At 44.6% G+C, this 72089-nt stretch overlaps 1 protein-coding gene across 1 annotated transcript; it reads right to left on the minus strand.

The window, feature by feature from the left end:
• Positions 1 to 28994: 28994 nt before the first annotated feature.
• On the minus strand, positions 28995 to 54709 carry LOC115145118 (ubiquitin carboxyl-terminal hydrolase 46). The gene is made up of 9 exons (XM_029686406.2): positions 54340 to 54709; positions 39593 to 39673; positions 36474 to 36687; positions 35583 to 35824; positions 34770 to 34846; positions 34588 to 34671; positions 32910 to 33107; positions 32120 to 32198; positions 28995 to 31998 (listed from the first exon to the last, which is right to left on the minus strand). Exons 1-9 carry the CDS (start codon positions 54373 to 54375, stop codon positions 31897 to 31899), a joined length of 1113 nt encoding a protein of 370 aa, XP_029542266.2. The 5' UTR covers positions 54376 to 54709; the 3' UTR covers positions 28995 to 31896.
• Positions 54710 to 72089: the final 17380 nt, after the last annotated feature.

The raw sequence follows: 72089 nt of genomic DNA on the forward strand, positions 1-72089 counted from the left end.
GGTCACCTGGGATTTATCTCCCTGGTCACAAGTCACATGTGATTTATTGCCCTAGTTGCAGGTGAATCAATTTCCCTGATCTATTGCCCTGGACCCAGGCTGAATCTTTGGGGTCAGACGGTTCCCCCGCTCTCAGCCCTCTGGTGGCTCCACATGTGACAAAACCATTCAGGCCTGCAATCTTCTGTATTAAAAACCATTAAACCATTAAACCCACCCCCTATAGTTTTTATAGGTCCTCAAATCACAGACTAATGGACACTTCGAAAACACTTCCTGACTTTAAAGGCTTAATATTTCACTCACGGGAACTTTTGTTAGAGAGCAAACACATGTGGACATACACATAATGACACACACATGAATATTGACATGCAATTTCATACGCGGAATCGGTGCAGAAACTGAGAAAGAGTTGCTTCACTGAGGAGTCTGAATAGAGATTCACTGTGCACAAACGGGTTGAACATCAACATTGTTTCACCGCATTGTGACATGGAATCTCTGTGGAAAATTGGATTTAAAAAAAAAGTTAGAGCAACGTAAACTGTTGTTTTGTTGAGGGTGAAATGTCAACTACAGGATAATGTCATAATTGTAAGGAATTTTCAACATAGATAAGCCTTGTATATATAAGTTGAATTTATGTATTTCAAACTAACGTCAGATCCACTACCAGAAAGAAAAATAACTATAAACTGGGCTGCACCTCCTACTGGAGAGTGGATCTATGTACACTCTACAGCTATTCATTGGGTCTCCCATCCATGGTTTTAACCAATCCCTGTCTAGCTTAGATATTTGTCACAGACTACTAACAATGTGCTATCATGAGAATTATGAGAATTATCATGAGAATTATTATTATCTCATTTGGTTGTGCACATTAATTTAAAAACACATTAAGTTGTTTGTTATCTGACATTGTATTGCCTCTTGAACTTTGTTGTGCTTCAAAATGGTTGAAAGTGCAGTGATAACACAATTAGATGACAACTAAACCAAAAATCTGACATTTTTTTTCCATTGGAATTTGGTTGTGGTATTAGATGGTTGAAAGCATAGTGATAACACATTGGGAATTAAACTAACTTCTGGCTCATTTTTTGAGTGACTGTGTCTTGTTGCACCAAGGTGAGCACATGGATGAGCAACTGTGAGATAGAAGTGAGACATTTATTTACAGCCCTAGTTAGAGGAGCTGTGTTATAGTTGGACCTCCTCCTGGCTAGATCCAGAGATGTGAGTCCAAATGGTGCCTTGAGTTCAGCCTCAAAGCTCTGTTTCGACATCAATGGAGCATATGATGCTTCCTCTCATTCGCCCAGGGCCATTTTCATTGTGTTGTATTCAGTTCTGGCCAGCCCTGAGGTTCGCTCTCTCTACTCCAAGTGGAAGTCTGAGTGAATACCCTCCCTGGCCCGGCCTCTGGCCCCCATCTCCAGGCCTTGCAGCCTGCCAGATGAACAGGGGTACATTAATAGGGCCGTATATCACTGCACACGATGACACGGTTATGGGTGATCGGACTCAAGTGCATAAATCAAAGAGAATATGAAAATGGAGGGAAAAAGAGAGGGAGGGAGAGATGGAGGGATAGAAGGAGGAAGAGAGGAGGGAGAGAGGGAACGAGGGGGGGCAGGAAAGTGCAAGATAAATACGTATATCATTCAACTTAGGGAAAAAAATATCTAGAGGAAAGGTTTCAGAGTAGACTCGCAGGACAGAACAAAAGCAAGGCTGTGTGTGTGTCTACTGTCAAGAACAGTTCCCAATTCCCAATCAACAACACTCTCTGAACATGGGAACTTGTAATATGCTTACTCAAGAGATTGCAACAGATTACATTGTGTCCAGTCCAAAGTTGATTACATTATACTTTCTCACAGACAAAGTTTATGAAACTGTTGATAGTGGTTGTGGATATTGGTCCATGTGAAACAGACTGGGCCAGGGGTCCAGAGTTGTGGTGAATCAATGTTGTTTCAACGTACTTTGTCAACGTATTGTGACGTGGAAGCGCAGTGATAGACATTTGGGTGACAACTAAACCCAAAAAACAGAGGTTGTTTTCTGTTGGAATATGTTTGTGCTTTTAGATGGTTGAAAGCATAGTGATAACACATTGGCTGTCTTTTTGAGTGGGTGAATATAGGTTATAATCTCAATGTCTCAAACAAATATTACCCAATTATCCACGTTGTAATGACGTGGTGGGGTTTGGCCAGTTTACTCTGCTCCCTGATGGAGAAATCCCTCACTGGAGGAGTAAGTCAGGAAACCGCTGGATGCTTGGAGACTCTGGGTCTGTGTGGCCCTGGAGGGCCATAAAAACACATCTGGTTCAGAGCAGGACACAGTGGCCGCTGCACAGGAGGGACCTGTTTATGACAGCAGGGACCAGGGTAGGCAGAGTGGGAGAGTTATGAGAGGTGTGATTGGAGAGTTTACAGTATGTTAGAAATATACAGATCGTGCACAGTATCTGTGTGACTTCATACATACAGAAGAAGAGTGTCCAAGGCCATATCACCACTGGCCGACTGGGACAAAGAGAGATGCATCCACTACATCCACTCCCACACACTGTACACTGGCCTTGGACAATGACTAGGCTCTGCTGAGTCTGTGAGGTCAGTATGGGGGCTGGCCAGAGGCGACAGCCCCGTTAGCCTGATTAACAGCCAGCCTGACGTCCGGACCCTGAGGAGGAAAGTCCAAACAGTCGTGACACAACATTACCTCCGCAGCTCGACTCCAGCGAGGTCAGAAACCGGACGGACCACTTTGCCAGCGATTCCGTTGCCAAACACTTCCTTCCTCTGATCTCTCTGAAGATCAATCTACCTCACATCAACTAGGCCTACTTAATCTTTTTGGCCATCGCATCTCCCTCTGCAGAGATTTGTCAACGTTTCTTTCCTCCCCTTGTTCTGTTGTAGCACATCTGGAATTTCACAAGCAACGATGACCAATGAAAGCCACTGAGTTGTGTAGCCTCAATGCGTTAGTTCAAAAGAAAGGTCTGTCTTTTAAAACGTGGAGGCATAAGATCAATGTTTGGCCCGCTGGACCTCAGGTTTCATAGGATGTTGTCATCAGCTTGGAGACAGGTAACTGGTTAGGGTTAAATTATCAGATAAAATATTGATTACAGATAATTTTGTAAAACTAGATGATTACTTCTTGGATTACTTTTAAATTCAGAAAATATATTTGCGGGAAACCTTTCTGTTTTCTCAATGATATTCAATTCAGCAATGAAAAAAGGGCCAAGTTTGAGTTTGTTCCACCCTGAGTGAGCCCGACCACAAGTCAGAGACCAATATGATGACACACCATATGCTTTTAATGGATCGTTTTTGTCTTCTTCTGTAATAGATTACATTTAGAAAGTAACCTAACCAACCCTGGTGGTTTCTGCCACCTGTGTGCCAATCAAAGCTCTCAGTAACCAAATGTTTTCAATGATTGGCTGACATTCAGGGCTCAGAACACAGAGAGAATTGTGGCTCCACTAGCCTGTTGAAACAGTCATATTTTATTTTTGAAATCAGTCCAGTTTCCAGAGACATGTCTGGACCCGGTACTGCTAATCATTTGAAGAAACATTTTCACTTAAATTATTTTAAAAGCACAACGACACACGAAGGGCCCGGTTGTAAGGTGATTTGGTTAATGTTTTTGACAGACTAGCGTTTCAGACATCGTTAAAGCTGTGAAGGCTGTCATGATAATTTCTCTCTGAATGAATACAGAATCAATAAAAAAAGTATATATTTTTTTGCAGTTGGATCTTTTAATAACGGTCTCATGCCAGTTTCCAACAGAAATGGAGAGTGTTCTGATTAACAACAACTAAAGCTCTTGAGGTCATGCTAATGTAACCTTCAACCTGCACTGCATGTGTGTATTTTTCTTTTTTTTCTTACCAAGCAAAATTATCTAACATCATTCACAGATCATTTTCACAAAACAAAAAACAAACAAAAAAGGCTTCATACAACTAGTTTTTCATTTCAAGATGTTTTTCAAGACATTTTACTTCTATCTTCTTACTGAGGTAAAATATCCTGAAATAAATACATTACTTGTATTAAGCCTTTTAGGTTAAAATAAGCAAAATGATCTACCAATGTATATTATTTCGCTTGGTAAGAAAAAAAATGAGAAAAAAACATACATTTGAAGTGAAATATCACTCAATATAAGATTTAGGCTTGCTTAGATTTCACTTTTTGCAGTGTATATGAACGAGGACACATGAAAAGGGAGCAAAAACATTTCACTTCAATGAACAATCCAGTCCTCTTCACAGGTGGTCAGAGCTACAGAGTCTACAGCTACAGAGTAAGGAACCAGCTAGGGGTACCAGCCTGGTCTCATAAACTAGACGTACAGTGGCAAGAAAAAGTATGTGAACCCTTTGGAAATACCTGGATTTCTGCATAAATTGGTCATAAAATTTGATCTGATCTTCATCTAGGTCACAACAATAGACAAACAGTCTGCTTAAACTAACAACACACAAACAATTATACATTTCATGTCTTTACTGAACACACTATGTAAACATTCACAGTGCAGGGTGGGAAAAGTATGTGAAACCTTGGATTTAATAACTGGTTCACCCTCCTTTGGCAGCTATAACCTCAACCAAACGTTTTCTGTCGTTGCGGATCAGACCTGCACAACTGTCAGGAGGAATTTTGGACCATTCCTCTTTACAAAACTGTTTCAGTTCAGCAATATTCTTGGAATGTCTGGTGTGAACCACTTTCTTGATATCATGCCACAGCATCTCAAATCGGGTCAGAACTTTGACTGGGCCACTCCAGAAGGCGTATTTTCTTCTGTTGAAGCCATTCTGTGTCGATTTAATTCTGTGTTTTGTCTCGTTGTCCTGTTGCATCACCCAACTTCTGTTGAGCTTCAATTGCCGGACACATAGCCTAAAATTCTCCTGCAAAATGTCTTGATAAACTTTGGAATTCAGTTTTTCGTCAATGATAGAAAGCTGTCCAGGCCCTGAGGCAGCAAAGCAGCCCCAAACCATGATGCTCCCTCCACCATACTTTACAGTTGGGATGAGGTTTTGATGTTGGTGTGCTGTGCCTTTTTTTCTCCACACATAGTGTTGTGTGTTCCTTCCAACCAACTCAACTGTAGTTTCATTTGTCCACAGAATATTTTGGATGGAACATCCAGGTGCACTTTCGCAAACTTCAGATGTGCAGCAATGTTTTTTTGGACAGCAGTGGCTTCTTCCGTGGTGTCCTCCCATGAACACCATTCTTGTTTAGTGTTTTTTACGTATCATAGATTTGTCAACAGAGATGTTAGCATGTTCCAAAGATTTCTGTAAGTCTTTAGCTGACACTCTAGGATTCTTCTAAAGATTATTGAGCATTCTGCGCTGTGCTCTTGCGGTCATCTTGGCAGGACGGCCACTCCTAGGGAGAGTAAAAATAGAGGAAAATAACCTCACACTCAATGTCAACAAAACTAAGGAGATGATTGTGGACTTCAGGAAACAGCAGAGGGAACACCCCCCTATCCACATCGATGGAACAGTAGTGGAGAGGGTAGTAAGTTTTAAGTTCCTCGGCATACACATCACAGACAAACTGAATTGGTCCACTCACACAGACAGCATCGTGAAGAAGGCGCAGCAGCGCCTCTTCAACCTCAGGAAGCTGAAGAAATTCGGCTTGTCACCAAAAGCACTCACAAACTTCTACAGATGCACAATCGAGAGCATCCTGGCGGGCTGTATCACCGCCTGGTACGGCAACTGCTCCGCCCACAACCGTAAGGCTCTCCAGAGGGTAGTGAGGTCTGCACAACGCATCACCGGGGGCAAACTACCTGCCCTCCAGGACACCTACACCACCCGATGTTACAGGAAGGCCATAAAGATCATCAAGGACAACAACCACCCGAGCCACTGCCTGTTCACCCCGCTATCATCCAGAAGGCGAGGTCAGTACAGGTGCATCAAAGCTGGGACCGAGAGACTGAAAAACAGCTTCTATCTCAAGGCCATCAGACTGTTAAACAGCCACCACTAACATTGAGTGGCTGCTGCCAACACACTGACACAGACTCAACTCCAGCCACTTTAATAATGGGAATTGATGGGAAATTATGTCAAATATATCACTAGCCACTTTAAACAATGCTACCTAATATAATGTTACATACCCTACATTATTCATCTCATATGCATACGTATATACTGTACTCTATATCATCGACTGCATCCTTATGTAATACATGTATCACTAGCCACTTTAACTATGCCACTTTGTTTACATACTCATCTCATATGTATATACTGTACTCAATACCATCTACTGTATCTTGCCTATGCTGCTCTGTACCATCACTCATTCATATATCTTTATGTACATATTCTTTATCCCCTTACACTGTGTATAAGACAGTAGTTTTGGAATTGTTAGTTAGATTACTTGTTGGTTATTACTGCATTGTCGGAACTAGAAGCACAAGCATTTCGCTACACTCGCATTAACATCTGCTAACCATGTGTATGTGACAAATAAAAATGGATTTGATTTGAGTAGCAACAGTGCTGAACTCTCCATTCATAGACAATTTGTCTTACCTTGGACTGATGAACATCAAGGCTTTTATAGAAACATTTGTAACCCTTTCCAGCTTTATGAAAGTCAACCATTCTTAATCTAAGGTCTTCTGAGATCTCTTTGTTTGCGGCAGGTAATTCCAAAGGGTTCACATACTTTTTCTTGCCACTGTAACATAGTAAACATTAATCCGGGACACTCAAGTATGACGGTACTGTATGTTACGTTTGGTATGGTTACATAAGACAAAAGCTACAATATGTAACTTTTTGGGCGACCCGACCAAATTCACACAGAAATGTATGTTATGGATCTGTCATTCTCATTGAACGCAAGTTTAAGAAGCGGTAGAGCTGTTCTATGTGTGCTATTTCTATGCTTCACATTCTTAAGTTTTGTTTTTGCATCTTTTACTTTCGGTTTTGTACACCAGCTTCAAACAGCTGAAAATACAATATTTCTGGTTATGGAAAAGATATTTCACAGCGGTTTAGATGGTACAATGATTCTCTACACTATACTTATTTGTTTTGTCACATAAAATATAATTAGGTGTACTATTAGAATTTTTGCAACCAGGAAATGCGGTTTAAGGCCAAAATTAAAGTAGGGTGGTTGGTCGGGGTGGATGGGTTGGTGTATAACGCAAATGTCTAGCAACCCAAAGTTTCTATGCTCGAAACTTATCATGGACAACTTTTGCATTTTAGCTCATTCGCAGCTTTACAACTGCTTACTACTTTTTTAGATACTTTGAAACTACTTAGCACGTTAGCTAACCCTTCCCCTAATCCTAGCCTTAACCCTTTAACCTTATTCCTAACCTTAACCCTAACCTTAACCTTAACCCCTAACCTCTCGCCTAGGTAATGTTAGGTAACATTTAGCGTTAGCCACCAAGCCACATAGCTAGCGTTAGCCACAACAAATTGGAATTCGTAACTTATCATCCGTTTTGCAATTTCGTTACATATTGTAAGAATTTTAATTCGTAAAATATGGTACAAATTGAAATTCGTAATATATCTGGCCTATGTGCTTCAGACCAGTAAGCCCTGCCTGGATTCTGGAATGTAACTTATAAAAAACCATCTGGTTGATTTGTTGAATGGCTATAGCAGCAATCCATTACAGAGTAGCTCTGGGTAGAGTCTTTGTGCAGGTGTGAGTTTCCCAGTGTTACTGCTCCCCGGAGACTAGTTACAGCGAAGCCTGATTTGAGACTCTCATGGAAACTGGCGATCAAAAAACGGCGTCAATCCTGCATCCGACTGGCCCTGACTTAACGCTTAACAGCCCCACCCCACAGGGGGAGAGAGAGAGGTGAATAGAGGGAGGGGGTACATCTGGGACTCTGATGTTTGTCATAGGGAGACTGTGTGGATCTGAGAGATGGAATAACTGTGGTTTCACAGGGGTCATATGTAACAGGCTATGTCACATCAAATGAATATAAACTCTTTCATAGCTGTGGATTGCCCTCACTGAGCCAGAGGTCTAAGGCTAAAAGAAAATACGTTATGGAGCAGCTGCTAAATCTCTTATATTGAATCCTCTGAACACTCAAGCTCTCTCTCAAATACGTATGCACGCCCCAATTAAATACGTTACTGTGATTGTTTCCAATTCAAATGGTCAAAAAACGAACAAAAATAGCTTCTTAGCAAAGGGAAATTTCTCAAGCAAGAATTTTGCTCAGACTGTCTGAGAGAGGACTGGGTGGGGATGGGAAAAGTTGCTGTTTATGGTAGAGAGGTTTGGAACTCTCTTTCTTTTCGGTCTATTACTTAATTTACCCCATGGTGATGTCACCATGGAAGTCCAAAACCCCATCCAACCAAAACAGGCTATTTAGAAGTAGTAGTAGTAGTAGGCTTTATTGGTTTCTCGAAGTCATAGACTGAATTATACACCAATTTACAATCATAATATCAATTATATATAATTATCAAATAGTAAAATCGAACAAAAACTTAACAGATTACAATGTTAAAATATGCAATAAATACAAAGCAAATTATACTACAACGACAAGGTTTGGGGTGGCAGCTTTAGAAGATACGTCTTTAAAGTTCTTAGGAAGTTATTTCTAAGGCCCCTGGGCTCTATGGTGTGTGCATTAAGTGCATTAATCAGTTTAGTGAAGTATGGAATGCGTGTAATGGGAGTGTTCAGGTTGTGGCTGTTGCAGGTTGCCCGTCCAGTAATCTGCTGTCTGGTTGAGGTGAGCCAGTCTGCAATCTGGGAGTTCTGCTCTTGTCTGCTCTCCAAGGACATTATTCTGAGTTTTTTTAGCTGGTATATGACCCATCCAGAATTATTCTGCAGAATCTCTTCTGGACACACAGTCTCCATTTGCCACAACTCTATCCTCCTGATCCCTGCTTACAAGCAAAAATTAAAGCAGGAAGCACCAGTGACTCTGTCTATAAAAAAGTGATCACATGATGCAGAAGCTAAACTACAGGACTGTTTTGCTGTCACAGACTGGAACATGTTCCAGGATTCTTTCGATGGCATTGAGGAGTACACCACATCAGTCACTGGCTTTATCAATTAGTTCTTCGAGGATGTCGTCCCCACAGTGACTGTACGTACATACCCCAACCAGAAGCTATGGATTACAGGCAACATTCGCACTGAGCTAAAGGGCAGAGCTGCCGCTTTCAAGGTGTGGGACTCTAACCCGGAAGCTTGCAAGAAATTATTCTCTGCCCTGCGACGAACCATCAAACAGGCAAAGTGTCAATACAGGGCTAAGATTGAATCATACTACACCGGCTCTGACACTCGTCTTATGTGGCAGGGCTTGCAAACTATTACAGACTACAAAGGGAAGCACAGCCGCGAGCTGCCCAGTGACACAAGCCTACCAGATGAGCTAAATCACTTCTATGCTCGCTTTGAGGCAAGCAACACTGAGGCATGCATGAGAGCACCAGCTGTTCCGGACGACTGTGTGATCACGTTCTCCATAGCCGACGTGAGTAAGACCTATAAACAGGTCAACATACACAAGGCTGTGTAGCCAGACGGATTACCAGGACGTGTGCTCCGGGCATGTGCCGACCAACTGGCAGGTGTCTTCACTGACATTTTCAACATTCCCTGATTGAGTCTGTAATACCAACATGTTTCAAGCAGACCACCATAGTCCCTGTGCCCAAGAACACAAATGCAACCTGCCTAAATGACTACAGACCCACAGCACTCACGTCTGTAGCCATGAATTGCTTTGAAAGGCTGGTAATGGCTCACATCAACACCATTATCGCAGAAACCCTAGAAACACTTCAATTTGCATACCGCCCAAACAGATCCACAGATGATGCAATCTCTATTGCACTCCACACTGCCCTTGCCCACCTGCACAAAGGGAACACTCATGTGAAAATGCTATTCATTGACTACAGCTCAGAGTTCAACACCATAGTACCCTCAAAGCTCATCACTAACAAAAGATCCTGGGACTAAACACCTCCCTCTGCAACTGGACCTGGACTTCCTGACGGGCCGCCCCCAGGTGGTGAGCGTAGGTAGCAACACATCTGCCACGCTGATCCTCAACACTGGAGCCCCCCAGGGGTGCGTGCTCAGTCCCCTCCTTAACTCCCTGTTCACCCATGACTGCATGGCCAGGCATGACTCCAACACCATCATTATGTTTGCAGACAACACAACAGTGGTAGGCCTGATTAACGACAATGACGAGACAGCCTATAGGGAGGAGGTCAGAGACCTGGCCGGGTGGTGCCAGAATAACAACCTATCCCTCAACGTAACCAAGACTAAGGAGATGATTGTGGATTACAGGAAAAGGAGGGCCGAGTACGCCTCCATTCTCATCGACAGGGTTGTAGTGGAGCAGGTTGAGAGCTTCAAATTCCTTGTTGTCCACATCACCAACAAACAATGGTCCAAACACACCAAGACAATCGTGAAGAGGGCACGACAAAGCCTAAAAAGATTTGGCATGGGTCCTGACATCCTCAAAAGGTTCTACAGCTGCAACATCGAGAGCATCCTGACTGGTTGCATCACTGCCTGGTACGGCAATTGCTCAGCCTCCGACTGAAAGGCACTACAGAGGGTAGTGCGTATGGCCCAGTACATCACTGGCTGGATGGCTGCCTGCCATCCAGGACCTCCACCATGTCAGAGGAAGGCCCTAAAATGGATAAAAGACCCCAGCCACCCCAGTCATAGACTGTTCTCTCTACTACCACATGGCAAGCCAGTACCGGAGTGCAAAGTCTAGGACAAAAAGGCTTCTCAACAGTTTTTACCCCCAAGCCATAAGTCTCCTGAACAGGTAATCAAATGGCTACCCAGACTATTTGCTTTGTATGTGTGTGTGTCCCAACCCCTCTTTTACGCTGCTGCTACTCTCTGTTTATCATATATGCACAGTCACTTTAACTATACATTCATGTACATATGTACGTACAACCTCAATTGGCCAGACCAACCAGTGCTCCCGCACATTGGCTAACCGGGCTATCTGCATTGTGTCCTGCCACCCATCACCCGCCAACCCCTCTTGACGCAACTGCGACTCTCTGTTCATCATATATGCATAGTCACTTTAACCATATCTACATGTAACATGCTACCTCAATCAGCCTGACTAACCGGTGTCTGTATGTAGCCTAGCTACTTTTATAGCCTCGCTACTGTTTATAGACTTGCTACTGTTTTTCACTGTCTTTATACTGTTGCTTTTATTTCTTTACTTACCTATTGTTCACCTAATACCCTTTTTGCACTATTGGTTAGAGCCTGTAAGTAATCATTTCACTGTAAGGTCTACACCTATTGTGTTCAGCGCACGTGACAAATAGCCATGTACAACATACTCCAGAACTGGTCTTACGTAGCCAATGTAGATGGACAGTAGGTCTTTACAGAGAAGCGCTTAATGCGCTTGAGGAGAAACAGTTTCCTTCTGGTGCTTGTGGTCATGGTGCTAACCTGGCTCCTCCAACACAGGTCCTGCTGGACAGTGAGACACAGCACCCTGACCTTTGATGTTTCTGACAGGGGAACACCGTTGATGAAGAAGGGGGTGTGACATACATCACTACACATTTATTTTAATTGAGGAGCATGTCATTGGTAGCGGTCCAGGTGCTCAGCTCGTCCAGTTGCTTCTGCATTGATGATGGTTGCTGCAGTTTCCTGATTTCATGCAGATTCATGTCATCGACATACACTACATGACCAAAAGTATGTGGACACCTGCTCGTTGAACATCTCATTCCAAAATCATGGGTATGAATATGGAGTTGGTCCTCCCTTTGGTGCTATAACAGCCTCCACTCTTCTGGGAAGGCTTTCCACTAGATGTTGGAACATTGCTGCCGGGACTTGCTTCCATTCAGCCACATGAGCATTAGTGAGGTCGGGCACTGATTTTAGGCGATTAGGCCTGGCTCGCAGTCTGTGTTCCAATTAATTCCAAATGTGTTTGATGGAATTGAGGTCAGTGTTCTGTGCAGACCAGTCAAGTTCTTCCACACCAATCTCGACAAACAATTTCTGTATGGGCCTCGCTTTGTGCACAGGGTCATTGTCATGCTGAAAAAGGAAAGGGCCTTCCCCAAACTGTTGCCAGGGGAAGCACAGACTCATTGTCATGGAACTGGGGCCAAAACCATTAAAAATAGGAAAGGGCCTTCCCCAAACTGTTGCCACAAAATGTCCCTCACCTTCCTTGGGAATCAATGATGCACAGACCGACATTGGACTCTGTAGCAGTGAGAATGATGAATCACGCTTCACCATCTCCTGTCAGCGATAAAGTCACAAATCCATGGGACCATTTCAAGCCTCACCCCCACTGACAGAATCTTTTTTATGACGATTGTGAGGATAACCCTGTCAAATGCTTTGCTGAAATCTGTGGCTACCAAAGAGCAGACCAAGTTTTTTCTGAGTCTTTGGAGAGACAAGGCTAACAAGGTCATGGGGATGATGGGAGGTGGACCTGCCTTTTAGACTTTCAAACTGTCTGGGGTCAGAAGAGATTTCATTGTGTATCCACAGGAGAGCAAAGCCTTCAGCAATCTTTGCAAACTGGGATGTCAGAGATATTGGTCTTAGTTGTTCTACATGGACAGGTTTTGAGGATGGGGATGTCCACTGTTTCATTCCAATGCTTAGGAACTAGGCCCTCCTTCAAAGAGGAGCTGTGAACATGACATAGGAGAGTACTGGAATTAGGTCCGGGCCGGGTACTTTACAGACCGTGATCGCATTGAAGCTTGGAGTTGTGTCACATCAAGTGGAGGCATGGCAGATTAAATCACAACAAAGCACTTTCAAACAGCTCTTTCACTTAAAGGGCATTATCATCATGTTCACTATTTCACCGTTTTATACCAACTTTGTAGTTTAGAAATATATACACTGCTCAAAAAAATAAAGGGAACACTTAAACAACACAATGTAACTCCAAGTCAATCACACTTCTGTGAAATCAAACTGTTCACTTAGGAAGCAACACTGATTGACAATACATTTCACAAATAAATTGTGCAAATGGAATAGACAACAGGTGGAAATGATAGGCAATTAGCAAGACACCCCCAATAAAGGAGTGGTTCTGCAGGTGGTGACCAGACCACTTCTCAGTTCCTATGCTTCCTGGCTGATGTTTTGGTCACTTTTGAATGCTGGTGGTGCTTTCACTCTAGTGGTAGCATGAGACAGAGTCTACAATCCACACACGTGGCTCAGGTAGTGCAGCTCATCCAGGATGGGACATCAATGCGAGCTGTGGCAAGAAGGTTTGCTGTGTCTGTCAACGTAGTGTCCAGAGCATGGAGGCGCTACCAGGAGACAGGCCAGTACATCAGGAGCCGTGGAGGAGGCTGTAGGAGGGCAACAACCCAGCAGCAAGACCGCTACCTCCGCCTTTGTGCAAGGAGGAGCAGGAGGAGCACTGCCAGAGCCCTGCAAAATGACCTCCAGCAGGCCACCAATGTGCATGTGTCTGCTCAAACGGTCAGAAACAGACTCCATGAGGGTGGTATGAGGGCCCGACGTCCACAGGTGGGGGTTGTGCTTACAGCCCAACACCGTGCAGGACGTTTGGCATTTGCCAGAGAACACCAAGATTGGCAAATTCACCACCGGCGCCCTGTGCTCTTCACAGATGAAAGCAGGTTCACACTGAGCACATGTGACAGACGTGACAGAGTCTGGAGACGCCGTGGAGAACGTTCTGCTGCCTGCAACATCCTCCAGCATGACCGGTTTGGCGGTGGGTCAGTCATGGTGTGGGGTGGCATTTCTTTGGGGGGCCGCACAGCCCTCCATGTGCTCGCCAGAGGTAGCCCGACTGCCATTAGGTACCGAGATGAGATCCTCCGACCCCTTGTGAGACCGTATGCTGGTGCGGTTGGCCCTGGTTTCCTCCTAATGCAAGACAGTGCTAGACCTCATGTGGCTGGAGTGTGTCAGCAGTTCCTGCAAGAGGAAGGCATTGATGCTATGGACTGGCCCGCCCGTTCCCCAAACCTGATTCCAATTGAGCACATCTGGGACATCATGTCTCGCTCCATCCACCAACGCCACGTTGCACCACAGACTGTCCAAGAGTTGGCGGATGCTTTAGTCCAGGTCTGGGAGGAGATCCCTCAGGAGACCATCCGCCATCTCATCAGGAGCATGCCCAGGCGTTGTAGGGAGGTCATACAGGCACGTGGAGGCCACACACACTACTTAGCCTCATTTGGACTTGTTTTAAGGACATTACATCAAAGTTGGATCAGCCTGTAGTGTGGTTTTCCACTTTAATTTGTAGTGTGACTCCAAATCCAGACCTCCATGGGTTGATACATTTGATTTCCATTGCAAATTTTTGTATGATTTTGTTGTCAGCACATTCAATTATGTAAAGAAAAAACTACTATTTAATAAGAATCATTCATTGATTCAGATCTAGGATGTGTTATTTTAGTGTTCCCTTTATTTTTTTGAGCAGTGTAATAAAATGCACTGGGCCTTTAAGAGGTTTCCACCTTACACTCTTTCCAAAGCAGAGAGAAATCTTTTCCCAATGCTGTAATGGACTGGCACAAAGCATAGAGAACAATGCAGTCTACCAATTCGAGTGGCAGTTTTACATTTAGCCTAGACAATGTTTTCAATAATATAACTTTCAAGAGCAATTTCGTTTTTTCCCCATGTGCATGGTGAAGGATTTCAACACTTGAAAGCGTACATGAAAATAATGCCCTGTGCTGTGATGTTAATCTGCTTGCTGTGGTTTTCAATGCACTTTCAGTAATGTGGTCTCTCTGGTCTCAGTCTTGCTCCTTGTTGTTGTTTGACCATGCTCTCTCACCAAGATGCTGAGTTGAGAGAATATCCTCCATTGTTCTGTTTGTGGGTTACAGTCATAGGTGATAGGTGCCAACCAAAGCAAATACCCACGAGGTGGGGGAGAGTGAGAACAGGGCAAAGAGAAAGGCATTGGCCACAAGATGTACCAACACACACGCATGCACGCACGCGCGCGCACGCACGCACGCACGCACGCACGCACGCACGCACACACACACACACACACACACACACACACACACACACACACACACACACACACACACACACACAGATCCCATTATTCGTAGTGGAATCAATGTAAAGGCATTTCCTCCAGGCTGCCATCCGAGGCAGAGGCCCATCTGTTTGATTATTTGTGTTGGATTCTGGATGTTGCAGAATCTGTGCCAATTCACTTACATCCCTTAGGACTCTTTCACAATTCACCATTAGTACTAAAATACTCGACATAAACACTGGATGGCAGTCTGGCCACGTACAACTGTATTTACCCTCACACAACTTTCTAGGGTCTTTCCAGCAAAGTGTCTACATGCAGTGTCAGCAAGATGACAGATATATACACCAATCCATGAAGAGTTGCTACTATTTCATTACAACAACACAAAAGTTGCAAAAAGCCAACAACATCCATGGGGAACAAAGAAAGGCTCATATTTTGGCATCTCTCTCTCTCTCTCTCTCTCTCTCTCTCTCTCTCGCTCACACACTCTCTCTCTCTTTCTTTCAATTCAATGGGGTTTTATAGAGTAACGCAATATCATAATACCCATAAAATCCAGCAGTCAAACAGGGAAATGGTTCCAATCGTTTTTCCACCATTCATTTTTCCCATAGAGGATTTTAGAAACACATCAAATAAGGGGGGTGTTTCGTGTAGGTTTACCCTGGCGTGACGTTATGATAAACGTGTAAATCTCTCTAGGACAAGGTGACTTTTATCAATATATTTGCTTTTATTTATCCCCCCTCCAAAAAAAATGAAATGCTAATTAGCTGCTAATGTGGTATCATGAAGAACTGCAAATACCATGATGATCTGGATGAGACTGCCGGATAAAGGCAAAGGTAAGAATCTCTGGATTATCTATCTAATGTTAGCCAAATGTAGTAATATATAAATTGGCAACATTTCTTTGAATGTTCAATCAGTTATGTAAACTGTCGTGTGCAAGTTTTAAATTGACACAATGCCTGCTAGCAAAGGTGTCAGCTAGAGATGATGTGCAGGAGCTTGCAGGGATTTGTAGTCTTGCATGATGTTTACTTTGATAAATTAGCATTTTCAAATCTGAGAGTAAATAGAGCCGAATATGTTGATTAAAGTCACCTTGTCCGAGAGAGATTTATATGGTTATCAAAACATCACGCCAGGGTAAACCTACACAAAACACAGCCCTTATTTTAGGTGTTACCTATGGGAAAATGAATGGTGGAAAAACAATTGGAACCATTTCTCTGTTTGACTGCTGGATTTTATGGGTATTATGACATCTCCACTGTGGGGCTCTATTAGCATGGCAAACATATTAACATTGCCAAAGCAAGTGAATTAAACAATACATCTAAATGAGAAGACACCAAACAAACAAAAAATATTTTTATTGAATATTAAATATTGCACTCAAAAAGGTTTAATAAAATATACAGTACAACTCAAAAGTTTGGACACAGCTACTCATTCCAGGGTTTTTCTTAATCTTTTATATTTTCTACATTGTAGAATAATAGTGAAGACATCAAAACTAGGAAATAACACATATGGAATCATGTAGTAGCCAAAAAAGTGTTAAACAAATCAAAATATATTTAACATATTCTGCAGCGATATGCCATCCCAGCTGGTTTGCTCTTAGTGGGACTATCATTTGTTTTTCAACAGGACAATGACCCAACACACCTCCAGGCTGTGTAAGGGCTATTTGACCAAGAAGGAGAGTGATGGAATGCTGCATCAGAGGACCTGGCCTCCACAATCACCCGACAACCCAATTGAGATGGTTTGGGATGAGTTGGACCGCAGAGCAAAGGAAAAAGCAAATAGGTGTAGTACGAATAGTAGGGGAAAATAAATAAACAGATACATATTGGTGGTATTTACAATGTTGTTTGTGCTCCACTTGTTGCCCTTTTCTCATGGCAACGGGCCACAAATCTTGCTGCTGTGATTGCACACTGCGATATTTCGCCTAACAGAAATACGGGGTGTTAATCTATGATTCATTTGCTTTCAAATTCCTTGTGTGTCTCTGTGATCTGTGGGAAATATGCATCTCTAATGTGGTCATACATTTGTCAGGAGGTTAGAAAGTTTAGCTCAGTTTCCACCTCTTCTCGAGAGCCACGTCTGCCAATGCCAGCCTCTCTCAATAACAAGGCTATGCTCACTGAGTCTGTACATAGTCAAGGATTTTCTTAGGCCTCTGAATTTTGTGTCAGTCACAGTGGTCAGTTATTCTGCCACTGTGTATTCTTTTTTTTAGGGCAAGGTAGCATTCCAATTTGCTCTGTTTTTTGGTTGATTCGTTCCAATGCGTCTAATTGTATTGCTGTCCTGGGGATCTGTGGGGTCTGTTTGTGTTTGTGAACAGAGCCCTAGAACCAGCTTTGTGGTGGAATGTGTGGGCATTGCTTCCTTTCAGGGGGTTATAGAATTGAACAGCTCTTTTCTAGATTTGTATAAATAGCAGGTATTGTCCTAATTCTGCTCTGCATGCATTGTTTGGGATTTTGCATTGTACACAAAGTATATTTTTGCAGAATTCTGCATCGAGTCTCAATTGGGTGTGCGTATCATTTAGTGAATTCTTGGTTGGTGAGTGGACCCTAGAACTCACAACCATAGAGGGCAAGAGTTCTATAACTGATTGAAGTATATATTTTTTAGCTAGATCCTAATTGGAATGCTGAGTTGTGTGTTCCTGTTGATGGCGTATAATCCCCATCTTGCCTTGTCTCTTAGATATTTCACAGCCTTGTGGAAGTTACCTGTGGTGTTGATGTTTAGGCCAAGGTTGTATAGTTCTTTGTGTAGTCTAAGGTAACGGTGTCTAGATCAAATTTGTATTTTCTGTCCTGGCTACTGGAGCTTTTTTGGAACACGATTAATTTAGTCTTACTGAGATTCACTGTTAGGGCCCAAGTCTGACAGAATCTGTGCAGAAGATCTAGGTTCAGCTGTAGGCTGGTTGGGGACAGAAGAACCAGATAATCTGCAAACAGTAGACATTTGATTTCCGAGTCCAGTAGGGTGAGGCCAGGTGCTGAAGACTGTTCTAGTTCCCTCGCCAATTTATTGAAATATATGTTGAAGTGGGTGAGCTCAAGCTGCATCCCTGTCTCACCCCACAGCCCTGAGGAAATAAATCTGTCAGCTTGTTGCCAATTTTAACTGCACACTTTTGTTTTTGTTTTGTTTGTTTGTCAATAGGGGGGGGGGTGCAGGGTGCATACGTGGTCTGTTGTACGTATTTTGGTAAAAAGCCAATTTGACATTTGCTCAGGACATTGTTTTCACTGAGGAAATGTACAAGTCTGCTGTTGATGATACTGCAGGCTTTTTCTGAGATTGCTGTTGACGCCGATTCCACTGTAATTATTGGGTTGACATTTCTCTCTCCGCTTTTGTGGATTGGGCTGATCAGTCCTTGGTTCCAAATATTGGGGAAGTTGCCAAAGCTGTGGATGATGTTAAAGAGTTTAACCCTTGTGTAGTCTTAACATTCTGCATACTCTCCTTGTCCTAAGGGTAAAAAATGACCTGCCTTCAATAAACCCCTAAAATAAAGCAGCTTAATTGAATTTTAAACCCCAAATCTATTTTGCATGAAGAAACAACCTGTCATTCATCACAAACTTTGTGAATATCTGCGTTTTCTCTCTTCACAATGCAGAAAGACTGCATTTAATCTGTGGACACCACTCGTTTTAATTACAACACAGCTGTCATAAATGTTTTCTTTACTAAAGTAGAGGTTTATTATTATTATTGCTAAATGTACTGCAAATGTGTGAACATATATGTTTTGCAAGAGAAAGCACTTGTATAGCCTAACAAAGTAGCAGAAATGTGAAGAAAGTAGTTTTGAATGCATTTTATTGAAAAGAAACAATAAGTCTTGAACTTTTTTGGCAACATAGTGATATATTATTATATACTGTACAATGCGGAATTCAACAACAAAATACTAGTCTTCTCCCATTTTTTTTAACCATTGCCCCCACCCACAAGGTGTATAAACAACAACAATAAATAAGAATGAAACAAGATAATAGATACAAAACAAAAACCTAAATAAATTCTAATTAGCATATTTTTTTCACCTTTTCACCAAATTCACCTTTATTTAAGAACAAATTTATTATTACAATGGCAGCCTAGGAACAGTGGGTTAACTGCCTTGTTCAGGGGCAGAACGACAGATTTTTACCTTGTCACGTCGGAGATTCGATCTAGCACCCTTTCAGTTACTGGCCCAACGCTCTAACCACTAGGCTACCTGCTGCCCCGAATGCAAGTGTACAAGTGTGTGTGCATGGACTTTGCAGATGTATTTCTCACATGTGCATAGTATTTGTTTTACAGTCCTTCTTTGGGGGAAGAATTGGCATCTCCTCCTCTTGCCTGCACCAGCTGCAGCCTCAGGTGGATCAGGACAAGATTCAGCCCCCTGAAGAGCTTTCACAAGCGCTGCAGAGGCTGCTGTGCATGGGAGGCGCTCCCTTCCTACAACTGCCATTCCCAGCTGCTCCAGGAACACCCTCCTATTGTTTCGCTTATCAGGCATCCAGGTAGGGTTAATCTTGTTCCATATCACAAAGGCATTGTATGAGGACACATCAATGATGTTATGGACAATGATCAGGGGCCAGCGGGAAGTCATCCTCCTGCAGTTGTAAGTTCCAATCACCTTGTCCAGGTTTTCCAAGCCTCCTATGTTGTGGTTGTAGTCCAGGATGATGGCTGGCTTCCTGTCCTCACGATCACTGACCTCAGCCACAAAGGCGATGTTTCACTTTTTCTAATGTTGTGGTCACTCTAGGAAAAGTCATCACATTTCAAGTTGAAAAAATATAATTTAGGGGGTTTTCTTTGCTGTTTAACATAGTGGTGGGTCTTTTTTTTTTTTACCCTTAAGACAACATAAGGCTTAAATATAGCCAATTGAAATTTCTGGTATGTATGTTTTATAATTTTGTTTAGGATACCATCAACACCACAGTCTTTTTTCGTTTGGAGGGTTGGTATTTTGTCCTGTAGTTCCTTCAATATAATTGGAGAATCCAGTGGTTTCTGGTCATCTTTAATAGATGATTCCAAGATTTGTAGTTGATCCTGTATATGGTTTTGCTGTATATTCTCTCTCTCTTAAACACAAACAAACTTACACAAAACATTACAGTAGCCTACCACACAGAACTGCACACAAGGGGGTGAGATCAATCTTTCCTATGTGCGTACCTTAGTTAACGTCCCCTGGGGAACGCAGCTTGTTACTGCTCAGTCAACCCTCCCTCTGTCTTTACTCTCTATGCTGAACTCATTCCAGAGTCTGAACAGGACTTCATAAGGGCATCATTATACTACAGTACACTGATATTTGTACTGCCCCCAGCACTGCCTCCATGCACTTCCAATCCAGTCATAAAGCTGTCTACTTCTGTTTTATGTTAGTGAGGAGAGGCTAGCGGCGAGCCAGGCAGAGTCCATCAGAGAAAGTCTGGAACTAGATTGCAGTCATAAATACAGCTTTGAACTATATTTTGAAGTTATGGTACACCATTACATACTCCCATTCAAATTGGTGCTGTTTCAGAGAACTAACATTATGTACATTTGACTCATAAATCCAGTGGCAGAACCTATCTTGATGTAACGTAAAGCCTATAGTAACAGTGGACTTCACACTTGAAATTATAACTTGTTAATGGCTATGCAGGGACAGGGGCATTGTGGTTGATGTACTCAGATGTAGGCATTCCTGTCTCACAGGGGTCCCTAAGCCAACACAACCCTGTTTGAGGAGCCTTGTGACTTGTGTCCAGACATGCAACCCTCGTCTCTGCCCCTCACCCCAGTAGGGACAGGAAGATAAATATTTCTGCAGGGGTGAAACTGGGGGGTTGGGGGAGGGGGCTACTGTGACTTCCTCTGACCCAGACTTCACGGTCAACAGTCCATGAAGTCTTGTGAATGATCAGTGTACTAGGGTACTGACCTGGTGGCCTGGATGGGCGTGGATGGGAGGACATGCTCCATCTGGGGTGGAGGGGCGTGGATGGGAGGACATGCTCTCTCTGGGGTGGAGGGGCGTGGGAGGGAGGACATGCTCTCTCTGGCCTGGAAGGGCGTGGATGGGAGGACATGCTCTCTCTGGGGTGGAGGGGCGTGGATGGGAGGACATGCTCTCTCTGGCCTGGAGGGGCATGGATGGGAGGACATGCTCTCTCTGGGGTGGAGGGGCGTGGATGGGAGGACATGCTCTCTCTGGGGTGGAGGGGCGTGGACGGGAGGACATGCTCTCTCTGGCCTGGAGGGGCGTGGATGGGAGGACATGCTCTCTCTGGCCTGGAGGGGTGTGGATGGGAGGACATGCTCTCTCTGGCCTGGAGGGGTGTGGATGGGAGGACATGCTCTCTCTGGGGTGGAGGGGTGTGGACGGGAGGACATGCTCTCTCTGGCCTGGAGGGGCGTGGATGGGAGGACATGCTCTCTCTGGGATGGAGGGGTGTGGATGGGAGGACATGCTCTCTCTGGCCTGGAGGGGCGTGGATGGGAGGACATGCTCTCTCTGGGGTGGAGGAGCGTGGATGGGAGGACATGCTCTCTCTGGCCTGGAGGGGCGTGGATGGGAGGACATGCTCTCTCTGGGGTGGAGGGGCGTGGATGGGAGGACATGCTCTCTCCTGGAGGGGCTGGCATGCTGGGGTGGGGCGTGGATGGGAGGACATGCTCTCTCTGGCCTGGAGGGGCGTGGATGGGAGGACATGCTCGTCTCTGGGGTGGAGGAGCGTGGATGGGAGGACATGCTCTCTCTGGCCTGGAGGGGCGTGGATGGGAGGACATGCTCTCTCTGGGGTGGAGGGGCGTGGATGGGAGGACATGCTCTCTCTGGCCTGGAGGGGCGTGGATGGGAGGACATGCTCTCTCTGGCCTGGAGGGGCGTGGAAGGGAGGACATGCTCTCTCTGGCCTGGGGTGGAGGGAGGACGTGGATGGGAGGAGGACATGCTCTCTCTGGGTGGAGGGGCGTGGACGGGGGAGGACATGCTCTCTCTGGCCTGGAGGGGCGTGGATGGGAGGACATGCTCTCTCTGGCCTGGAGGGGCGTGGATGGGAGGACATGCTCTCTCTGGCCTGGAGGGGCGTGGATGGGAGGACATGCTCTCTCTGGCCTGGAGGGGTGTGGATGGGAGGACATGTTCTCTCTGGCCTGGAGGGGTGGATGGGAGGACATGCTGGACAGGGAGGACATGCTCTCTCTGGGGTGGAGGGGCGTGGACGGGAGGACATGCTCTCTCTGGCCTGGAGGGGCGTGGATGGGAGGACATGCTCTCTCTGGGATGGACGGGTGTGGATGGGAGGACATGCTCTCTCTGGCCTGGAGGGGCGTGGATGGGAGGACATGCTCTCTCTGGCCTGGAGGGGGACATGTGGGGTGGATGGGAGGACATGCTCTCTCTGGCCTGGAGGGGCGTGGATGGGAGGACATGCTCTCTGGGGTGGCCTGGAGGGGCATGCTCTCTCTGGCCTGGAGGATGGAGGACATGCTCTCTGGGGTGGAGGGGCGGAGGACATGGAGGGGCGGGAGGACATGCTCTCTGGGGTGGAGGGGCGTGGATGGGAGGACATGCTCTCTCTGGCCTGGAGGGGCGTGGATGGGAGGACATGCTCTCTCTGGCCTGGAGGGGCGTGGATGGGAGGACATGCTCTCTCTGGCCTGGAGGGGTGTGGATGGGAGGACATGCTCTCTCTGGCCTGGAGGGGCGTGGATGGGAGGACATGCTCTCTCTGGCCTGGAGGGGCGTGGATGGGAGGACATGCTCTCTGTGGGGTGGAGGGGCGTGGATGGGAGGACATGCTCTCTCTGGCCTGGAGGGGCGTGGATGGGAGGACATGCTCTGGGGTGGAGGGGCATGCTGGATGGGAGGACATGCTCTCTCTGGCCTGGAGGGGCGTGGATAGGAGGACATGCTCTCTCTGGGGTGGAGGGGCGTGGATGGGAGGACATGCTCTCTCTGGGGTGGAGGGGCGTGGACGGGAGGACATGCTCTCTCTGGCCTGGAGGGGCGTGGATGGGAGGACATGCTCTCTCTGGCCTGGAGGGGCGTGGATGGGAGGACATGCTCTCTCTGGCCTGGAGGGGTGTGGATGGGAGGACATGCTCTCTCTGGGGTGGAGGGGTGTGGACGGGAGGACATGCTCTCTCTGGCCTGGAGGGGCATGGATGGGAGGACATGCTCTCTCTGGGGTGGAGGGGTGTGGATGGGAGGACATGCTCTCTCTGGCCTGGAGGGGCGTGGATGGGAGGACATGCTTTCTCTGGCCTGGAGGGGCGTGGATGGGAGGACATGCTCTCTCTGGGGTGGAGGGGCGTGGATGGGAGGACATGCTCTCTCTGGGGTGGAGGGGCGTGGATGGGAGGACATGCTCTCTCTGGCCTAGAGGGGCGTGGATGGGAGGACATGCTCTCTCTGGCCTGGAGGGGCGTGGATGGGAGGACATGCTCTCGCTGGGGTGGAGGGAGTGGGAGGGAGGTCACTGAGGGAGAGAGAGAACCCACACTTCCTAAGATACTTTCTAAATGTAGATTAGGTGGACTAAAAGAAGAGGGATGCTGATAATAACTTTAATAATTATGCATTATAATTGCAATCATGAAATGTGAAAGCTTTAAATGAATGGCGAGGGAATAACATAGCAAGCATGTCTCTTGTGTTTGCTTAGCTGCAACAGCCCATGTTCCAGTGTGTGCAGACTGTGTCTCTGAGATAAATTAATATCCAGTAGGTTTATGTGCTCAGCAGGAACACGTTTCCAGACACGCACCAGCGCTTGTGTGTGTGTGTGTGTGTGTGTGTGTGTGTGTGTGTGTGTGTGTGTGTGTGTGTGTGTGTGTGTGTGTGTGTGTGTGTGTGTGTGTGTGTGTGTGTGTGTGTGTGTGTGTGTGTGTGTGAGAGAGTGTGTGTAGGGTATTTTATTTGTTTGTTGATAAGTCTGAGTCTGAGTGTGCTCCAATTTATAACACAGCTTGTGCATGTCTGTTGTGTGTCACACATGTGCAGTCCCACTGTGTCCATGCCTCTGCTTTCCTTTGTGGGAATGCATGACTCTGACTCATGATTCAGTGCTCCAACACAGTGTGTCTACAGCCGCTTGTTCCAGACCACTTATAGACCACATAGCCTAAAACGTGTCGTGCTCATAACTTAAACATTCACATGATTCAATGCGGTCTATGACTTAGAGTATGATCCAATGACATGAATACATATACATAATTGGTATGACCTCTATGGGGCACACTTTGGGATCATATCATGTCAAAACCTCATTCATTGACACCTTTACCCCCTGGATCTGATGTTGCCATAACAACCCGGGTCCTTTCATAACTACTGAACGGTTACAATCCTCTGAAATGTTTTATTTGATCTTTATTTAACTAGGCAAGTCAGTTAAGAACCAATTCTTATTTACAATGACGGCCTACCCCGGACAACGCTGGGCCAATTGTCGCGCCGCCCTATGGGACTCCCAATCACGGCCAGATGTGATACAGCCTGGATTCGGATCAGGGAATGTAGTGATGCCTCTTTCACGGATATGCAGTGCCTTAGACCTCTGTGCCACTCGGGAGCCCAAAATGAAAGAATCCATTTTACAACGTGTTTTTCCTCCTCTGAATCATTCACTTCCTGAACAGCACAGTGGAGTCCCTGTTCTTCCTCCTCCTCACACACAGTCACATGTAAGGACGATTATATTAATAATAAGTGAGTCTCAATCTATGATACCTCTTGCACTTTTATTGCTATATATTCTGCTGAGCTGCTTCTGAAACCACATTTATGTCCTGCTGGTGAAAGATGAAAAGGCCTCAGCCAAAGCATGTCTATCTGTTGTCATGGTGCCTGTATGGGGCTTCACACTGGGAAGAGACACACTGCATCCAGCCGCAGCAGACCTATTCAACATGGTTTAGCTCCAGACCTATTCCAACATGGTTTAGCTCCAGACCTATTCAACATGGTTTAGCTCCAGACCTATTCAACATGGTTTAGCTCCAGACCTATTCAACATGGTTTAGCTCCAGACCTATTCAACATGGTTTAGCTCCAGACCTATTCCCTGCTCATGAAGGGTCGCAAAACTCACTGGGATTATAAATCTAGTCTAGAAGGCCTCCGAAAGGCACACAGACCCTGGTTTTAGAATGCAACCGTGTTAACATGGCTCAGCATGATGGTTAGGGAAGCTATAAGAATGGAAGGTGCTGAACGGCTTCCTCGGCTTGCAGTTGTAATGACAGTAAATGGCCATTGGAGGGCACTCAAACCTAAAAATGAAACATCCTGTGAGTGAATGGACCATCTTCGCCTTGAATTGTCAGTGGCGAATAAAACTGCACCAAAAAGCAGTGCATGTTATTGTCTCACGTCAGACAGGGTGATACCTCTGTTTGCAGTGATCCAGCCACCCTTCTCTTGAATTAGGCCTGCATAGTAAAGGTTCACCGTCACAGCGGGTCTGGCAGAAGCTTCTTTACTGTTATAATCTCCACCCAGCACAGCCAGAAGAGGACTGGCCACCCCTCAGAGCCTGGTTCCTCTCTAGGTTTCTTTCTAGGTTCCTGCCTTTCTAGGGAGTTGTTCCTAGCCACTGGGCTGCTACATCTGCATTGCTTGCTGTTTGGGGTTTTAGGCTGGGTTTCTGTATAGCACATTGTGTCTGCTTGCTGTTTGGGGTTTTAGGCTGGGTTTCCATATAGCACATTGTGTCTGCTTGCTGTTTGGGGTTTTAGGCTGGGTTTCTGTATAGCACATTGTGTCTGCTTGCTGTTTGGGGTTTTAGGCTGGGTTTCTGTATAGCACATTGGCTTGGTTTGTTTTAGGCTGGGTTTCCGTATAGCACATTGTGTCTGCTTGCTGTTTGGGGTTTTAGGCTGGGTTTCTGTATAGCACATTGTGTCTGCTTGCTGTTTGGGGTTTTAGGCTGGGTTTCTGTATAGCACATTGTGTCTGCTTGCTGTTTGGGGTTTTAGGCTGGGTTTCTGTACAGCACTTTGTGACATCAGCTGATGTAAAAAGGGTTTTATAAATACATTTGATTGATGGGATGCACATCAAGCTTGGACTGGAAGTACCCACCTCTCTCGGGGGTCCATGCCAGGAATTTACATCCAACTTAACTGCCTGCTATTTTTAAACCTCTGTCCTAAGAGCGACAAGGAATCCATGTGCTTGTTTTGCGTCTGATAAGAATGTCCCCAAAATAGAAGTGACTAAGCACCAAAGACCGTAGTGCCTCAGAATTTTGTAGTATAATAACTGTATTAAGTCATCCAGCCCGTCCATTTCCAAGGAACATTACTAATGGACATTTTACAAGCAAGAGTGCATTAACTAAAACATTCCTTTATTTGGCCAGATTAAATGACTGTAAACTTCCACGTTCATATGCCTACTTTACAACTCAAGCAAGTATTTCTCTGGTGTTTGGTTGGTGGTCACCACTGGGACAAATAGCATGTCTCCTGTGTAATATCAGGTAGTGTAATGTTGTTCAGTGCTCCTTGGTATTGGAATATAAATGCAGATAGATACACTGTCATCACCGCTTACACCTTATCTGCAGCATTACAGTTTGTTCTGTTCTCTTTATTCAATATTATTTTTTTTAGATGATGTATATTAGCATACTTATCACAAGTTCCAACTCCTTGGAACCCCAGGGTTTTTTTTCTATCATGCATTCTGGGAAGATGTTGTTGCTGTGATTAGTTTGTTTAACTTTTTTTTTTTTTTTTCCTAGAAGTTGCACTCATTATTCTCTTTTGATGGTTTGATATTTGTCCTTGTATATATTGGTACGTGGGAGGAGGAGCATTACTAAGAATGGTCCAGGGTCGGTGTGAGGCTTTCCATAGAAAAGAGAATGAAGAAGCAGCTTCACAGTCCTCCTATGGCATTCATTGTGGGTAGTTCCTCTCCGATTGTTGACATGTATGACCAGACATAAGCACCCACCATCCGCTCCCCTCACCCATCCATTTGCTTTCCTCAGAAATGCACACACACGCACAAGCAAACACAAAAAAAACTGTTCCCAGGTCAATAAGTGACTTGTTTATACACTAGGAGGGTATAGTGCTTCTTACAGAAACATCACCTACCAGATAGCAGGGATTCATGGAATTATGACAGGGATTTATGCAATTATTTAAATAAGTTATTTCATTGATTTATTTAATCAGTGACATATTTCCTGCCCTTCTAGCATTCATCATTAGCAGAACTCTACTGCTACATCAGAGTTAATTATGCAGAGAATTATTATAATGATGTGTAATTACAATAATGTGGCAGATACAGAGACACTCAGTGCTGTAATCATGATGAGGCAGGACTTTTGACCTCGCTGACTAATCCCAGATCAGATCTGGCTTGGTTAGGCCCCCTGTTCCGGCTGTCTACACTTATGCCAGACAACTTGCACTACCGTGTCCTACTGACACTCATGTTTAGAGACAGACAGACGTGAGGCTGGACAGACAGACTCTCACACAATCATTCCACATAACTATACACGTATACTGTACCCACATTGTTGTGTGTGTGTGTGTGTGTGTGTGTATGTGTCGAGCTAGAGGAGGCTTGGTTTGTGTACTAGTCCTCTACACTACAATGTTTGGTGCACAGTCAGCTGTCAGAGTACATTCACTTGATCTGCAGGGAGGGAGGTAGAAAGGGACAAGGGGAGAGGGGGAGGAGACGGGGGGAGAGGGAGAACAGAGAGGGTGAGGAAGAGTGAAGAGAGAAACATTCTTTATTTCTGACTGCAGGAGGTAATTAGAGCTGGGGATGATTGAGAGGGGAACTAAATGTCCTCAGAGCTGGGGAAGGACAGAGTCAGAGTTGACTAACTCTGATACCCACAGACAAATACAACAAATGTGATTTTCCGCACACGCACAGCCATGCAGAAACATACATACACACAGCCAGGCATGTACACACACAACATACAGTAGCCCTTAAAATCATCACAATGGCAGACATTAAATATATTTTTCTGAGGCAGATGCCACCCCAGAATGCAGACCTATGGGACTGTTAGCCTGCAGAGCGGTAGGTAGCTTAGTGGTTACGTGTGTTGGGCCAGTAACCAAAAGGTTGCTGGTTCAAATCCCAGATCTGCAACAAACAAAAATATATGTCAATGTGCCCTTGAACAAGGCACTTAAACCTAGTTGTGCTGGATAAGAGCGGTCTACCAAAATGAAAAGAAAAAAAATAGGCGATCTGCCAAAACTGATGATGTTTTGGCTTCTACAAGATGGGCTCTCAAGGGTCAGAGCTTCACTAAACACATTCCAATAAAACATACAAGGCATTCTTTCCTCATTTCCTCACCTTCGTCACAGATGGCTGTAATATAGAGTAGATGAAGGAAGGAGAAAGTAATATGTCTAATAGTTCTGGAACATTCTCTTTCTCTATTGGAGTCTCCCCTCACAGGCTGTTGTACATTGTGTTCTGTGATGCTGCGTTCCTGTGGCTGGCTGTCACCACAGCAACACGCGCGCACTGCCTGGTAAACATGATGTGACAGAGGAAGTGACCAGGTTGACAACACAGGAATGAACTGTGTGTGTAACTAAGGGGTAAAGGAAAACAACTGTGACACGACTGTGGGGATGTGAAGGACTGGCCTGGGGTGAAGAGGATAAGAGAAGAACGAGTCGAAGGTGAGGGGGTTAAGAAATCTTTCAAAATACAAAGAACCTGACAAACTAATACTTCACAAATCCCAGTGTCTTAGTAGATAGTCCTTTTATTGAACAGAGGGCAAGGAACTCCAAAAAGTACTCAGACTGTGGCTCTCATTAAAGCATTTAAGCTCATCACTAGTAAAGTGCACTTTCAGTTTACAAACAACTAATTGGAATTGAGAGTAGCTAACTGGATTTCCCTTCAACTTCTCCTCTTACCAACATAGACATGCTAGTACAGTACGTATTCATCTCTAGGCACTGCACCATAGGTAGAACACTTCACATTTCTAGACTGACCACGTCAGGAGCACAATAAGACAGCATCTGAGCGAGGGTGTGTGCAGAACAGTCATTGGAAGATTAGCACACACAGTATCTCTTCCCATCATAACGTTTAAAATGCCTCAAACAGCTCTGGCTAATTCTCTTGAACCCCAATGTGACTGGTTGTGACATTCCTCGATTGTGTAACTATTGTGTGATGAATTGATTATGTGTTTGACTGATTGTAAAGCAGCTCCATATTTCTTTACAGGGTTTGTTTTTATTTTCTAGTTAACTCCTCTTTCTCTTAGTGTTTTAGCTTCTAGGTTTTTAAAAAATATATTTCCTACATAATGTATGTACACTTGTATCTTAGCAGAGAAAATAGTGTTCTGTAAGAGTTCCTGTCCAGTTTTGCAAGGTCATTAGTGACTCCAGATTGGCACATATTCATCATTGACTTTACCCAGTTATACTAAACAGAAGGAAATGGTCAGTTAACCATCTAGATGCTTCAGCACACTCTCACACATTACATGCTAACTCACATATAAAAGGAGGAGGCACACTCAACCTCACACACAACCCAAATCATCTCTACTTCTAATTTAAAGAGACTCTCCAGTACATTTGTATACTTTTTATCCAGTAGTTCTGAAAGTAGCTCTCACGAGACAAATGTGTTCCCTGAAAATGGTGTACTACATTGCATATGTGCAGATTTGACTCAAATGGCGAAGGTCTGAAGCTCATTGGCTAGAACTCGAATTGCTAGGGGGCTGTAGGAAAATGGCACAGCACAAATTCCAGAAATAATCGCTTTCAAACTAGGGATTTTGTGGCTAATTTAGGTATAATAGTAATTCTGCATGTATAAACTACACTGACACATCCAGCCCAAAGCGGGAGGTTTAAAGAATACTTAGTAGTCGCCAAAGTTCCGGAGCATCTCTTTAAAGCGAGATGCATTTGGGTCAATATTCTTTCAGTATTACAGTAAATTAGAGTGCCATAGGACAGTCTGAGCAGCACTGAGTCTTCAAATATCTCTATATGGCCTTTGATATAGTTCTACTCTACAGTACGTGGCCCTAACCTTATGGGATGGTAAATCATCAGTCTATATAGACCACTGGTCACCTTTACACTAAACACAACTTAATAGAAGTATCTGCCAGGCACAGCTTCTGAGTAAAGACCATTGGTTCCAAGTCAAGTGCCTAACAATGGAAGGGACGAGGCTAAATAAGATGGTGATAGAACACATGTGATGACTTCAACAAAGGACTGACCAATATCAATACTCAGACTCTGGCGTCACTGCAGAAGAACTAAACGGTTCTAAGTAACATCAAACCAACGTTTGCAGTGTGTGAACTGCAGCCCCATATCGCACCTAGCAAAGGAGTTCCACCTCCGTTGATCCATCTCACACACAGATACACACGACTGGGAGGAAACCAGCTGGTAACAAAAAAACACACCAGAATTTCATATCTATATTCGCTTCAACAGGGAAGTCAACATCTTATCAGCTCATTTCAGCTCCTCCTATTGCACCGATCTCACTGTGAAAAACAGTGCAGTTCAAGGACGCCTTGACCTGTGGATTTTGACCCCTTCGTCTTAACCTCATGTGGTTCTTCTGACAGAGCTCAGCCATCCACATACTTCAAACTAGAGCTAAAAAGAAAAAGACGTTGTCAAAGTTCAATTCAACCCCAGAAAGCTCTGTATGCGAATTACCTACAGGACTCTGTAAGGGGGAGACGTCACATACACAAGACAAGATGGAGTCTGACACACAATATCCTCCGCCTACCAGCACACTCAACATCACAACTCCCCAACATGAATAAAATAAGAGCAATAAATAGTGTTTTGCACAACAAGGACTAGACAGATAATGAACTGGGCATGAACTAAACCAGATTATTCTAGACTAGTAGAGCTGTAGTTTGTACATGCAAGCCTGGTCTTCTGTGGGACTACAATTTCTCAGCACCGCAATGAAAAGGTTTGGCTTGGTCACAACTCAAGTCAACTCGAATCCACACCAGCTTAAACTGTTAACACTGAAATATGCATTTCAGCTACACCATATGCATAGACTCTCTATCACCTAGTTTATCTTTCACTTGAACTTCCATCCCAGCTCTAGCTATACCCCAGGTAGAAGACTTCTATGGGCAGGACAAATATAAGGTCACAGGATAACCCTACTAAAATGATTTATGAGCGTGTGACATTACGTGAAAATAGACATACTATACAGATATATAAAGGATACAGACTGCTGTTGGAAAGAAGATTGTATCTGTACCAGTCCAGCCAGCTCTGTATGCCAGGCAGACCCCAGGAGAGTGACCCATGCTGGGACAAACAGGCATCACACACCAGCCTGTTGGATCTTCCTTTTCCCCCTTGTTCTTGTTGTTGTGACTGTTTGTTTTTTTGTTGCATGTGGCTGAAGGGCAAAACACAGTTGGCAGAGTCCTCCCAGTATGCTGAGTGCAGGGAGGGAAGGGGGTTATGGGAAATTAAGTGCAGGCAGACCCAGGGCAGGCCGTGGGATAGGGAATGGTGTTGGCACACATCTCAGACAGGGTTCAGGTAAGGGTCAAAGTTCCCATCATTCTCTCTAAGGGGCTCTGGTTGGCTGGGTGTTTACTCCATTTACTCCCTGGACTGGTAGAAGAGGATGTATCCAGACTCAGAGTTCTTTGAGATGTCTGACGTCAGCCCATAGAACTCCTCGATGGCCTGGGCATCGATTTTCTGAACATACCAGAGAGGGACACAACAAAATGATGAAACATGCTGTATGAGACATATAAAACAGGTGTGCTGGCCAACTACTAATAACAGTATTACAGAGGAGTATGACTGTGACACACACCTCCACGATATCATCATCAAACAGCAGCCAGAAGCCGTGACTCTTCACTATGGTGATGTAGTGTCCTCTGTTGGGTCCACTGAGGAAGAAAGAAGGGGAAAGCAGTGATATGACAAAGTCTCTGCAAAGTACAAGGTACAAGTTTGTTTGGATACGAGTAAGTGTGTTTGCATAAGAATGTGTGTCCAAAGGTGCTGAACGTATACTGAACAAAAATATGAATGTAAAGTGTTGGTCCCATTTTTCACAAGCTGACATAAAAGATCCCAGATATTTTCCATATGAACAAAAAGTTTATTTCTCTCAGATTTTGAGAAGAAATTGTTTGCCAGAAAATTGAATGTTCATTTCTCAACCATAAGCCGCCTCCAACGTTGTTTTAGAGAATTTGGCAGTATATTCAACCGGCCTCACAACGGCAAACCACGTGTAACCATGCCAGCCCAAGACCTCCACATCCGGCTCCTTCACTTGCGGGAAGTGGGGGTGCTGAGGAGTATTTCTGTCTGTAATAATGCCCTTTTGTGGGGAAAAACTCATTCTGATTGGCTGTGCCTGGCTCCCGAGTGGGTGGACCTGGCTCCCAAGTGGGTGGGCCTATGACCTGCCATGGCTGCGCCCCTGCCCAGTCATGTGAAATCCATAGATCAGGGCTTAATTTATTTATTTAAATTGACCGATTTCCTTCTATGAACTGTAACTCTGTAAAATCCTTGAAATTGCTGCATGTAGCGTTTATATTCTTGTTCAGTATAGAATAGACATGTGTGTATGTGTTTGTGCACCCTACCTGCCACAGTGGACGACCACAGCGACCAGGTCATACATGCGGTCGAGGTTGGTAGCGTCTCCAGAGGTGTTGAAGAGGCGGAGCTCCAGAGGGAAGACGACGCGATACGACAGCTTGGTGTATCGGTGCAGCTGCTCCATGTACTTGAACCGCTTCAGGTGCAGGGCCAGGATCATAGGCAACTTCTTAACCCGCATCCTACAGGGACACACAGGAGTTATATACAGACATAGACAAGCAAAGAGTAAAAACACACAGAAATACAGTACCAGTCAAAAGTATGGACACACCTACTCATTCCAGGGTTTTTCTTTACTTTTACTATTTTCTACATTGTAGAATAATAGTGAAAACATCAAGACTACGAAATTACACATATGGAATCTTGTATTCACCAAAAAAGTGTTAAGTCTCAAAGCAGCCACCCTTTTGCCTTGATGACAGCTTTGCACACTCTTGGCATTCTCTCAACCAGCTTCATGAGGTAGTCACCTGGAATGCATTTCAATTAACAGTTTTGTCTTGTTAAAAGTTCATTTGTGGAATTTCTTTCCTTCTTAATGCATTTGAGCCAATCAGTTGTGATGTTTTTTGTACCTTTATTTAACTAGGCAAATCAGTTAAGAACAAATTCTTATTTTCAATGACGGCCTAGGAACAGTGAGTTAACTGCCTGTTCAGGGGCAGAACAACAGATTTGTACCTTGTCAGCTCGGGGATTTGAACTAGTCCAACGCTCTAACTACTAGGCTACCCTGCCGCCCCCAGTTGTGCGGTGACAAGGTATGGGTGGTATACAGAAGATAACCCTATTTGGTAAAAGACCAAGTCCATATTATGGAAAGAACAGCTCAAATAAGCAAAGAGAAATGACAGTCCACATTACTTTAAGACATGAAGGCCAGTCAATCCGGAAAAGTTCAAGAACGTTTCTTCAAGTGCAGTCGCAAAAACCATCAAGAGCTATGATGAAACTGGCTCTCATGAGGACCACCACAGGAAAGGAAGACCCAGAGTTACCTATGCTGCAGAGGATAAGTTCATTAGAGTTTCCAGCCTCATAAATTGCAGCCCAAATAAATGCTTCACAGAGTTCAAGTAACAGACATCTCAACATCAACTGTTCAGAGGAGACTTGCGCTTAGTGGGACTATTATCTTTTTTTCAACAGGACAATGACCCAACACACCTCCAGGCTGTGTAAGGGCTATTTGACCAAGAAGGAGAGTGATGGAGTGCTGCTTCAGATGACCTGGACTCCACAATCACCGACAACCTAATTGAGGTGGTTTGGGATGAGTTGGACTGCAAAGTGAAGAAAAAGCAAGTGCTCAGCATATGTGGGAACTCCTTCAAGACTGTTGGAAAAGCATACCAGGTGAAGCTGGTTGAGAGAATGCCAAGAGTGTGCAAAGTTGTCATCAAGCCAAAGGATGGCTACTTTGAACAATATTTAGATTTTCTTAAACACCTTTTTGGTTACTACATGATTCCATATGTGTTATTTCATAGTTTTGACATCTTCACTATTATTCTACAATGTAAAAAAATGTAAAATCTATAAAAACCCTTGAATGAGTAGGTGTGTCCAAACTTTTGACTGGTACTGTACATGAAGACAGACAGATACCGCAGTCATACACACCCAATTTGAGCGGGAACAGTGTTGTGTACTGACCGTTTCTGGGCCTCCTGCTTGCTGCAGCATGCCTCACAGTAGTATTTGTATTCACTGCACAATGTCTCTGTGTTACTGAAGTCCCTGGGGAACACAACACACACAGAGGGGACTGTGTCAGTAAGCTTGATACAGGGAGTAGTTATGGTACAGAAAGATACCAGGTAACAGGTCAATAATACCTAAGACAGTGTGTTATTGAAGTATTCTGCTCTACGTCCACAGACAGATCCAGGAAGTCCTCATCTTTGCTGCTCACCTGTCCGAGAGAGGGAGGGAAGGAGAAACACACAGATGAGGTGAGTCAGTGTACTTGCCTCTTCACGTGCTGAAAGGCACTGATGCTGCTCCTGCTCTGTGACCTGACCACACACTGGCACACAAGATGAGAGAGCGGGTCTGTTTGATGTATTGATAGTATGTGTCATTAAGAAGCACAGTGCCTGTAGCGTGGTGAAGAGGGTTGTTCAAGGCCATTCTCTACCTCCCTCCCTCACACTGCTCTTCCTCTCTGAGCATCAATGCCTCCTGCGTGGCAGATACAGAAGGAGAGAGAGGCAGAGTGGTAGGCCGATGCCACAGCCTGTGGGGGCTGGAGGATATCCGTCAGAGCTGAGCGCTTACTATTACAGACAGAGCTAATCCCTCTGTGGGAGACAGTCACTTAGCTATGCCCTGGTAGTCGATTGGCAAAGCATTACCAACAATGCTGAGGAAGGGGGTTGAGTTAAAAAATAAAACAAGAGATACATTATGATCAATAAAGTATTCTTACATAAGCGTTTATGTCCTACATAACTTGGTTGAATTAGGACCACCCATTTCAATCCCTGCCAGAGAACATAAAACCTTGCCTCGCAAGCTGCCTGATCTCGCGAGATTACATGAATGGTTCGCTGCACGGATGTAAGCTCATGAGATCAGGCGGCTTGAGAGGCTCCACAAAACCCACTACCCCAGAAATCCCTCTATAGGGTCTACCAGCGCTGACTCACCGTCTCACAGTTGAGGCAGCGCGTCTCATTGGTCAAAGTTCCCTGGAAGATGTCATGCACCCAGGTGGGTTCCGTGGGCTTGTTCTCGGGCTCCGTCTCCGTGGTGACCGCCGTGCCGTTGTTCTTGAGGCGGCCGTTCTGCTTCTCCTGCTTCTTCTCCTCCTGCAGGATGTCTGCCACCGTGTTCAGCAGGTAGTTGAGGAACTCATGGGCGTCCTGCTGCATGTAGTTGTCAAACAGGTCTGTAGGGGGAGACGCAGAGGACAGGGATTTTAGGGAAACTGTAGAAAGGTGACCAGTCAGTCAACAGGCCTGATCAAGGTGAATCAAGGCAGGTCAACGCACATGCATGCACACACAAATCCGATATGTGTGAAAAGTGAAATTGGAGAGCAGGAGAGAGTGAGAGTGTGACAGTAAGCAGATGAACAGGTCCTAGTCCACATAGATGTCCATTGTTCATTCAGAGAGAGAGCTGCCTGGAGTCAGACAACAACCTGCTTCTATTCCAGGCCCATGCTCTGAATGTCCGCACCGCCACTACAACATGCACCTGCCCTTCACCCCACAGTGATTATCACCTGACAAAAACACTTCCACTTCTCCTCTAGCCCTATCTCAATCCCCAGCTCAAAACATGCCTACTCTATCTTTCCTGAATAAGGTTGATTCAATATAACTAGTCTCAGCAGTCTGAAACTTCTAAACGCTGGTCTAAAACCGATCAACACAGTCAGTTTGTCAACCAACAACAATCATATGACAACCTATACAAAATGGTAGTTATGAGGGTATTACACTATGTAGTGTATTTGTCTCCAGCCTCAGCCCTCTCCCAGACAGTCCCTGGCAGACAGTGATTGTATTTCGGTTTGGTGTAGTCTCGCTCACCATTCTCCTTGCGCAGGCGTGAGATGAACTTCTTGGGCGGGATGACTCCCACCTTTTTCTTCTGGGTGGCGATGCTGTGGAAGAGGTCTGCCAGACACGTGAGCAGGTTCTCCTTCTTCTTCTGCTGGGCCTTGTAGGCCAGCACGTTCTCCCGGAAGGGCCGGCAGAAGTACAGGGCCTGAAGCACCGAGTTACAGTAACACGTGTTGCCGAACTGAGGGGGCCAACCCGGCAGGGACAAATAGAAAAAGAGAGGGTGAGATTTTTATCACTCTGAGGACCGAAAAATGTAACATTGAAAATACGGAGAGAAGATTCATGACCGTCACCTCCAACAGAGACTTGGTGCAAAGTGAGATGAGTGTTCTCACATCTAAAAAGGGATGTGACAGCCAGACTGCACAGCTGCCATCAGATACCTGTATGAATTTTAACTTAATGTAGCCAAACTAGTCTTGGTAGCAGTCTTTTTAGCGAACATTCCACTCCTGTCACTGGTCTTTCGGGCAATCTTAGCGTTCAATATGCAGCCAGATTTACAGCACAGTTGCTGATTGGTAGTTGGAAACATTCATATTTTCCATGGGGTGCGTGCAAATTTGGTGCAATATAGAATGAGGACTTTAAGAACAACAAACAATACTATTATCACCTGCTGCGGTCATTCCCGTGTGAGAAGACAGTGTCAATGCAAGATTATGTTGTTCAAAGTGGCTCTATAGGACTCCGTAATGAGAGAAATAATCATATGAAAAATATTAGCCAACAAGATTCAATCAAGCTACGTTTGCTTCAATTGCCTCTCATTAATGAGAGGAAATAAACGCAAAACTAGCACCTGTCGTCATTCCTCGCACATATGCTGATCATCATGACTTGCTTACATTTGAAAAATGTTACGCTCATTTCAGTTGCATTATTTGTACCTCCTCTCTTATTAAGAGATGAATTCCAGACAGGCTACTTTAGGAAACTTTCTGAACGGACATAGACGGAACGGGACGGGGAGGGGGGATGAATACAGTTACATATCAGGATATTTTTTTGTTGATATATGGTATCTTATGACAATATCACAACTCCAGTATTTTCCCTTTTTGGCTTGTTCTTCATCTTTTGTTTTATTGTTCTTTATCTCTGGCTTGCATAGCACAGGTGGTGGTCGCCTAAATTCATTCTAGTAAGCTAGGCCTAATATATAGGCTAGCATACAAGTGGTGGATTAATAGCCCAGCCTATGAATGAACTAACTTACACATCTCTGCCACTCATGGTTCCCTTCTTGCACAATTCATGCATCTCCACTGGCATCTCTCTCTTCCATCCTCTCTGTGTGCCTCTTATAGCTCTTGAACCAGTAGCCTTGCCCAATGTGATACCCAGAAGTAGCAATATATAAACTGAACAAAAATATAAAAGCAATATGCAACAATTTAATTGATTTTAATATGAGGAAATCAGTCAATTTCAATAAATTGATTAGGCCCTATGGATTTCACATGACTGGGAATACAGATATGGATGTGTTGCTCACATATACCTTAAAAAAAATGGGCCTCATGATCTCGTCACGGTACTTTTGTGTATTCAAATTGCCATCGATGAAAATGGTTTTCGTTGTCCGTAGCGTATGCCTGCCCATACCATAAACGCACCGCCAACATGGGGCACTCTGCTCACAACGTTGACATCAGCAAACCGCTCGCCCACACGAATCCATACACATGGTCTGCGGTTGTGAGGCCGGTTGGACGTACTGCCAAATTCTCTGAACCGAGGTTGGAGGTGGCTCATGGTAGACAAATTAACATGTACTTCTCTGGCAACAGCTGTGGTGGACATTCCTGCAATCAGCATGCCTGGACATTCCTGCAATCAGCATGCCTATTGCACACTCCCTCAAAACTTGAGACATCTGTGGCATTGTGATGTGTGACAAAACTGCACATTTTAGAGTGGCCTTTTATTGTCCCCAGCACAAGGTGAACCTGTGTAGTAATCATGCTGTTTAATCAGTTTCTTGATATGCCACACCTGCCAGGAAGATAGATTATCTTGGCAAATGAGAAATGCTCACTAACATGGATGAATCCAAATTTGTGCACAAAATTTGAGCCAAATAAACTTTTTGTGCGTATGGAACATTTATTTCTGCAATCTTTTATTTCAGTTCATGAAACATTTACATGTTCCTTTTATATTTTTGTTCAGTGTAGTTTGGTCACTTATTTTGAGCAAATAAAAAAATATATATATTTGAGGAAAGAAGCACCTTGCTCTTGCTTGCTGGATATAAAATAGGCTTCAGAGTTCACAATGAACTGCTGGGGAACTTTGAATGGCAAGAGCTTCTCTGGTGTATTGTGATCACATTGGCTTCTGGTAAAAATGCAATAAACAGGAATCCTCTGTTCTCTCCACGTGCAATGTTTTTGTTTACAATTGAATGTATTACGTCAGAATGCCCATTGTTAGAATGCTACCAATCAAATGTATGAATGAATTAGAACATTTTCCTATCAGTCTAATTTGCATAAACATTGTGATTGGATGAAAGATGTGAGGGTTTTATCAAATCAGGATCAAATCCTCTAATCTTCTCGAGCTCATTAATGATAGAATGTTAATATTTGAAGATTGCAGAAAGGCCAGTCGCTTTTGCAAATGACAGGAGTGGAAAGGAGTGGAATGTAATGGCTGAACAGAGACGGAAACCAGGCTAGCCAAACTCTGCTTGAGTATCATCAATCTCCATCTGAAGTTTTATTTAATTAAATGTTTTTTTTATACATACAATCCACCGGTGAACCGCTCAACATTTCATTTACATTCCAGTCATTAAACAGAAGCCATCTGAAGGGTTGGCTAACAGAGTAGTTGGGTAACATCAGGCCCTCAAAGATTTGTTTTGTTAAGCCACTAGCAATAGAATAGCAGGGAAACTGGGACAGCCAGAGACATCAAAACTGTGTAAAGACATCATTCACAAACAATGGTAGCATTACTGACAAGCCAACACACAAAACAACCTGTTTCTCATGAAGTGTCAACACCAAGCACCTGTCCAATGGAAAACATGACTCAGTAGTGACCTAGTGGACAGAGTGAATGACACTTACGTTGACCAATCCAAAGTAGTGTTCGTTGATTGGGAACTGCTCCGGACCAATGTCTTTCTCCAGAGCAGAGGCATTGGTGCCCTGAGGGAGACCAGAGAGAGAGAACATGAGCTCAAATGTGCACTGTCTAAACATCCTTATTATGCATGAAATAGGCTCCACATCATCTGGAGTGCCTTACTCACACGTCTGTTCTATCTTCTTCAGGGCTGTGTTACTTATTATGGATCCCCATTAGCTGCTGCCAATGACAGACAAAATGAGAAAAAATCCAGAAAATCACATTGTAGGATTTTTTATGAATTGATTTGCAAATTATGGTGGAAAATAAACTTTTGTTATTGACCAAATACTTATCTCAATACTTTGTTATATACCCTTTGTTTGCAATGACAGAGGTCAAACGTTTTCTGTAAGTCTTCACAAGGTTTTCACACACTGTTGCTGGTATTTTGGCCCATTCCTCCATGCAGATCTCCTCTAGAGCAGTGATGTTTTGGGGCTGTTGCTGGGCAACACAGACTTTCAACTCCCTCCAAAGATTTTCTATGGGGTTGAGATTTGGAGACTGGCTAGGCCCCTCCAGGACCTTGAAATGCTTCTTACGAAGCCACTCCTTCGTTGCCCGGGCGGTGTGTTTGGGATCATTGTCATGCTGAAAGACCCAGCCACGTTTCATCTTCAAAGCCCTTGCTGTTGGAAGGAGGTTTTCACTCAAAATCTCACGATACATGGCCCCATTCATTCTTTCCTTTACACGGATCAGTCGTCCTGGTCCCTTTGCAGAAAAACAGCCCCAAAGCATGATGTTTCCACCCCCATGCTTCACAGTAGGTATGGTGTTCTTTGGATGCAACTCAGCATTCTTTTTCCTCCAAACACGACAAGTTGAGTTTTTACCAAAAAGTTCTATTTTGGTTTCATCTGACCATATGACATTCTCCCAATCTTCTTCTGATGGGCCTGGACATGTACTGGCTTAAGCAGGGGGACACGTCTGGCACTGCAGGATTTGAGTCCCTGGCGGTGTAGTGTGTTACTGATGGTAGGCTTTGTTCATTTGGTCCCAGCTCTCTGCAGGTCATTCAAATCAAATCAAATTTTATTTGTCACATACACATGGTTAGCAGATGTTAATGCGAGTGTAGCGAAATGCTTGTGCTTCTAGTTCTGACAATGCAGTGATAACCAACAAGTAATCTAACTAACAATTCTAAAACTACTGTCTTATACACAGTGTAAGGGGATAAAGAATATGTACATAAGGATATATGAGTGAGTGATGGTACAGAGCAGCATACAGTAGATGGTATCGGTTATATACATATGAGATGAGTATGTAGACAAAGTAAACAAAGTGGCATAGTTAAAGTGGCTAGTGATACATGTATTACATAAGGATGCAGTCGATGATGTAGAGTACAGTATATACGTTTATGAGATGAATAATGTAGGGTAAGTAACATTATATAAGGTAGCATTGTTTAAAGTGGCTAGTGATATATTTACATCATTTCCCATCAATTCCCATTATTAAAGTGGCTGGAGTTGGGTCAGTGTCAATGACAGTGTGTTGGCAGCAGCCACTCAATGGTGGCTGTTTAACAGTCTGATAGCCTTGAGATAGAAGCTGTTTTTCAGTCTCTCAGTCCCAGCTTTGATGCACCTGTACTGACCTCGCCTTCTGGATGATAGCGGGGTGAACAGGCAGTGGTTCGGTGGTTGATGTCCTTGATGATCTTTATGGCCTTCCTGTAACATCGGGTGGTGTAGGTGTCCTGGAGGGCAGGTAGTTTGCCCCGGTGATGCGTCAGACCTCACTACCCTCTGGAAGCTTCACAAGGTTGAGGGCGGAGCAGTTGCCGTACGGTGATACAGCCCGCCAGGATGCTCTCGGTATTTTCTTCAGCCTCCTGAGGTTGAAGAGGCGCTGCTGCGCTTCTTCATGACGCTGTCAGTGTGAGTGGACCAATTCAGTTTGTCTGTGATGTGTATGCAGGAACTTAAACTTGCTACCCTCTCCACTACTGTTCCATCGATGTGGATAGGGGGTGTTCCTCTGCTGTTTCCTGAAGTCCACAATCATCTCCTTAGTTTTGTTGACGTTGAGTGTGAGGTTATTTTCCTGACACCACACTCCAAAATTCCTCCCTGTAGGCCGTCTCTAGTTGGTAATCAAGCCTACCACTGTTGTGTCGTCCGCAAACTTGATGATTGAGTTGAGGCGTGCGTGGCACGCAGTCGTGAACAGGGAGTACAGGAGAGGGCTCAGAACGCACATGTTGAGGATCAGCGGGGAGGAGATGTTGTTGCCTACCCTCACCACCTGGGGGCGGCCCGTCAGGAAGTCCAGTACCCAGTTGCACAGGGCGGGGTTGCTCGAGCTTGATGACGAGCTTGGAGGGTACTATGGTGTTGAATGCCGAGCTGTAGTCGATGAACAGCATTCTCACATAGGTATTCCTCTTGTCCAGGTGGGTTAGGGCAGTGTGCAGTGTGGTTGAGATTGCATCGTCTGTGGACCTATTTGGGCGGTAAGCAAATTGGAGTGGGTCTAGGGTGTCAGGTAGGGTGGAGGTGATATGGTCCTTGACTAGTCTCTCAAAGCACTTCATGATGACGGAAGTGAGTGCTACGGGGCGGTAGTCGTTTAGCTCAGTTACCTTAGCTTTCTTGGGAACAGGAACAATGGTGGCCCTCCATGTGGGAACAGCAGACTGGTATAGGGATTGATTGAATATGTCCGTAAACACACCGGCCAGCTGGTCTGCGCATGCTCTTGGGGATGCCGTCTGGGCCTGCAGCCTTGCGAGGGTTAACACGTTTAAATGTCTTACTCACCTCGGCTGCAGTGAAGGAGACACCGCATTTTTCCTTGGCACTGTATTGTCCTCAAAGCGGGCAAAAGTTATTTAGTCTGCCTGGGAGCAAGACATCCTGGTCCGTGACTGGGCTGGGTTTCTTCTTGTAGTCCGTGATTGACTGTAGACCCTGCCACATGCCTCTTGTGTCTGAGCCATTGAATTGAGATTCCACTTTGTCTCTGTACTGACGCTTAGCTTGTTTAATAGCCTTTGCGGAGGGAATAGCTGCGTTGTTTATATTCGACATGTTACCAGACACCTTGCCCTGATTAAAAGCAGTGGTTCGTGCTTTCAGTTTCACGCGAATGCTGCCATCAATCCACGGTTTCTGGTTTGGGAATGTTTTTATCCAATGGGAACGACATCTTCGACGCACGTTCTAATGAACTCGCACACCGAATCAGCGTATTCTCAATATTTTCATCTGACGCAATACGAAACATGTCCCAGTCCACGTGATGGAAGCAGTCTTGGAGTGTGGAGTCAGCTTGGTCTGACCAGCGTTCAGACCTCAGCGTGGGAGCCTCTTTTAAGTTTCTGCCTGTAGGCAGGGATCAACAAAATGGAGTCGTGGTCAGCTTTTCCGAAAGGGGGCGGGGCAGGGCCTTATATGCGTCGCGGAAGTTAGAGTAACAATGATCCAAGGTTTTACCACCCTGGTTGCGCAATCGATATGCTGATAAAATTTAGGGAGTCTTGTTTTCAGATTAGCTTTGTTAAAATCCCCAGCTACAATGAATGCAGCCTCCGGATAAATGGTTTCCAGTTTGCAAAGAGTTAAATAAAGTTCGCTCAGAGCCATCGATGTGTCTGCTTGGGGGGGATATATACATTATAATCGAAGAGAATTCTCTTGGAAGATAATGCGGTCTACATTTGATTGTGAGGAATTCTAAATCAGGTGAACAGAAGGATTTGAGTTCCTGTATGTTTCCTTCATCACACCATGTCTCGTTAGTCATGAGGCATACGCCCCGCCGCTCTTCTTACCAGAAAGATGTTTGTTTCTGTCGGCGCGATGCGTGGAGAAACCCGTTGGCTGCACCGCACCGGATAGGACGTGTAAGCCATGTTTCCGTGAAGCAGAGAACATTGCAGTCTCTGATGTCCTCTGGAATGCTACCCTTGCTCGGATTTCATCAACCTTGTTGTCAAGAGACTGGACATTGGCAAGAAGAATGCTGGGGAGTGGTGCGAGATGTGCCCTTGTCCGGAGTCTGACCAGAAGACCGCTACGCTTCCCCTTTTTTCGGAGTCGTTTTCTTGGGTGACTGCATGCGATCCATTCCGTTGTCCTGTTTGTAAGGCAGAACACAGGATCCACATGGAAAACATATTCTTGGTCGTACTGATGGTGAGTTGACGCTGATCTTATATTCAGTAGTTCTTCTCGACTGTATGTAATGAAACCTAAGATGACCTGGGGTACTAATGTAAGAAATAACACGTAAAAAAACAAAAAACTGCATAGTTTCCTAGGAACGCGAAGCGAGGCGGCCATCTCTATTGCTGCTTACCTATTGCAGATTCAGTCTTCCCAGCCAGTTCTACAATTTTGTTTCTGGTGTCCTTTGACAGCTCTTTGGTCTTGGCCATAGTGGAGGTTGGAGTGTGACTGTTCACTAGGTCCCCCCCGTGTGGTTCTGGGATTTTTGCTCACCGTTCTTGTGATCATTTTGACCCCACAGGGTGAGATCTTGAGTGGAGCCTCAGATCGAGGGAGATTATCAGTGGTCTTGTATGTCTTCCATTTCCTAATAATTGCTCCCACAGTTGATTTCTTCAAACCAAGCTGCTTACCTATTGCAGATTCAGTCTTCCCAGCCAGTTCTACAATTTTGTTTCTGGTGTCCTTTGACAGCTCTTTGGTCTTGGCCATAGTGGAGGTTGGAGTGTGACTGTTTGAGGTTGTGGACAGGTGTCTTTTATACTGATAACAAGTTAAAACCGGTGCCATTAATACAGGAAACGAGTGGAGGACAGAGGAGCCTCTTAAAGAAGAAGTTACAGGTCTGTGAGAGCCAGAAATCTTGCTTGTTTGTAGGTGACCAAATTCTTATTTTCCACCATAATTTGCAAATAAATTCATTAAAAATCCTACAATGTGATTTTCTGGATTTTTTCTTCTCATTTTGTCTGTCATAGTTGAAGTGTACCTATGATGAAAATTACAGGCCTCTCATCTTTTTAAGTGGGAGAACTTGCACAATCCATGTCTACAGTATGTGTGTATAGTGCGTATTTTGTAGTGTATGTATGGATGTGTCTGTGCCTATGATTGTTGCTTCACAGTCCCTGCTGTACCATATGGTGTATTTTAATCAATGTTTTTTAAATCTAATTTTACTGCTTGCATGAGTTACTTGATGTGGAATAGAGTTCCATGTAGTCAAGGCTCTATGTAGTACTGTGCGCCTCCAATAGTCTGTTCTGAACTTGGGGACTGTGAAGAGACCTCTGGTGGCATTTCTTGTGAGGTATGCATGGGTGTCCGAGCTGTGTGCCATAAGTTCAAACAGACAGCTCGGTGCATTCAACATGTTACCACCTCTCACAAATACACGTAGTTATGAAGTCAATCTCTCCTCCACTTTCTGCCAGGAGAAATTGACATGCATATTATTAATGTTAGCTCTCCATGTACATCCAAGGGCCAGACTTGTTGCCCTGTTCTGAGCCAATTGCAACTTTCCTAAGCCCCTCTTTGTGGCACCTAACCACACAACTGAACAGTAGTCCAGGTAAGACAAAACTAGGGCCTGTAGCACCTACCTTGTTGATAGTGCTGTTAAAAAGGTAGAGCAGCTCTTTATTATGGACAGACTTCTCCCCATCTTAGCTACTGTTGTATAAATGTGTTTTGACCATGGCAGTTTAGTCACGTCATCTTGCTCAATTTCCACATTATTTATTACAATATTTAGTTGAGGTTTAGGGTTAGTGAATGATTTGTCCCAAATAAAATGCTTTAACTTTTAGAAATATATATATTCTGAAACTAACTGCAGCTCTTTGTTAAATGTTGCAGTCATTTCAGTCGCTGTAGTAGCTGATGTGTATAGTGTTGAGTCATCCGTATACATAGACACACTGGCTTTACTCAAAGCCGGTGGCATGTCGTTAGTAAAGATTTTTTAAAGTAAGGGGCCTAGACAGCTGCCCTGGGGAATTATTGATTCTACCTGGATTACGTTGCAGAGGCTTCTATTAAAGAACACAGTCTGTTTTCTGTTAGACAGGTAAACTTTTTATCCACAATATTGCAATATAGTAAAGCCATAACACCTATATGTTTTAATGTCAAAAGCCGAACTGAAGTCTAACAAAACAGCCACCTCAAATCTTTTTTATCATCAATTTCTCTCAGCCAATCATCAATCATTTGTGGAAGTGCTGTGCTTGTTGAATGTCCTTCCCTATAAGCACGCTGAAAGTCTGTTCTCAATTTGTTTACTGTAAAATTTGTATCTGGTCAAACACAATTTCTAGTAGGCTTAAATTGAAGACATAGCAAATAGGAGTGGCAATATCGTCCACTATTATCCTCAGTAATTTTCCATCCAAGTTGTCAGACCCCAGGTGGTTTATCATTGTTGAAAGACAACAATAATTATTTCACCTCTTCCACACTCACAAAATTAAAAGACTTGTCTTCCATAATTTGGTCAGATATACTTCGATGTGTAGTGTCAGCGTTTGTTGCTGTCATGCTTAAGTTTGCTCATCTTGCCAATGAAAAAAGTAATTAAAGTAGTTGGCAATATCAGTGAGTTTTGTGATGAATGAGCCATCTGATTCAATGAATGATGGTGTTGAGGTTACCATTTTGCCCAAAATTTCATTTAAAGGTGCTCCAAAGCTTTTTACAATCATTCTTTATGTCATTTATCTTTGTTTCATAGTGTAGCTTCTTCTTTTCATTCAGTTTAGTCACGATTTCTCAATTTGCAGTATGTTTGCCAATCGGTTGTGCAACCAGACTTATTTGCATTCCTTTTGCCTCATCCCTCTTAACCATACAAATGTTCTTTTCCTCATCAATCCACAGGAATTTAACCTTTTTACAGTCATTTTCTAAATGGGTGCATGCTTATTAGTAACTGGGATAAGCAATTTCATAAATGTGTCAAGTGCAGCGTCTGATTGCTTGTCATTTCACACCACAGACCAACAAATATTCTTTACATCAACAACATAGGAATCACTACAAACCTTATTGTATGACCTCTTATAAACTAAATTAGGCCCAGCCTTTGGAACGTTGGTTTTCATAGCTATGACTACTATATTGTGATCACTACATCTGATGAATTTAGATACTGCTTTAAAGCAAAATTCTGCAGCATTAGTAAAGATATGATCAATACATGATGATTTCATTCCTGTGCTGTTTGTAACTACCCTGGTAGATTGACTGATAACCTGAACCAGGTTGCAGGCACTAGTTACAGTTTGAAGCTTTCTCTTGAGTGGGCAGCCTGATGAAAGCCAGTCAATATTTAAATCACCCCAAAAAATATACCTCTCTGTCGATATCACAAACATTATCAAGCATTTCACACGTTATCCTGATACTGTTTGTTAGAACTTGGTGGTCTATAGCAGCTCCCCACCAGAACGGGCTTTAGGTGAGGCAGATGAAACTGTAGTCAAATTACTTCAACCGTATTTAACAAGAGATCCTCTCTAAGCTTTACATGAATGTGTTTCTGAATTTAAACGGCCACACCTCCACCTTTGGTATTTCTGTCTTTTCTGTAGATCTTATAACCATGTATTGCTATACTTTATCAACAAATGTATTATCTAAGTGAGTTTCAGAGATTGTCAGAATATGAATATCATCTGTTACTAGCAAATTATTAATTTCATGAACCTTGTTTCTTAAGCTGCATTTGTTAATGTGGGCTATTTTTATAACTTTTCTGGGACACTTGATTGTTTTTATTGCTTTACTGGGAAGGTTAGCAGAGGCCATTGTTTTTATTGCTTTACTGGGAAGCTTAGCAGAGGCCATGCACGCCTCCAACTCAATCATCAAGTTTGCAGACGACACTACAGTGGTAGGCTTGATTACCAACAACGACGAGACGACCTACAGGGAGGAGGTGAGGGCCCTCGGAGCGTGGTGTCAGGAAAATAACCTCACACTCAACGTCAACAAAACAAAGGAGATGACCGTGGACTTCAGGAAACAGCAGAGAGAGCAACCCCTATCCACATCGACCGGACAGTAGTGGAGAGGGTAGTAAGTTTTAAGTTCCTCTGCGTACACATCACGGACAAACTGACTTGGTCCACCCACAGTAGCGCCTCTTCAACCTCAGGAGGCTGAAGAAATTCAGCTTGTCGCCAAATCGAGAGCACAATCGAGAGCATCCTGTCGGGCTGTATCACGGCCTGGTACGGCAACTGCTCTGACCACAACCGTAAGGCTCTCCAGAGGGTAGTGAGGTCTGCACAACGCATCACTGGGGGCAAACTACCTGCCCTCCAGGACACCTACACCACCCGATGTCACAGGAAGGCCATAAAGATCATCATCAAGGACAACAACCACCCGAGCCACTGCCTGTTCACCCCGCTATCATCCAGAAGGCGAGGTCAGTACAGGTGCATCAAAGCAGGGACCGAGAGACTGAAAAACAGCTTCTATCTCAAGGCCATCAGACTGTTAAACAGCCACCACTAACATTGAGTGGCTGCTGCCAACACACTGACACAGACTCAACTCCAGCCACTTTAATATTGGAAAAATGTATGTAAAAAATGTATCACGAGCCACTTTAAACAATGCCGCTTAATATAATGTTTACATTCCCTATATTACTCATCTCATATGTCTCATATGTATATACTGTACTCTATACCATCTACTGCATCTTGCCATCTTTATGTAATACATGTATCACTAGCCACTTTTATATGTTTACATACCCCACATTACTCATCTCATATGTATATACTGTACTCGATACCATCTACTGCATCATGCCTATGCCGTTCCGTACCATCACTCATTCATATATTTGTTCCAGATGTGTTCCAGAGTTCCAAATTGAGCAGCTGCTGAAAAATGAGCTCCTGTATATATTGAGATTTAAATGTTTTTTTAGAGTGAAGTACATCGAAAAAATCAAGAGAAAACTGCAAGACTCAATAGAAGACAAAACAAGGAACAAACCAAAAAGACAGGCTTTTGAAGAAGTAACTATTTTTCATAAAATTGTACAGTTATCTTACCTAGCTGAATTGCTAGCTGAATTGTTTACTTGTTGCTAAGCAGTTGCTAGGGACTCTCCTGGAAGAAGCTAGCTAGCTTACAAAGAATAATAACAAAAAATATCTAGTTAACAGAAGAAAGGAAGACAAAATAAGGACAGAAGAAAAAGGAAAAGAAAAAGGACAACAAAGTGAAACCTCTAAAGAAACAAGAGACAATAATACAAGAAACAGCACTATAGAGAGATAGAACAACAACGCAGCCACTGCCAGCTAGCCTACTTCAGCAGTACTGTATCATTTGAATTATTTTAGTCAATAAGATTCCTGCTACGTAAGCTTAACTTTCTGAACATTCGAGACGTGTAGTCCACTTGTCATTCCAATCTCCTTTGCATTAGCGTAGCCTCTTCTGTAGCCTGTCAACTATGTGTCTGTCTATCCCTGTTCTCTCCTCTCTGCACAGACCATACAAACGCTCCACACCGCGTGGCCGCGGCCACTCTAATCTGGTGGTCCCAGCGCGCACGACCCACGTGGAGTTCCAGGTCTCCGGTAGCCTCTGGAACTGCCGATCTGCGGCCAACAAGGCAGAGTTCATCTCAGCCTATGCCTCCCTCCAGTCCCTCGACTTCTTGGCACTGACGGAAACATGGATCACCACAGATAACACTGCTACTCCTACTGCTCTCTCTTCGTCCGCCCACGTGTTCTCGCACACCCCGAGAGCTTCTGGTCAGCGGGGTGGTGGCACCGGGATCCTCATCTCTCCCAAGTGGTCATTCTCTCTTCTCCCCTTACCCATCTGTCTATCGCCTCCTTTGAATTCCATGCCGTCACAGTTACCAGCCCTTTCAAGCTTAACATCCTTATCATTTATCGCCCTCCAGGTTCCTCGGAGAGTTCATCAATGAGCTTGATGCCTTGATAAGCTCCTTTCCTGAGGACGGCTCACCTCTCACAGTTCTGGGTGACTTTAACCTCCCCACGTCTACCTTTGACTCATTCCTCTCTGCCTCCTTCTTTCCACTCCTCTCCTCTTTTGACCTCACCCTCTCACCTTCCCCCTCTACTCACAAGGCAGGCAATACGCTCGACCTCATCTTTACTAGATGCTGTTCTTCCACTAACCTCACTGCAACTCCTCCAAGTCTCCGACCACTACCTTGTATCCTTTTCCCTCTTGCTCTCATCCAACACTTCCCACACTGCCCCTACTCGGATGGTATCGCGCCGTCCCAATCTTCGCTCTCTCTCCCCCGCTACTCTCTCCTCTTCCATCCTATCATCTCTTCCCTCTGCTCAAACTTTCTCCAACCTATCTCCTGATTCTGCCTCCTCAACCCTCCTCTCCTCCCTTTCTGCATCCCTTGATTCTCTATGTCCCCTATCCTCCAGGCCGGCTCGGTCCTCCCCTCCTGCTCCGTGGCTCGACGACTCATTGCGAGCTCACAGAACAGGGCTCCGGGCAGCCGAGCGGATTTTCCTCTTCTGTCTCTGCTGCTAAAGCCACTTTCTACCACTCCACTCTAAAGTCCAAGCATCTGCCTCTAACCCTAGGAAGCTCTTTGCCACCTTCTCCTCCCTCCTGAATCCTCCTCCCCCTCCCCCCCTCCTCCCTCTCTGCAGATGACTTCGTCAACCATTTTGAAAAGAAGGTCGACGACATCCGATCCTCGTTTGCTAAGTCAAACGACACCGCTGGTTCTGCTCACACTGCCCTACCCTGTGCTCTGACCTCTTTCTCCCCTCTCTCTCCAGATGAAATCTCGCGTCTTGTGACGGCCGGCCGCCCAACAACCTGCCCGCTTGACCCTATTCCCTCCTCTCTTCTCCAGACCATTTCCGGAGACCTTCTCCCTTACCTCACCTCGCTCATCAACTCATCCCTGACCGCTGGCTACGTCCCTTCTGTCTTCAAGAGAGCGAGAGTTGCACCCCTTCTGAAAAAACCTACACTCGATCCCTCTGATGTCAACAACTACAGACCAGTATCCCTTCTTTCTTTTCTCTCCAAAACTCTTGAACGTGCCGTCCTTGGCCAGCTCTCCCGCTATCTCTCTCAGAATGACCTTCTTGATCCAAATCAGTCAGGTTTCAAGACTAGTCATTCAACTGAGACTGCTCTTCTCTGTATCACGGAGGCCCTCCGCACTGCTAAAGCTAACTCTCTCTCCTCTGCTCTCATCCTTCTAGACCTATCGGCTGCCTTCGATACTGTGAACCATCAGATCCTCCTCTCCACCCTCTCCGAGTTGGGCATCTCCGGCGCGGCCCACGCTTGGATTGCGTCCTACCTGACAGGTCGCTCCTACCAGGTGGCGTGGCGAGAATCTGTCTCCTCACCACGCGCTCTCACCACTGGCGTCCCCAGGGCTCTGTTCTAGGCCCTCTCCATTCTCGCTATACACCAAGTCACTTGGCTCTGTCATAACCTCACATGGTCTCTCCTATCATTGCTATGCAGACGACACACAATTAATCTTCTCCTTTCCCCCTTCTGATGACCAGGTGGCGAATCGCATCTCTGCATGTCTGGCAGACATATCAGTGTGGATGACGGATCACCACCTCAAGCTGAACCTCGGCAAGACGGAGCTGCTCTTCCTCCCGGGGAAGGACTGCCCGTTCCATGATCTCGCCATCACGGTTGACAACTCCATTGTGTCCTCCTCCCAGAGCGCTAAGAACCTTGGCGTGATCCTGGACAACACCCTGTCGTTCTCAACTAACATCAAGGCGGTGGCCCGTTCTTGTAGGTTCATGCTCTACAACATCCGCAGAGTACGACCCTGCCTCACACAGGAAGCAGCGCAGGTCCTAATCCAGGCACTTGTCATCTCCCGTCTGGATTACTGCAACTCGCTGTTGGCTGGGCTCCCTGCCTGTGCCATTAAACCCCTACAACTCATCCAGAACGCCGCAGCCCGTCTGGTGTTCAACCTTCCCAAGTTCTCTCACGTCACCCCGCTCCTCCGCTCTCTCCACTGGCTTCCAGTTGAAGCTCGCATCCGCTACAAGACCATGGTGCTTGCCTACGGAGCTGTGAGGGGAACGGCACCTCAGTACCTCCAGGCTCTGATCAGGCCCTACACCCAAACAAGGGCACTGCGTTCATCCACCTCTGGCCTGCTCGCCTCCCTACCACTGAGGAAGTACAGTTCCCGCGCAGCCCAGTCAAAACTGTTTGCTGCTCTGGCCCCCCAATGGTGGAACAAACTCCCTCACGACGCCAGGACAGCGGAGTCAATCACCACCTTCCGGAGACACCTGAAACCCCACCTCTTTCAGGAATACCTAGGATAGGATAAAGTAATCCTTCTCACCCCCTCCCCCCTTAAAAGATTTAGATGCACTATTGTAAAGTGGCTGTTCCACTGGATGTCTTAAGGTGAACGCACCAATTTGTAAGTCGCTCTGGATAAGAGCGTCTGCTAAATGACTTAAATGTAAATGTAAATATATCTTTATGTACATATTCTTCATCCCTTTACACTTGTGTGTATAAGGTAGATGTGAAATTGTTAGGTTAGATTACTCGTTGGTTATTACTGCATTGTCGGAACTAGAAGCACAAGCATTTCGCTACTCTCGCATTAACATCTGCTAACCATGTGTATGTGACAAATAACATTTTATTTTGATTTGATGAGGTAGACATGCTCATGTTATTTATGTTAGTGCTGGGTGAGCTGCAAACATTGGACTTCCTACTAGGGCACACTGCCTCAGTGCTAAAGGTATCCCTCTGGTTCATAGGCACAAAATTACTGCAGCTAGAGAATCTGGTCAAGAACTCTCTGGTCTAATAGTCATCTAGGTAAGTACAGTATATCGCAGGGAACTGACGGACCAAAGCCTCTTTATAGAGATGTCACATGCTGCACATGTCTCTGTCTCACATAAGTCTAACCTTTGCTTCAGATATATGTGAATGCCTGGATTATTTCTGACAATGACTGCCAGTCCCCTCCAGCCTATTATAGCTTTCATGTAGCTTGCTGTTTCCCATCCCGAACCCTGCTTATTCATGCTACTGGAAATCAGGAATCCTTTGGTTTCATCATCTGACAAACTCACTACCAACCTCTTCACTCAGGGGGATAAGTATCACAATGTAAATATTCAAGAGCATTTAACATTCCGTAATGTAGTGACAGGGTACTTATCTCCTGACAGAGCCCATTGACTAACCAGAGCTCAGAGAGCTTCCAGATGAAGCCATGTCTTTGTTGAGAGAACATAGAGACTTCTGCTAGCGTTGTTTTAGTCTTAAAATTGCTGTCATTTTCTCTCAGTCAAAGCAGAACACATTGCTTTGTGGTCTCTGATTTCCATTTTGACAGAGTTCTCAATGTTGAATTTCTCATATAGACGCATGCACACACCGCTGAACCTGCGCTCGTGTGCCAAAGACACACAAAGTGTTTAATCAAACTAGACAACATACACTTTCTTGTCTCATCTAAATAATAATGTCCCATCAAAGCTTACACAAACAACGGCACAAAGGAAAGTAAACAAAGACCAGATGATGATAACAGTCCCATTCAACACCAATCAAATGCTCTGCGTCACATAACATTTTTGTACTTCCAAACTTGACATCTTCCTGGACTTTTGAATCCTTATCAACAGCAGGATTCAGTAGCCTAAACACTGTTCTGGTAAAGAAAGGTAACACTACATTAGCCTAGTGTACTTATTCCTGTGTGGAGTAATTACACAGTCATAAGTCGCTCTGGATAAGAGCGTCTGCTAAATGACTTAAATGTAAATGTAAATAAGGACACTGCAATGTAAAATGTTACACTGAAGGACCTCCTCTATACGTTGAGTTAGTCAGATGCTCATCATGCCCATCAGTAATGCCCTTGGCAAGTCATCACCTCCATGTGAGACAATGAACCCAAAACATTTATATTAAGACATAGCATTGCAATCATAGAATAATTGAAATTTCATGAAGTCTCCCACCACTAACAGCTTATTACACTGCCTTCACCAATCACTGCCGTGGCTCTGCAGCAGATGCACACAGGTGTGTACAGGTGCAGCAGTGGGGATGGAACCATGTCATGAGACAGGATACTCTCTGACTGTCACTGATAATGTAATTGAGGAAGCTGACCTGAAAACTACTTTCACACAGCACATGGGTCCTTTAAATATAGATTAGCATAGTTTCCTGGCCATATGAGAGGATCTGTCATATTCCTTTTCTTCACTTCCAAGTTAAGCTTAGGGGATCTTTAAATTCACACGAGCCTGACACTAGAAATCAACCACGTCAAAAGGTGTCCAACCACGTCACTCACCGTACTAAGAGGTGTTTGTAAAGTGTACACAGCAAGCTTTGTGTGACAACGTTGCTGTCTGATACCAATTTTCCTGACGTCGCCAATTGACATTGCATGTGTTTATTTGGCTAGAGTAGCTAAACATGTAGGGCTCATACTCATCATTCAAGATCAAGCTACCCTTCCGAAATGATGGACCCCCCCATGCATCCCTGTCAAACAAGGACTGGTGGCTTGATACTACAGCCGATCAGCTCGAGCTCCCAGGAGCAATTCAACCATGAACCTCTCATCATCATTACACAGACAAGGTGGCCAACGGTGACTGCAGCAGACACTCGAAGGCGCTATGGCTACTTACCATATTACAAATGGAGGCGATATTTCTGACAGTCATTTAGTTTACAGGGTCCCTCTCACCGTCATATTTATAAAATAAACATGTTTCAATGCAGGACGATACTGAGAAAAGATTAAGCTGATTCGCAGCCGCGGCTAAGGCCAGACCGCAACCACAGGGGTAAAAAACGGGCAATGACTGTGTCGACTAGAGACCAACCCGCATGCAGTTAACACGAAATGTAAAAAAATGCAGCTTAATTTTAACGCTTTGATTACTTAATTGTCGCAGACTGCTAAAGTATAATTTACCTAAAAATGACAAATGCATGAGTGACTAAACACACTTGAAGTTGCGGCAGGTTGATAGCAACGGACAACAAGCTATGTAAGGAAATGTACATCCCGCCCACTTCAAAAAGCTACCGCATTTCTGTCGAATCGAGCGCTCTGATGTTTGATTGACAGAACAGACAGACTAATCAGATCCTCGGATCAGGGATTGAATGATGCAATGGATTTTGGGAGTTGTGGTGAATTTGGCTAGTAGTACATAATTTACATACATCGAATAATCACATCACATTTCACACCAACTTGCCAACTATGGTGATACTCAAGTGTCATGCTGCTCGCCTTATATTGTTTTGAATCTTAATTTATAGACATATTTGCATTGCAAATGTTGCCATCGTCCTTTGCCATCAAAACCAGCCCATTCACAGATAGTAGGGTACATTTGGTGAAAACACCACCCCACCCCACCCCCAAAAGATAGAATCCCCTGTAGGGGCAACAGTGCCACGATACGACCCACGGACTTTGTTATGGTTTTTGTTTTGTTGACAAAGTAAAAGCCAGGAGCGTCGCCCAATGTTGTGAAAAAGGTACATATTGGGCTGTGCTAAAATATCCGAAGAGAAAAAATCTGTTGTTTGCAGTAATTTATTTGTTGTTGTAATATCTCAAACGGAAGTGGCAGTTTCACGAATTAAGGATTCAAGCTTTAAGGAAAATGTTTTTAAACAAAAAAGCTGCTAGAAAGGGGACATTTTACCCTCTATGTGGCAAAATGCCTCTTGAAGATTAGTGTGTTAAAATATATTTTATACATTTTATTTGGAGATTTTTGAGCAGTTGACTCTTAAAAGCTTGAGGTATCTTATTTTAATTAAACAAAGGTCAAAACAAAATTACATTGTACATTTCACTATTAATATCCCAAAGTATCTCAACATTTTCATCTCCAGCGTCGGTCCTTACAGAAAGCTGCAGCCATCTAATGAAGCATCGGGGAGTGCTGGTGTTCTGGTTGGTGATGAAGTCGGGTCCGGGGGCCAACACCAATGGAACCAGGGGTGCCTAAGCCCGCTCATGAGGCTGTCACACCCTAGCTGGCTCGAGAGGTTCTTTCCCGGTTGGCTCGGAAGGCGTCCATCCCACTTCGGGCCTCAGCCGGATCGTCAGGTTTTTATGCCCAGACGGCTCGTCAGGCTGTTACGCCTCAGCCAGATCATCGGGCTCCCACGCCGCAGCGGGATCGTCAGGCTCCTACCGCCGCAGCGGGATCGTCAGGCTCCTACGCCTCAGCCGGCTCAACAGGCTCCCATGCCTCTCCTGGTTTGTCGGGAGTTTACGCCCAACCGGCTTGCCCAGCGCCCATTCCTCGGCCGGCCCGTCAGATACTGTCGCACCTGCTCCCGCTTTCCAGCATTACACACTCCTGACACCATCAGTATGCACACCTGCCTTTCCCTGTCACGCGCATCAGCAATTATTGGACTCACCTGGACTCAATCACCTCTGTCGTTACCTCCCCTATATCTGTCTGGTTCCCCGCTCTATTCCCTGCGGCAGCATTAATTGTCATATGTCCTTGTTTACCCGTGTGCTGACGCTGTTCCTGTTTTGTTACCTGTCTGTTCCGTATTAGATGTCAACTCCCCATACCTGCTTCTCATCTCCAGTGTCGGTCCTTACAGACTCAAGCGATACCTCTCTGCTACGTGGAGAATGGAACAGCTGCATAGGGGAAACAGCTCGAGTCGCACAGAATGGAATATAATGTTGTGGATGAAGTTGAGGTGCGTTTTTCCAAAAAAATGAAATAACAAAAAAAAAGTTTCTGGGCCCTTCTATAATATGCCATTTACAATAAAGATAAATGATTTGGTTGTAAAAAATGTATTCTCTAAGACCTCAAATGTCCTAAGTGATGAACACGGGGGTTGAGCAGTTCTCTCATAAAGCTGTAGTCAAGCCACTTCCTCTCTGTGGATCCTGTCGGGAGAAACACAACTGGACCTTTTCCATGCAGCTGGACATCTTCATGAGGGGTGTTTAAAAGTTCAAGATGTGTTCTAACAGCTTTCTGTCTCTTTCATCACAGATGTGCAGTTGATGTCAGCAGTAACCCTAAACCGTAGCCAAATACATTTAATCTCAGTTTTTCACAATTCCTGACATTTCATCCTAGTAAAAATTCCCTGTTTTAGGTCAGTTAGGATCCCCACATTATTTTAAGAATGTGAAATGTCACAATAATAGTAGAGAGAATGATTTATTTCAGCTTGTATTTCTTTCATCACATTCCCAGTGGGTTAGGAGTTTATATACACTCATTTAGTATTTGGCAGCATTGCCTTTAAATTGTTTAACTTGGGTCTAACGTTTCGTGTAGCCTTCCACAAGCATCCCACAATAAGTTGGTTGAATTTTGGCCCATTCCTCCTGACAGAGCTGGTGTAACTGAGTCAGGTTTGTTGGCCTCCTTGATCGCACATGCTTTTCCAGTTCTTCCCACAAAGTTTCTATAGGATTGAGGTCAGGGCTTTGTGATGGCCACTCCAATACCTTGACTTTGTTGTCCTTAAGATATTTTGCCACAGCTTTGGAAGTATACTTGGGGTCAATGTCCATTTGGAAGACCCATTTGCGACCAAGCTTTAACTTCCTGACTGATGTCTTGAGATGTTGCTTCAATATATCCACATCATTTTTCTTTCCTCATGATGCTATCTATTTTGTGAAGTGCACCAGTCCCTCCTGCAGCAAAGCACACCAACAACATGATGCTGCCACCCCCGTGCTTCACGGTTGGGATGGTGTTCTTCAGGTTGCAAGCCTCCCCCTTTTTCCTCCAAACATAATGATGGTCATTATGGCCAAGCAGTTCTATTTTTGTCTCATCAAACCAGAGGACATTTCTCCAAAAAGTATGATCTTTGTCCCCAAACCGAAGTCTGGCTTTTTTATGCCAGTTTTGGAGCAGTGGCTTCTTCCTTGCTGAGCAGCCTTTCAGGCTGTGTCAATATAGGTCTCGTTTTACTGTGGATATAGATAGTTTTGTACCTGTTTTTTCCAGCATCTTAACAAGGCCCTTTGCTGTTGTTCTGGGACTGATTTGCACTTTTTGCACCAAAGTACGTTAATCTCTAGGAGACAGAACGTGTCTCCTTCCTGAGCGGTATGGCGGTTGTGTGGTCCCATGGTGTTTATACTTGCGTACTATTGTTTGTACAGATGAATATGTACCTTCAGGCATTTGGAAATTGCTTCCAAGGATGAAACAGACTTGTTTTTTTTCTGAGGTCTTGGCTGATTTCTTTTGATTTTCCCATGATGTCAAGCAAAGAAGCACTGAGTTTGAAGGTAGGCCTTGAAATACATCCACAGGTACACCTCCTGTGGTGTGGCTTCTAAAGCCATGAAATCATTTTCTGGAATTTTCCAAGCTGTTTAAAGGCACAATCAACTTAGTGTATGTAAACTTCTGACCCACTGGAATTGTGATACAGTGAATTATAAGTGAAATAATCTGCCTGTAAAAAATTGTTGGTAAAATTACTTGTGTCATACACAATAATAACATATACAGGGGGGTGCCGGTATAGAGTCAATGTGCGCGGGGCACCGGTTAGTTGAGGTAGTATGTACATGTAGGTAGAGTTATTAAAGTGAAGATGCATAGATGATAACAACAGAGAGTAGCAGTGGTGTGGAGATGGGGGGGGGGGGGGGCAATGCAAATAGTCTGGGTTGCCATTTGACTAGATGTTCAGGAGTCAGAAGTCTTATCTGGGTCAGAAGTCTTATCTGACTTGCCAAAACTATAGTTTGTTAACAAGAAACTCGTGGAGTGGTTGAAAAAATGACTTTTAATGACTCCATCCTAAGTGTATGTAAATGTCCGACTTCAACTGTACATACATGTCATATGTCATATGAAGAGGGCGTGTGCCAGTGGTTGTGTGAAAGACCTGTTGAGGCGAGTAATGGCCACGACTAGAGACTGACTCCCACTCCTTCTAAGCTTTGCTTACTCATGGCTGTCTGTGTCACAAGGCCATTTCCGTGGGACGGAGCAACCATATCTTCAACCTGGGTCAGGGGCTCCACCCCTGGCTCTGGACCTGTTGAGAGGAACATACAACTCTGAAGGGCCACAGACACACCTAAAATGTCTGTGAATGATGTGCACTACTGTCTGCACCTTGACAATTGTAACAGATCTAGGAACCAACCAACGATGATTGATATCTTTCAAGAACAGGCGCACTGATGTCTTCATACTGGACAAGTGAAAGATTGGAAAAGACTATCGACACCAGATGGACCTTGTTTAACCTCACTCCTTATTTATGATAACAACCCCTGTTTCCTCCTGAAACCCCATAATGGTCCCTGAAGTGTGTCTTTTGTTTGGAGAGAGAAGACCTGGACCTGTGCAGCCATGGTGGTAACTGGCATCAAGCCTGACCAGTAACAGTATGACAGATTAACAGAAAGGCTGTTAATGAAGGCCAGTCGGCTGTTTTATGCCTTTTTCAGTGCTTTATGTCTGTGTCCTCATGTTTGGATGGGTTTGACAGGACAAGTTTGCAGATGATGGAAGGGGACACTAACCTTTGACAGGCTCCTGTGGGGTGTTTAAAAGTTCAAGATGTGTTCTAACAGCTTTCACGGCTCCTCGTGATCAAGTCAAAGGAGATGATTGTGGACTACAGGAAAAAGAGGACCGAGCATGCCCCCATTCTCATCGACAGGGCTGCAGTGGAGCATGTTGAGTGCAGTGGAGAAAGTTCCTTGTTGTCCACATCACCAACAAACTAACGTGGTCCAAGCACACCAAGACAGTCGTAAAGCGGGCGCGACAAAACCTATTTCCCCTCAGGAGACTGAAAAGATTTGGTATGGGTCCTCAGATGCTTAAACGGTTCTACAGCTGCACCATTGAGAGCATGGTTGCATCACTGCCTGGTATGGCAACTGCTCGGCCTCCGACCACAAGGCACTACAGAGGGTAGTGCGTACGGCCCAGTACATCCCCGGGGCCAAGCTTCCTGCCATCCAGGACATCTATACCAGGCAGTGACAGAGGAAGGCCCTAAAAATGGTCAAAGACTCCAGCCACCCTAGTCATAGACTGTTCTCTTTTCTACCGCACGGCAAGCGGTACCAGAGCGCCAAGTCTAGGACAAAAAGGATTCTCAACCGTTTTTACCCCCAAGCCATAAGACTCCTGAACATCTAGTCAAATGGCAACCCAGACTATTTGCATTGCCCTCCCCTCTCCACACCACTGCCACTCTCTTTGTTATCTATGCATCTTCACTTTAATAACTCTACCTACATGTACATACTACCTCAACTAACCGGTGCCCTCGCACATTGACTCTATACCGGCACCCCCCCTGTATATATTATTATTTTTTAGTGCCGCTCTTTAATGACTTATTAGTAATTGTTTGATTTAATTAATTACTTTTTATTAGTTTGATCTCTTATTCTTATCCGTATTTTTTTTAAACTGCACTGTCGGTTAGGGGCTCGTAAGTAAGCATTTCACTGTAAGGTCTACACCTGTTGTATTCGGCGCATGTGACTGCTTTACGGAGCCAGTTATCAGTCATACTGAAAACCACTAACTAGACTAGAGGATGAATACTATTTAATGCATCACTTTTTCCTTCTTATCATGTATGAAGTGAAAGGGTAGATTGTTCCTTTGCCTATCTAAGATCAGTGATAACTTTGTAGGGAAGTAAAGGATGCATTGCAAAGGTATTTGAACAGGACCAGCCTCGCCTAGTGGTGAAATCAGTGTGGACACAACAATCACCCTTCAAAGACTCACAGCCCACTGCTGTTTATTGTCAACACAGACAAGAGCTTCACCCACTGTGATTGCCCAGGTCCTCTCAAGCACTGCACAACAAAAGGCTATCTGTCGCATACTGTACTGTACACTTGAAATGTCTGTTGTGACTTCAGTGATTATTTCTGGTGCATTACAACACAGAGGCTGAGGCTTTACACTTAATCAGGCCTGTCTAATCACCTGGTACGAAGATCTGATATCTTCTCCCTATCTGGGGCGGCAGGTAGGCTAGTGGTTAGAGCGTTGTGCCAGTAACCGAATGGTTGCTGGATTAAATCCCTGAGCTGACAAGGTAAAAATCTGTCGTTCTGCCCCTGAACAAGGCAGTTAACCCATTGTTCCTCGGAGGCCGTCATTGTAAATAGGAATTTGTTCTTAACTGACTTGCCTAGCTAAAAAATAAAAATCTGAGCTCCATTGAGATGTGTGGCACTTTCATTATCCCATGACCTAAGTCCATTCATTACCAATTAAGTCATTTTCACTTCTGAGTGGTATTGTGAAAACACCTTAAATTGTGTAGAAAACTACATGACACTAGGGCTGCGTTTACACAGGCACCTCAATTCTGATCATTTCCATAAATTGGTCTTTTGACTAATCAGAGCAGTTCTTTTGCCAATAATTGGTCAAAAGATCAGACATGGTCTGCCTGTGTAAATGCATGCTTTTTGGGGAAGGATGTGAACAGGCTACACATAGAATCATGGAAGACTATAAAAGTTACACTGAACAGCACTGGCAGAGTAGGGTCATAGCGGGACGGCCTAATTAGAAAATTAGTGTTTGACGCAGGGTGGATATGATCTTACCTAGCTTCACTTTGAAGACTGACTGAAATATAAAATATTCAGTATCTTCCTCTCTCACAGGACAGCCATGCCTTGTGGCACAGTATCTGTATCTTCGGAGGGAGGAAGGTTAATGGGTCTTTAGCATGCACCCTAAACACCAATTATATGTCAATAATAAAGAGGAGGGAAGGGGTGACTGATCTCTCTGAGGCTCCATAGGGCCCCAGGCCCTTAGGTCTCTCTTCTTTAACATGGGCTTTTTATGGGCTTTCACACCACTGACAGCAATTATCTCCATACCATTTACATGTGAACAAAAAGAAGGAACAAGAACAGCTAAGAATAAATGTCAGACATGCTTTTAAGTTATGTACCCAGTAGTTCCTTCAGGTCCTCTGGCATTGGCCTTTTAACTCTCCCAAAGTCTAGGACCAAGAGACATGGAGAGGCAGCCTTTAGTTATTATGCCCCCAGCCTCTGGAATAGCCTGCCAGAGAACCTGAGGGGGACCAAGAGACATGGAGAGGCAGCCTTTAGTTATTATGCCCCCAGCCTCTGGAATAGCCTGTCAGAGAACCTGAGGGGGACCAAGAGACATGGAGAGGCAGCCTTTAGTTATTATGCCCCCAGCCTCTGGAATAGCCTGCCAGAGAACCTGAGGGGGGCCAAGAGACATGGAGAGGCAGCCTTTAGTTATTATGCCCCCAGCCTCTTGAATAGCCTGCCAGAGAACCTGAGGGGGGCCAAGAGACATGGAGAGGCAGCCTTTAGTTATTATGCCCCCAGCCTCTGGAATAGCCTGCCAGAGAACCTGAGGGGGGCCAAGAGACATGGAGAGGCAGCCTTTAGTTATTATGCCCCCAGCCTCTGGAATAGCCTGCCAGAGAACCTGAGGGGGCCAAGAGACATGGAGAGGCAGCCTTTAGTTATTATGCCCCCAGCCTCTGGAATAGCCTGCCAGAGAACCTGAGGGGGACCAAGAGACATGGAGAGGCAGCCTTTAGTTATTATGCCCCCAGCCTCTGGAATAGCCTGCCAGAGAACCTGAGGGGGACCAAGAGACATGGAGAGGCAGCCTTTAGTTATTATGCCCCCAGCCTCTGGAATAGCCTGCCAGAGAACCTGAGGGGGGCCAAAACTGTGGACACTAAAAGACACCTTTTTAGCTTTGCTTTTCCTTAGGGTCCTTTTTAATCATTCCGTTTTTATTGTTATTCTTTAGTTTTTAAAAAATCCTTTTGGTTTAGTTAATATTTAAGTTTTTATTCATTTGTTTTTTTTCTGTATAGCACACTGGGTTGCTTTCCATGTCTGAAATGGGCTGTGTAAATAAAGTTTGATTTAATTTAATTTGATAAATAACAGACTTCAAGAGAAATGGGGGGGGGGGAAATGAAAATAATTGAATGAAACAACACCATTGTGTTGTCGGTTTGTGTGCTGTCAGTTTGTGTGTTATGAGGAGCTGGGAATGACCAAGATTAGATGAAGTTGTCAAGCCTCATTGTTGGCCTGAGCTCTGGAATGTTCCAGGGGTTTATTTGAGAACATGTTGATTGATAGGTTCTTGTATATACCAAGGTTTATTTATGAATTAGGGGAACAATTAAGATTCGTAGCTGCTGGGTTCTCTTAACCCCACTGTGTCTGAACAGAATGTTCTCAGTTTTTATAGTCCAATGTTAAAACAGGCTGCTAAATTTCATAGCTACTTTTTTCAATCAGGGGATTTGACTGGTTCTTTTTCATTGGGACAAATGTTTTAATTTCCCTGCCACTCAAGACATTGATACAGTGTTTGAAAGCTTAATTGACATGGTTATTACAGTTATTACTATTTCCAGTCACTACTGACTGAAAGGTTCGTCAAATAAATGATATTGCATAGCGCATAATGGAATGACTCTAGTCTTTGGAATAGCCATTAGAGAAATGTGTTGAATAGTTTAATCTCAGAAAGGCTGTAAAATGCCTCTCAAAGGGCAGTAGACTGTGTCCTTTACACACGTCTGGCTGCCTGCTTGGGAAAAAAGAACATCATTATCCACAAAACATCAGTCCAATTCATTTCCACTCAGCTATACCCACACTAATCCTCCTGAAAACCCATAACGTTATTACAGCTGTTTTCTGCCTTTGTTTTCGGGGCTTTAATCTGTCCCAGATGTGGCTCTGTCATTTGACAGGACTGTTATACACGCTGCTGGGCCTTTTTTTGTCTGCTCATTACTGAGACAGGTAGGCCCACGTGTCTGGGTCACAGATACAGGTGCAATAACTTGACTTACCCAGTTGCGGCCCACTTTTTGGAGGCAGGCCACTCGATTTCGTCTCTGCGTTATATTGGCATGGAACATGTCACCCTCCCTAGGAGAGGGGGCGATCTTGATCATTTACTGTTAAAATGAGAGACTGCTTGGATCTTTAATTTAAAGACCCTTGCTCCCTTCGGTCTCAACGTAGACTTTGATCTGAAGCCATTCTTGTGATTATTGTGACTTTTGCCATTGTAATTGTTTGTAAGCTTGTGTAGTCTAAAATGAATCTATGATCGTATGCCAAACATTTGTTTTTTTGTATGCTGTTCTTTGTATGACATTTTAATATTTGAGAATTAACCAATGATATTAGGCCACTATTGGCCATGATTACAGACACCTGCGTGTCTTTTGACACTATATAAACGAGTCATCCTGCAGTGTTGGTGATTATACCCTGATGAAGACAGCTTGGCTATCGAAATGTTGGACACGACATTTTAGCATCTGAGCTCCTAGAGTGTGCAGCTCTCCTTTATTTTCAAGTTTTCTACTCCGCTAGCCAGCACCTGGCCTAATAGGAGTGCGTATCCTTTTCTTCTAGATGGGTCACAGATACACACATGCACGCGCACAGAAGGAAGCAAGCACGCACATATGCAAGCATGCACAACACACACACACACACACATCCTCCAGGTCTTTAAAGGGTTTCAGCCAGCTGAGACTTTCGGTGATGGCTCCTGTTGTGGGCTGCTACAGACATAAAAAGGAGCTGAGTTATGTATAATTTCCCAAAAGTTGAGACATAACCTCCCCTCCCCCCCTTAAGAGAAATTCAGTAGAAACAGTGATGTCGTGCAGACTGTTTATCCTTGGCACCGGCCTCTTCGCTGAGACGGTACTATGGAGCGGAAACTCTTGAACAGTGGTTGGGTTTTGTTTAATGTGAACAAGGCAAACAACTTATTTTCCTTTGAAAGCTGGTGTGCGTTTCTGGTAATCGGTGGGATGTAATGGTTACAGTAATAGCAATGCATCTTGTTTGATATGTCGTGGCTGGAATGTCAATAGTGCCTCTGTCTGCCTGGTGTTCAATAGTGTTCTTCTGTATTACAGTGGAATACAGCAGGTTGGTCTCTCTCCTCAACCACAGGAAATTCCAAAGGGATAGTATGTGTGTTTTTCTCTGTGTCTGATCTCCATGTGGTTTTGATAATATGTCCTGTACCCTTCTCACAGAGGACCGTTGTTCAGACGGATCAACTGGTTAAGAGTCTCTCTCATAGGTCACCCATTCCACTCCACTCAGACTAGCTCAGAGGCAGACATGAGCAAGATCATTGTCTAGTCCTCTCTCTGGCAGCCAAGTTGTAGGCTACTTATGGGAGGCTCAGAAAACATCAGCCTGATGCCAGTAAATGGATGAACAGTGATAGTACGGAGAGAATGGAACGACGAGGCAGAGAGGTGTATGTTCCAAACTAACTCTATGTGGGATGTATTGCCTTGGGTACACAGTGTTCCACCAGCCCCATCTGGAATCTATTCCAAACATGTACTTCCCTGCTGCTTCTATAAACAGAGCAGAGCAGGGCAGGCAGTGTGGTGGTGGAAGCCCCTAGACCAGCTGTGTGTTTATAGACCCAGAGCTACTGACACCGTGGGGCCGACCCTCCTCTTGGTATGTACTGTAAAATGTGTCTCTGAGTTACCATCCTGAGTTATCATTTAGGGGACATACTGAACTGGTATCAGGCCAAACCGCAGTAAAGTTACAGAACGGTATGTATAATCCAGTGACATGCACATGCACATGCGCACACACAGGAAAGCAAGGCCCATTGTTACAGCCTCCTCCACAGATGCCTTCGTAGTCAGTCAGAACTCCTCCACAATGCACCTGTGCTGCTGCCACACATTCAGCCCCAGTCACCTGAGAGACCAACAGCGCTGCCATAGCAACAGCAGAACAATAGACACTCTGTACTCATTTTAACAGAGAGCAGCTGGGAGCAGCGGACTTCAGTGTGATGATGTGTGAGTGCATGTGTGCGCATGACATGTACAGTGTATGCACACATACGTGCATGCACAGTGACTGGGGAGGGGGGGGCACACGCTGAATTTTAAAGGTCATGCATGTTTATATTAAAGGAAAAGGGAAGGGAAAGGGGGATACCTAGTCAGTTGTACAACTGAATGCATTCAAGTGAAATGTATAAAGCTCCTCTATTCTTTCTCTGTCGTTCAAAAACAGCCGAGTGTGTTGGTGGAGATATCAGAAGGAGAGAGTAGTGTTTGTCCCTTACCTCCGTGTTCTCTCTATCACTCTAGAAGCCTTCCATCACTGTTTGTCCCTTACCTCCGTGTTCAATCTATCACTCTAGAAGCCTTCCATCACTGTTTGTCCCTTACCTCCGTGTTCAATCTATCACTCTGGAAGCCTTCCATCACTGTTTGTCCCTTACCTCCGTGTTCTCTCTATCACTCTAGAAGCCTTCCATCACTGTTTGTCCCTTACCTCCGTGTTCAATCTATCACTCTAGAAGCCTTCCATCACTGTGTGTCCCTTACCTCCGTGTTCTCTCTATCACTCTAGAAGCCTTCCATCACTGTTTGTCCCTTACCTCCGTGTTCTCTCTATCACTCTAGAAGCCTTCCATCACTGTTTGTCCCTTACCTCCGTGTTCAATCTATCACTCTAGAAGCCTTCCATCACTGTTTGTCCCTTACCTCCGTGTTCAATCTATCACTCTAGAAGCCTTCCATCACTGTTTGTCCCTTACCTCCGTGTTCTCTACCACTCTAGAAGCCTTCCATCACTGTTTGTCCCTTACCTCCATGTTCTCTCTATCACTCTAGAAGCCTTCCATCACTGTTTGTCCCTTACCTCCGTGTTCTCTCTATCACTCTAGAAGCCTTCCATCACTGTTTGTCCCTTACCTCCGTGTTCTCTCTGTCACTCTAGAAGCCTTCCATCACTGTTTGTCCCTTACCTCCGTGTTCTCTCTATCACTCTAGAAGCCTTCCATCACTGTTTGTCCCCTACCTCCGTGTTCAATCTATCACTCTAGAAGCCTTCCATCACTGGGTGCCAGACTAAATAGAGCACTTCCCAAGTTCCCCCCAGAATACCACAGCCATCAAGGACAATGACAGCGAAAATATCCTTCAGTCATAGTCCATCTGAGACGGGCATACTCATACTCTGTGTGTGCCTGGGGATCCACTCTTAAGAGAGCCCTACAGTGAGCAGTGGGTGACTCACCTTTCAGGAGGCATTGTGAGAGAGTGACACAGTCACCAAAAGCAGCTGAAGGAGTTTCCATGGAGTAGTACTGAGGGAGAGATACTGATCAGCTGCATAAAGCCTGGGCATCTACGATGTTTCCTCTCCTCTATTGTCAAGAGTCCAACTGAAAGTTCAGGTTGAAATGGCTCAGTTAGTATCTTGTCCTGATTACAGACAATGCTGTTTATGGTATGAGGGACTCTCTGGGGTAACCGGGCAGATCAGGATGCGTCAGTTTACAGTGCACATGGCAGCTCTAACCCAATTTCTACCCGCTTGAACTGCCTTAACTCTGTTACTGTGCCAGGTGGAGAGGACGTCTCCCCACGAACCTTATTCTTGTATGGCTCTAATGTAATCTAGAGGAATATAGACATTTGGGGAAAGGTTTCTCTGGGTGAGCCTTCCATTTCATAGATAGTTCTGTGTGGCAGAGGGAACATGATTTCAGGGTTCTCAAATACTCTATTACCTTGTTCCTCTTGTTAATCAGTCTGTCTGCTTCCTTTTGTCCTCAGTGACTCGAGTCGACACCCAAAATCCATGATTTCCTCTCACACACTAACATCAGTATAATCAAATGGCTGGGCCTGCTCGCTCTCCCCAAGGGGTAAAATGCAGCAACATGTGAACCCGTTTTGCAGGCACAGCGCGTCCCTCTCAGATGCCAGGCGTGTTTTGTTAAGGACGAGGGGAACTTAAATGTCATGTGCTGAGTGGTTCAGCTCTGAGGGGCCTATCTGACGCAAATCTCATCTCCTCTTCGCTGGTACCAGCTGCCAATTCTACATGGTGTATCCACCTAGAACATTGAATCCAGTCCCCCTTTATTGCCTGCTATTTTCCTATTCTCGCTCTGCGGTGTGTTAATGGCCTGGCCGCACCTCGTCTCCGCCTCAGATGAAATTGGTGCTGCTGAGAATGTGTTAGTGAGAGCTGGGCCCGGCCGGGTTAGGAGAAAGAGGGTGCACTTACTGGCCTCCAGGTACCGCCTGTGGTGGGCTTAAGAGGCTAAAGAGAAGCAGAGGCATGAACCTGCGGTGTTACCCGCTGTCCACTCAGCAACGTGGAAATGGAACAGCCACATAACCAAACACACAAGTAAACACACAACCATACACACAACCACATCAAGACACACAACCACACACACATCAAGACACACAACCAGACACATTCTTGGAAACAACTAAATATACATGTAATTTGGGCTTATTCCTAAAAGTTGACTGTGAGCAGCACCCATATAGTCTTGAGAGGAAAAATACTTTATTTGTGCTTTGCAATTCCTCTAAAGCAGATACAAATGTCTTGCACATCAATTTACACAGAAGCACTGTTGTAGGTGAGCATTTGAAACTCAGACGTAGAGATTTTCATTGACCTCCTACGAGTGGTGTGCTTCTGCTGACACACACACACACACACACAAACACACATGCACACAGGAACCGTCAGAGAATGACCTTGTGTGTGTGTGTGTGTGTGTTTAGCCTACACAGTATCCGTTTGATTGAGTGTTTACACCTTGTGTGTGTATTGTGTCAGTATTTGTCAGTATTTGTATAAGATATATATATAATTCCTAAATGAATTTCATTCAACTAGGCCAGAGGCACAGATAAAAGTATCAGTGAATTAGAAAGAATTCCCGCAACATGACTCCTCTCCTCTCCTCTGGGTGACGGCTGACTGAGACTAAAGCTTCACTTCACGGGCAATTATTCTCTTTTCTCTTCTCAACACAATGATTGGTGCAAGTTGGGGACTCAGAGACCTCGGCCAGGATAAAGAAGAGAAATGAGAAGTAACTCATCACTTTAAGAGGAGACGAGCACCGTGGCCTGACCGGTGAAGTGGAGCCACACTGCCTTCCTTCCAGAAGGAGATTCATCAACCCTATTCACTGAGCTGTGGTTCTCCAGCTAAGGAAACACAGGACAGGGGAGGGAGAGAGGAAAAAAGATTATCATACGATGTAGTGAACAGTATTATTGATTTCGTAGTTGGGCTGCAGATATCGGACAACGAACATGACTATTGACCGCGCTGAACTCAATAAAACTAAACCAAAACTAAAACCAGCGGAGCACATTGTTTGTGTCTGGTCTCGATTCAGCGAGCTCAACAGACCGATGCGATAGACAAACTCCTCACATTTCATTTTTCAACCCACTGTTGTTTAAAACGTGTCAGTCACCTCACAGCACGATCTACTGCTCTGTGTCCTTAAACGTCCCACTTTCATGTCTGGGAAACGTGGATGTAGATCAAGACAAGTTCATATTTTCTCTAACATGAGTTAAATACCTTCATAACTAGAATTGTTTTGGCATATGTGTTGGTGCAAGTTCATGTGAGATCAAGTCCTCTGTCCACAGGCGTGAAATCCATCGTAAAACTGCTCCATTCATTAAGTAACAGAATGTACTGACAGGACCCAAGGGTGAGCCTCTGTCTGTGAGTTAACACATTAACCTTTAGTCTGTGATTAGTCACTGGACAGACAAAACCTGCCTTAGCCGTTCATGGTTATAAACTGTGGCATCTGCTTGTAACAACAGTGAACAGGCAAATGATCCGACTAAATAATTACGTAAATAAATAGAAATGAGAACTTGTCCAAATAGGATTCAAAAGCCCTGGTCATGGGGATATTTTTGCTCATAGCAGCAGTGTGCTGTTTAGCTAGGTCACCTGTTTCCTGTGAGTAGGACAGTGATGGTGATGGGAGGGGGGCTGCTGTGACAGAGTAATGACACAGTACTAGAGGTCGACTGATTATTCGGAATGGGCAATTAATTAGGGCCGATTTCAAGTTTTCATAACAATCGGAAATCTCTATTTTTGGAAGCCGATTTTGCAGATTTTTTTTTTACACCTTTATTTCATCTTTATTTAACTAGGCAAGTCAGTTAAGAACACATTCTTATTTTCAATGATGGCCTGGGAACGGTGGGTTAACTGCCTTGTTAACTGTTCAGGGGCAGAACGAAAGATTTCTACCTTGTCAGCTCAGCGATTCAATCTTGCAACCTTACGGTTAACTAGGCCAACGCTCTAACCACCTGCCTCGCTAGGAGCCTGCCTGTAAGAAGCCAAGGTAAGTTGCTAGTTGGCATTAAACTTATCTTATAAAAAACAATCAATCAATCATAATCACTAGTTATAACTACACATGGTGAATGATATTACTAGTTTATCTAGCGTGTCCTGCGTTGCATATAGTCGATGCGGTGCGCATTTCGTTGCTCCAACTGTCACGGCTGGCTGAAGGACTAGACCAAGGTGCAGCATGGTAAGTGTACATTTTCAAAACATAGAAAAACGGACATAGAATGCCCACCCTAGTCACACCCTGGCCTAACCAAAATAGAGAATAAAAAGCCTCTCTATGACCAGGGCGTGACAGTACTGAGTTGGCTCAGGTCTCTGGCTTCCTTGCCAGCCGTGTTCCCACATACCGCTGGTTCCTCTCTCCGGCTGCCTCTGCTCTCCTTGCTGCCTCCACCTGTTCCCCTCTCCTTGCTCCTCCCATGTGTAGACTCCCTTGCCATCCAGAACGTCCTCCCATGTCCAGAAGTCCACCTTACCATGCTGCTTGGTCCGTTGGTGGTGGGAAGTTCTGTCTCGGCTGGCTGAAGGACTGCACCAAGGTGCAGTATGGTAAGCGTACATTTTCTTTATTTAAAAATGACGCAGACAAAACCAAGAACGAAACCAAACCGTAAAGCTTTGGACTATGTGCCCTGAACAAAGACAAAGTTAACTTCCCACAAAACAGGTGGGGGAAAAGGGTACTTAAGTATGGTTCTCAATCAGAAACAACGATAGACAGCTGTCCCTGATTGAGAACCATACCAGGCCAAGACATAGAAATACAAAACATAGAAACAAGGACATAGAATGCCCACCCTAGTCACGCCCTGGCCTAACCAAAATAGAGAATAAAAAGCCTCTATGGCCAGGGCCTGACACCAATGTGTACCTAACCATAAACATCAATGCCTTTCTTAAAATCAATACACAGAAGTATATATTTTTAAACCTGCATATTTAGCTAAAAGAAATCCAGGTTAGCAGGCAATATTAACCAGGTGAAATTGTGTCACTTCTCTTGCGTTCATTGCACGCAGAGTCAGGTTATATGCAACAGTTTGGGCCGCGTGGCTCATTGCCAACTAATTTGCCAGAATTTTACGTAATTATGACATAACATTGAAGGTTGTGCAATGTAACAGAAATATTTAGATTTAGGGATGCCACCTGTTAGATAAAATATGGAACGGTTCCGTATTTCACTGAAAGAATAAACATTTTGTTTTCAAAATGATAGTTTCCGGATTCTACCATATTAATGACCTAAAGCTTGTATTTCTGTGTGTTATTATGTTATATATTAAGTCTATGATTTGATAGAGCAGTCTGACTGAGCGGTGGTAGGGACCAGCAGACTCATAAGCATTCATTCAAACAGCACTTTTGTGTGTTTTGCCAGCAGCTCGTCACTGTGCTTCAAGCATTGCGCTGTTTATTACTTCAAGTCTATCAACTCCCGAGATTAGGCTGGTGTAACCGATGTGAAATGGCTAGCTAGTTAGCAGGGTGCGCGCTAATAGCGTTTCAAACGTCACTCGCTCTGAGACTTGGAGTAGTTGTTCCCCTTGCTCTGCATGGGTAACGCTGCTTTGAGGGTGGCAGTTCTCGATGTGTTCCTGGTTCGAGCCCAGGTAGGAGCGAGGAGAGGGACGTAAGCTATACTGTTACACTGGCAATACTAAAGTGCCTATTAGAACATCCAATAGTCAAAGGTATATGAAATACAAATCGTATAGAGAGAAATAGTCCTATAATTCCTATAATAACTACAACCTAAAACTTCTTCCTGGGAATATCGAAGACTCATGTTAAAAGGAACCACCAGCTTTCAAATGTTATCATGTTCTGAGCAAGGAACTTAAACGTTTGCTTTCTTACATGGCACATATTGCACTTTTACTTTCTTCTCCAACACTTTGTTTTTGCATTATTTAAACCAAATTGAACATGTTTCATTATTTATTTGAGGCTAAATTGATTTTATTGATGTATTATATTAAGTTAAAATAAGTGTTCATCCAGTATTGTTGTAATTGTCATTATTACAAATACATTTTTAAAAATCGGCCGAGTAATCGGTATCAGCCTTTTTTTGGTCCTCCAATAATCGGTATCGGTGTTGAAAAATCATAATCGGTTGACCTCTACACAGTACCAAACAGAGTA

Source organism: Oncorhynchus nerka, linkage group LG17, assembly GCF_034236695.1.
Source record: "Oncorhynchus nerka isolate Pitt River linkage group LG17, Oner_Uvic_2.0, whole genome shotgun sequence".
Classification (NCBI taxonomy): domain Eukaryota; kingdom Metazoa; phylum Chordata; class Actinopteri; order Salmoniformes; family Salmonidae; genus Oncorhynchus; species Oncorhynchus nerka.

Coding starts and splice junctions, on each gene's coding strand:
- LOC115145118 (XM_029686406.2), bottom strand. CDS start 54,375: ATGACTGTCAGAAATATCGCCTCCATTTGTAATATG. Junction 34,672..34,769: donor TCAATAACACACTGTCTTAG/GTATTATTGACC, acceptor TGTGTTCCCCAG/GGACTTCAGTAACACAGAGA. Junction 33,108..34,587: donor AAGCAGGAGGCCCAGAAACG/GTCAGTACACAA, acceptor GTGTCCCTGTAG/GATGCGGGTTAAGAAGTTGC.